This window comes from Chamaea fasciata, unplaced genomic scaffold (assembly GCF_029207755.1).
Source record: "Chamaea fasciata isolate MVZ Bird 193981 ecotype frontalis unplaced genomic scaffold, bChaFas1.0.hap1 SCAF_3, whole genome shotgun sequence".
NCBI lineage: Eukaryota > Metazoa > Chordata > Aves > Passeriformes > Sylviidae > Chamaea > Chamaea fasciata.
Genome location: NW_027094088.1, coordinates 109,457,357 through 109,518,304, shown reverse-complemented (window position 1 = coordinate 109,518,304; position 60,948 = coordinate 109,457,357). Strand labels below are relative to the sequence as shown.

Sequence of the window (60,948 nt, the reverse complement as noted above, 5' to 3'; positions counted from 1 at the left end):
GGATAAAATAATGTCAGGAACAGGGTGCTGGGAGCTGGGGGGATCCCTGGGGTGGCAGGACAGGGAGCTACTGGAGAGGCCTCAAGATGATGAGGCCTCTGGAGCATCTCTCCTGTGAGGAAAGACTGCAGGAACTGGGTCTGGTTAGTCTGGAGAAGATAGAGAGGGGATCTCAACAATCTATGTATCTCCAAGACAGGTGCCAGAAGGATGGTGCCAGGCTCTTTAGAGTGGTGCCCAGCAACAGGACAAGGAACAATGGCCATAAAACGAAATACAACAATTTCCACCTCAACATGAGGAAAAGCTTCTTTACGTTGAGGGTGGAAGAGCACTGGAGCAGGCTGCCCAGGGATTTTGTGGATTGTCTCTCTCTGGAGACATTCCAAACCCACCTGGAGACATTTCTCTGTCACCTGCTCCAGGTGACTCTGAGTTACCAGGGGGTTTAGACTGAATGGTCTCCAGAGGTCCCTTCCAGCCCCAGCTCACAGAATTACAGAATGATTTTTGTTGGGAGCCACCATCTCATTCTAACTACCCTGTCACGGGCAGGGACACCTTGTATGTATCTGAATTTATATATGTATATGAAGATCTACATTTCTACACGTGTAAATATGTATGCACAAGCTCATATATTTTCCACTTTCAGCCTGAACAGCCAAGGAGGAAGACAGGATGAAATCAATGGTGCTGTTCTGTGTTTCCATGAATTTTGTGACTCCCGCCTGCGATTGTGATTCTTTCTGTCCCCAGCAAGAGAGTGCCCTATTGTTGGCACAATTCCTGTCTTAACAGTATGATCGGTGGTGGCTGAGATCTAACTTTACAGAAAAAGAAGCAACAACCGATCAAAATTGCTTAAACCGGGAATAGGTTTCGCAGACCATTCAAATAATTCTGCCCAGGCCTGGGGGCTCCCTGGCCCAGGTGGGTGATCAAACGGAGTTTTTAAACCACTGAAGAACACGTCTAAAACTGAGTTTTAACGCGCATTCGAAACCCTCGGGGCCCACCCCGCTCACACCCAGGCCACGCCCAAGCCTCGCCCTCATATCGGGAGGCGCCAACGGCACCGCCCCCGCCCCGCTGCGCAGGCGCGCAGGGCCGGCGGCTGGAGTCCCGCGGCGGAGCGGCCCGGAGATGTCGACGGGGGCGGGGGTGCTGCAGGAGGCCGCGGGGGGAGCCCCGCAGGCGGCCACAGACAGCGGTGAGTGCCGGTGGCCTGGGCAGGGACCCAGCGCGGCTCCCGCGGCAGCGGCGGTGCCCGAGACACCGCGCAAAGTGGCGGCGGCGGGAAGGGGGTGACTCGCCGGGCGTGCGCATGCGCACCGCGTCTGCGTGTGGATTATGGTGGACGCGGTGCCGTCGGGTTTTGTTGTTTTGGGTTTTTTTTTGGGAATTGAGATATATGTGTCTGTTTCTCCTCGCAGAGCCTGAGGTGTTTGAGACTGTGCTGCCAATCACTGTCTTTGTGCTGAGCGATGAGGATTTTCTCCAGGATGATGATAAGGACCAGGAAGTGTCCATTCCCGAGGTGGCGCAGGAGTTTAAATTAAACAACAGCCTTTGCCTAAAACATGAAGTGGAGCTTTCAAACGACGGTAGCAGTGTAGGCAGTTGGGATGCAAACAGGAATGTTGCAAATGAAGATAATTGTATTAAGCACTCTGAGGATAAATGGTTAGCTGAGAGTGTGTGTAACATATCAGAATTATCTTTAAGTGGTGGGTGTGATGCAGACACGGATAAATATGGTCAAAATTGCAGGTTACCTACATCACCTTGCAAAACAGAACTTCCAGAGATAATAATGGAGGTGGATTGTGGCGATAATGATGGCTTTCAGAAGATTCCTCCTCTCCTCTCCTCTGCTGACAGTGACAGAGCTGACACTTTTGAGACAGTGGTAGTGGAACCCAAACATGAAGAGGAACCTGACAGTATTGGAAGTGTTCTTCTTGATGGCAGTCCACAGAAACAACCAGATATCTACAAGGAACTGGAGATAATTGTTAAAATGGAAGGTAATATATTAATAAGATTATTGCAAGAGTTTAAGAAATATGGTAAACCTCGAGTTTTTGAAATAAAAAACTGTATAGAAAACCAATTTCTTTTAGAGTAAGCATTTCAAATTAGATTGATAAATGCAGGAGAAGGAGAATACTACCTGGAGTATGCTCAGTTCTTTCACAGACTCCTGCGAAAGGCAGTGAAATTACAAAAAGTTGGAACTTGGTCATTCTCCTCCAATGAGAAAAAGGGTGGCCTTTCATCAGGGAAATGTGCTTAAAATAAAAACACAGAAAAAGCATGGTATTGTGAGAATGGAGCATTAGAAAAGTTTGGTGTTAGTACTTAGGGAGGAATCCTGGCACAAACATGTTCTATTAAAAACTGAATGTGGTGTTGTCCTGTGAAATTCAGAGTCTTGAGTAAAAACGGTATGAAACTAGGAGCAACACTTAAATGTTGGGGGCAGAGGGGAGCATGAAGAGAGGCATTAGGGAAAAAAAAATGGAGAGAGGGAAATAATAAGGAAGCAGAAGAAGTGAAGAGCAAGCGAGTTGCTAGGCAGTTTGGGATTATTACTGTGAATTAACCATGAATATTTGTGATTGCATGAAATGTTACTTTTTATATCTCCTCGTAGATCCTGATTCCTCCAAGAATGAAGATAATGAATCTGTTTACAGGAAAATAAGCAAATTTGAAGATGAAACTCTGAGTTCTCTTTCGGAACATGGCTTGAAAGAAGAAGTGAAATTTACTTCTAATTGTTCCGATCCATTTCTTAATGGATGTTCTCTTACTGTTAAGGAAGATCTAGAAGATGGAGGTAAACCTAACACGAATGGTTCCACTTCTGCGGAATCAATTACTGCTGGAGAGCACATTTACAAGATGTTAACACCGTTCAGTAAGAAAAGACACCAGCAACAAAAAGTTGTTTCTTCTTTTGCAAGCCCAAAAGAGTTCCAGAGCCAGCAAGAAGGTTTACCGTGGCTGAATGGCAGCATGACCATCACACCTCTTCCTAAAACATTTTGTTTGACAACAGAGAATGAAAGATCAAGTTTCAAGTGCAGGTTTTGTAGTTCTGTGTATAAATGCAGTGCACACCTGAAGAAACATATTTATTCAGCTCATAAAGATAAGAAAATACATAAATGCTGCTTTTGTAAAAGAACTTTTTTCTTTTCTTTCAATCTTAAGAATCACCTTAAATTTCATAAGAAGATTGCTAGGTTGCAAAAGGCAAGAAAAAATAGAATAAATGCGAGAAAAGGGAGGCAGAAAGGATCTGAAGAAAGAGAATCTGAGACCAAGAAAAAAGAAAGTAAATACAAGAAATTTTTCATTAAAATTGAAAGGGATTTTACACCTCTGGATGTGCCAGTTAGCTTTTCCTGCAGAATTTGTTTCTTTGCTTCCTCAAGTCCTAGGAATTTTATTCATCACATGAAGGGACACAAGGAGAGACCACCTTACCAGTGCCCACAGTGTGATTACTCCTGCAGCAGCTTGTCCTACCTGTTAAATCACATGTACTGGCATGCTGGCTATAAGCTCTACCAGTGCAGGTTCTGCACCTTTTTTTCATTGTATTTTGCAAGCATGGTGAGGCACAGCCACGTCCACACAGGGAATAAACCATATTCCTGTGAGCTGTGCCAGGCAGCATTCACCAGCACCTCAGGGTTGGAGAGACACAGGAGGATACATGCAGGGACAGAAACGTGCCAAGCACAGCAGCCCAACTGCTTGAGTGGGAGAAAGAAAACTGAAAAAGCTCCAAAGAATTATGCATGTGATGAATGTAACCTGGTGTTCTACACTAAAGGACATCTCAGCTTTCACAAGAAATTCCATGAGCAGTTAAAGGCTAATGGTTATATGAGTCAGAGCAATAAATACTGTAAAAGCAAAATATGCAAAGCTGACGGTGATTCTCAGGGCCATGCTTCTCACTCTCTTTTTGGTAGAGAAAATGGTTGTCTGGGTGGGGGAATCCTGGCTTCAGAAGCGGAGCTTGGGCAAGCATGTGATATGTGGGACAATAAGAAAATATGCCCTGGAAAGAAATTCCTTGAAAACAGCCAAGGAAGCAACAGCCTGGCTGTTACTGGAAATAGATCAGAAGTTCCTCAGACCTCTTACCAAATGGATAGTGTCACTTACAAAGAGGAGCCTTTCTTCCAATCAAAGGCCTCTCATTCACGAGTGCAAGATGATGCTTCATTTCGTAACTTCGTGGAAAACTTGAAGGATACATATCCTTCTAATTCAAATACATTCCAAACATACAGATGCCAGCACTGCAATTATGCTACTGCTCTTCTTAACAACTTCAGGCTGCACCTAAAGATACACACGGATGAAAGACCATTTGTGTGTGAAGAGTGTAATGAGGCATTTAAAACATCAAGCCATTTGCAGAAACACAGCCTTCTTCATGTGAAAAATGGACAGGAGTTTGGAAATTGCCTCTTTGTAGAGAGGTGTTTAGAGAACCCTGAATTGCATCGTGAAATCCACAGAGGCACGTATCCAGAAAGGGATTTTGATTCCTGCAAAGGCTCAAACAGCTCCTTGGTTGATTCAGAAGTCTGTGGAGTTCAGCGAGGTGTTCAGAGCGGCACAGCAAATGATGTGCAAGCACAAAGTCAGCCACTGTTGTATCAGTGTGCAGAGTGCAGCTACGCTACTGGCATTTTAGGCAACCTGGAACTCCACATCAGAACCCACACAGGTGAGAAGCCCTACAGCTGCACCGTTTGCCAGAAGACGTTCCGTACTTCCAGTCACCTGAAAAGGCACAGACTCACACATCTGAACGTGGGGCACTTCAAATGCATGACCTGCGACTACTCAGCTGACAAATGGCTGTCCTTGAAGCAGCACCTGGCTTCGCACACCGGGGAGGGAACCTCCTCTCCCGGCTGCCTCTACGAGCACGAGGAGCTGCCTGTCAAGACTTACAGGTGTGAGGAATGTGGCTATTGCACAACCCACAGCGGGAACCTGAAGCTCCACCTCAGGATCCACACGGGGGAGAAGCCGTTCCAGTGCCGGCAGTGCTCCCTGGCTTTCCGCACCTCCAGCCACCTCAAACGCCACCTGGTGACTCACCTCAAGCTGCACTGCAGGAGATGCAGGTATTCCACAATGGATAAACACGCTTTCCAAAAGCACGTTAAAAAGCACAAAAAGAAGTACAGGTGTGCAAGGTGTAATGTGGTGCTGCCCAGCAAAAAACTTCTGGAGAAGCACAAGCAGCATCACCAGCTTGAAATGTGAGGTTGAGAATTAGAAGTTGGTGCTTGGTTTTGGACAGGTTTGCCTGTCCTGCATTTCTTTATGGCTTTATGTTCATTCTGTGTTCCTTTATGTTCTGGCTGTGCCCAGAACAATGGCTGGTAATGGATGCATCCAGCATTTTGGTGGAGAGACTGAAACTTGGGGTACTGGTTTGTTGCAGGTGTTTCTGAGAACAGCAATTCTAGCACAGACCGTGCTGAATATTCTGGAGACACTTTTTCATCCCTGAGTAACTGCTTCAGTAGAGGTCAGTTATTTTGGCCAGTGTTCATCTGTGTTTAAACAGTTATTCTGTACCACTTATTTTCTGGTAAAAATTTATTAAGGAAAAAAAATAAATCTCTTTTCTAACTGAAAGAATGTCTAAAGAGAGGGAAGGAAGGGCATGTTGTATTTTATAGTAATAACTTTTCATATAAAAATTATCAGTGTATCTGGATGCTACCTCCCATCTGCTGAAAGTTGCCTCCTTTACTCCCAGGTGCTTTTGCAATACATGTAGGAGGAAAAAAAACAGTATTTCACCAAATTACAGAAACAAAATACACATCATCACTGGGTAATTGTGACATGAAAACGTTTTACATGTGTCTGCATGTGTATTTATTAAGCTTTTACCTTGTCTGCAGTTTGGATAATTTTTTGAGTAGTCTGACAGAAATGGTAGTGTCCAGAAACATGTATCTTACGATACTGAGAATCTTTAAATCTTCAATTCTATGTGAATGTGCCATGTTAATTTAGTATAAAATGCCTTACCTTTTCTCAGGTTGGTAGTTACTGTGTTGTTTGTTAAAACAGATTATATATTTTGCAAACAACTTCTGTTAATATGAACAGTTGTTGTGAACGCTATTTAGTTATAATTGTGAATGCTATTTAGTTATATTGAAGACTTTAGCAGTGTCTGAAACTGTTAAATTTATTTTAAGAACTTTAGTCTAAAACACTGTGTGTATGAGTACTATGCAGCAGTTGGTGCAGGGTATGGTGAGCCCAGGTGGATGCTGCTTCCAATTTCTGTTCAAATCTAGACAAATCTTTCTTTGTTTTGGAGTTATGCAGTGCTAGGAGCTCTTGAATGTGGTAAATGGTTTCAGTAATAGTGTGTTATCCCCTGGTGTCAGGAAAGGCAAACTGTCCCAATGCAACAGCTCAGTCCATGGAGCAGCAGAACAAACCTGTGGTTTAATTTAGAGAATGCAAATATAGAACTCAATGCTTTTTTTTTTTTTTTTTTTTTTTTTTTTTTTTTTTTTATTTCTTCTGCCCCTGGATGTATGCCTTTCTGTAGAAATATGGCTTATGTCTTGTAGAGGCTTTCTGGTAGGAGACAGGTTGGGGAGGTCTGCCCAGAGAGGTAGTGGAGTTCCCCTCTTTTAAGGTATTTAAAAGCCATCTGGATGTAATCCTGGACAACTGGCTCTGGGTGGCCCTGACTGAGCAGGGGCTTGTCTTCAGAACTCCTACAGCCATTCTGTGATTTGGAAGACATTTTTCAATACTGGGTTGAAACTCATGGACAGATGCATGTTTTTAAGGCCAAAGATCAGCAAAGATATTCAAGTGATCCAGTTCTTTGTAGCTTCAGTAAAGTCAGACAAGTAAGTATCCGTGCCTGAACCGTGGTGGTTACAGATGAGTGATTTAGACCTTGGAGCCGGCTAATCCAGTTGTGAGAAAGAAGAATGTTATCCTGTATAAAGAAGGAAAAGCATTCTTGGGAAATATTAATGGTTACATGTCGCCCTGTCATGCATGTACATAAACAAAGAAGATTGTTTCCATTCCAGTCTGTAATGGACTGCTAAATTGAACACTAGGGTCAGAGAGGTCTCATCTCTCAATCCTTTATCAAATCCCAAATCCTATTTAAACCCTAAATCATACTAAACTCTCTCTGCTCATCTCTCAACCTGAATGAGGGTAGTTCTTTCATGTCCCTAACTGCGACAGTTACTCAGGCGTGGAGGAGTTTTTACCTGTGTTACGTTACAATTCTGATCATTTTCTTAAAAGAACGGGTACAAGGAGACAGCAAAAATACTGAAGGAATTGTAAGCCTCTGTATCAGATGAGACTAGGAAGGCTAAATCTGATAGAGCACAGGTGTTTAAAAGTATGGTAGAGCCTTGTTTAGGGGGATAAATTAACTGCAGTACATTTTTGAAAGAGTTTGTAAGTTTCTTCGAGTTTTAAGTAAGAACAAAGAAGGTATTTTCAGTTGGGGATTGATGATTTTCTAAAAATGATTATTCCTAGTCACTGCCTCTAATAAAAATAAACAGTTCAATAACTCCTGATGTTGCTTTATGTTCATTATACACTACACGGGATTTTTGGGGTTTCAAAGGTATTCTGTCTGCTAAGTCAGTGAAATTTAAAGGCTGAGGCATATTCAGTTTCAAGAAAGACATGGGGTGTTGTTGGTATTTTTTTTTAGTAGCTAGAAGTGTGTAATATTTTTTTATTCCTGCAGTTTAAACAAAAATCAAAGCCTTTCCTAAATCTTACTATGAAGTTTCCTATTTAAATCAAAAAAGTTTCATCATTTTCTCCATGAGCATATGCTGAGTTTGGACAAAACAGAAAAATGCAACAAGCCATTGATCAAAAGGCTGTCATTTTACCTGCTGTGCACCTGCTAATTAAATGAATACAAGTTAAACTCGAGGTGATGTAAATGAACAAAAGTGAGCTAGACCTGTATGGTGTGGTGGTGCATCCTCCTGGTTGGGCCACACTGGTCTCAGAAAAATCTCACTAGGGCTTGGCTGTGGCAAGCTGGGCTGAGCTCCTCTTGAGCTTATCCAAAACACTGGCCGCTCCCAGGAACTTGTGCTGGGTAAGGAGCCCCCTGGGTTTCAACAGCCTTTGGGAACTTGTTGTTCCACCTGGGTGGTTATTCAGGTAAGAAAAATGTTTTTGGTTTTGAACTTTCAAAGAAAGTTACCAACCTGAATTGCAGCCAGGGTGGAAAATTGGCATGAGCAAAGCCAAGTCTGTTGTGACTCTGAACAGTTGGGCTCTCCAGGACTGCAGTGGGCTGAGACCAGCACTTCCCTCTGAGTGGGGCCTCTCTGAGCCACACAACTCCCAGGTTCGGGATTCCTGGGGGCCATAGCTGAATGGCAATGGCAGATCCTGAGCTGAGATCCTCACTCTTCTTCATCCGTTGAGAGTGACATGAGTACTTCCCTGTGAAAATTGCCCAAATTCAGGTATGTACTTTGTACACACCCCGTGAATATGCAAATGCACTATCAATGTTGCTGTGTCTTGTAGAATCATACAGTAGTTTTGCATTGGCACCTTAAAGATTATCTCATTCCACCCCCTGCCATGGGCAGGGACACCTTCCACGATCCTAGGCTGCTCCAAGCCCTGTCCAAACTGGCCTTGGAACGCTTCCAGGGATGGGACAGCCACAGCTTCTCTGGGAAACCTGTGCCAGGGCCTCACCACCCTCACGGCTAAGAATTTATTCCACACATAAGCACACGGGGTTTTCCCTGCAATCAACAAAATGCCCTCTAAACGGAACATTGGGGAGATGTGATTACCTTCCGCTGTCCCTTTCCTCCCTCATTTGCGTCCCTTGGGGAAATGTGCGGAGTTTAATGGATGCCCAGTTCCTCCTTCCGGCCCCTCCGCCGTGCGCTCCTCCGGCCGGCAGGCGGCGCTAGCGCCGAGCGCCGCCGCCGGACACGCGCGGAGCTGCGCATGCGCAGAGCGGCCGGACCCGCTTCCCTGCAGGAGCAGCGGCCTCAGTTCCCTTGGAAAAGCCGCCCGTCCCGCTTCCCTGGGAAAGCAGCCGGACCCGCTTCCCGCTTTTCCGGCAGAGCAGCCGGCCCGGCTTCCCTCCCCCTCGGCACCCGCCGCCGCTGAGGGGACCGTGCGCGGTCTTGGCCGGCCCCACTGACGCCAGCGGCGCTCCCGTCCCCTCTCCATTCTCTCGCTCCAGGGGTTCGTCCCCGCCTCCCTTCGCCGCCAAGATGCCGCGGATTATGATTAAAGGCGGCGTGTGGCGGAACACCGAGGTAGGACTCAGCGGGGTTTGAGCCCCGGTCCCCCCAAAGGGCCCGGGGAGGTGGGGGAGGCCCTCGCTGCTGCGCAGGCGCGGGGTGCCGTGGTGCGCCTGCGCGGGGGGTTCAGGGTTTGGGGTGTCCCGGGGCAGGTTCGGTGCGCTGCAGCCCCTGGGCCGGGACATCAGAGGGTTTGGGGACCGCAGGGGCGAGTGCAGGGAAGGGTCTGGAGTACAGCTCTGATGAGGAGCGGCAGAGGGAGCTGGGGGGGCTCAGCCTGGAGAAAAGGAGGCTCAGGGGGAACCTCCTGGCTCTGCACAACGCCCTGACAGGAGGGGACAGCCAGGTGGGGGTCGGGCTCTGCTCCCAGGCAGCACGCGACAGGACAAGAGGACATGGCCTCGAACTGCACCAGGGGAGGTTTAGGTTGAACCTAAATTTGGAATGATTTGGAATGATTTTTTTCACAGGAAAGGGTGATTAAGTATTGGAATGGGCTGCCCAGGGAGGCGATGGAGTAGCTGTCGCCGTCCCTGGAGGTGTTAAAGGAAAGACGGGATGTGGCACTGTGTGCCATGGTCTCATTGACATGGTGGTGATCAGTAATTAAAATCAGTGATTTGAGAGGCCTTTTCCAGGCTAACTGATTCTGTGATTCGTTGGCTTTCTGTTGGGCTGCATTCCCCAGCAACCTGTGCCTTCCTCCTTCCTGCTGCCTCAGTGGGCAAAGGTGATGTTGGTGTTGTTTTTCCCTCGGGCTCCAGGTTGGGAAGCTCAGCCACGTGTGTGTCCTCTGCCCCAAAGAAACTGTTCCCACTGCCACTGGGGTGGAAGCATGGGCTGTGCTGTGCTTGGAGATGTCCCTCTCACAGACTAGAATGTGACTTGTACTGCATAGGCAGGTTTCTTATGCTCTAGAGGAATCTCTTGCCCTTGATGATATTTCCAAATTTGGAAATTGCAAAGGCAGAGTCACAGAATTTTTAGGATTGGAAAAGACTTAAGATGACAAGTGTCCAGCCATCAATCCAGGACCACCACCATGTTCACCATTTAACATGTCCTTCAGTGCCACAATCCACATGGGTTTTTTTATCATTTCCAGGAATGGTGACTCCACTACCCCCTGGGCAGCCTGTTCCAATGCTTTTCAACCCTTTCCATGGGAAAAAAAAAATCCTGATAACTAATCTAAAGCCCTGGTGCAACTTCAGTCTGTGTCTTGTCAGTGTGTGGGCTCTTCATCTGCAGCCCCAAGAATTACTGTTCCAAAAAAGAATGATCCCCTCCAGTTTTGCTGTCATAAGCTTTCAGAACCTCAAGTGGTCATGAAGAAGAAATGAATAACGTGAGAAATCAAGGATGTCAGTTTTATGTGATGCATGTTTAAAGCAAAAGGGTGTACCTGGCACTGTAAAATACAGAACTCTGTCACTGCATACTGTGAACGCAAGGCATGTATCGGGTTCCAGGAAGCAGTGAGGAAAAAGTAATAGAAGATAAAATGTGCTGTGTGTGCTTTTATATCAGTGATGTGCCAGGAAGCAGCTACACTTGGGGTCAGCAGAGGACAGGAAAACTCGTGTTGTCTTCACCCCATTCTTAGGGTCTTCCATACTTGGTAAATTTTGGTGACTGACTAAGAGAAAGAGCAGTGCATTAAATGGAATCACAGAATATCCTGGATGGGAAGGGACCCACAAGGACCACTGAGTCCAGCTCCTGCACAGAACACTCCAGAAATCCCACCCTGTGCCAGAGGGCATTTTCTAAATGCTGCTTGAACTCTGGCAGGCTTAGTGCTGTGGCCACTGCCCTGAGGAGCCTGTTTCAGAGGCCAGATAGATCCCTAGTTCACCAGGCTTTTTGTACAAGAGATAAGTGTTGGGGTTTTTTGTTTCTTTTATTATCATTTTGATTATACATACAGCATTAAAAACAGAGAAAGTTGAACCACGTGATACCAGGTCATTCATAAAATGACCAGTTACTTGCAGAAAAAGCCTGTTGATGCCACTGGTACAGCTTCTGTGTGCCATAGAGCATCAAGTAAGTTTAAAAAAACACACAGGGGAGGATTTATTATTTATCTCAGAACAGTAATGACATGAATTGTTGCCTGTAGCAGCTCAAGCCAGATCAGGAACTGATCATAAGTTGAAGCTGTTGTTCTTTGGGAGGTGTCAGTGGGGACAGCGTCAGACTCACTGAATACTCACTGGGTACAGGAGAGGGATGTCTGTGGTTGACGGGGCTGCAAGAATAGCTTTAATGCATTTAAAATACCACTTTCTCTGAATAAACCAGAAATAATGAACCCACCTATCGAGGAAGGGAGAGACGGATTGATGGATGGATTGGCAGAAAATTGATGGCACTTCTGGCTTTTGATCAAACTCAGTGCCCACTTTGTTGTCTGTGAACAACGTGGCTCCCAGGCTGAATTTATAACATTTTTATTCCAGTTGTATTAAAATGTGAAAAATAGATAATTTTATGGTATTATTTAAAACAAGGCAGCCAGAGATATTTGCCAATTCAACTTTTTTTTCAATTTTGTTGTCATTAACAGACAAGCACTTCCTTACCTCTGCTGCTGTTGTTCAGGGAAGACACTCAGAGCCTTTAAATACTAATGCAGTTAAATAATCATTTGGGAAGTTCTGTTGGATATATGAAGTTTGGAACAATAATCATGTCTTTTTCATTTAATCTTCATAGACTTCACTGGCCTTTGGAATACAAATCATCATTTTTCTTGAGAATAAAATGGAACAGAAGTAGCAGTGTAATGCTGTTTTCTCTGGGCCAGCCCATGAAACTTGCCATGTTCTCCTTTGCTTGAGCTCAGACTTTCTATTTTGCAGTCCATAAGGGTATTTATTTATGGTTTTTTTCAAGGATGAAATTCTGAAAGCAGCTGTTATGAAATATGGCAAAAACCAGTGGTCTCGAATTGCCTCATTACTGCACAGGAAATCAGCAAAGCAGTGCAAAGCCAGATGGTAAGTGAGAGAGGTGCTGTGCCTGGGAATATGACCTTCAGAATTAGTGGAAATTTAGGAAAAAAATGTTACCACATACTAATTTATGTCCACAGGGCATCAACAGTTTTAACACTGTTGGATTTTATCATGGAAACTTTAAATTCTTACTGCTTGAAAGTAGTTTAACAAAAGTAGCCAGATGTTCTGTTTGCCAGTGACTGCAGGATCTGTTAGCAAATGCAGGATCACTTTAAATTATAAACATTAGTTTTTCCCTTTATTTAAACATGTTTTAATCAGTGGATATTGCCAAGGAAGTAAAATTGTAAGATACTAATCTCTCTTACATATAATTTTCTAATTTCATGTAATGGGAGTTTGGCTTGAGAGTAAATGTTTAGAAATTGCACTGTGAAATGTAATGTTTTATAAAAAATAGGGCCTTTACACTGATGCAAATATTGATGCAGTATTTGAGAATCAGACTTTGTTTCTCAAGTACTGAACCACACATATTTAGCAGAATACTTCTTGTAGAGTTAACAGGACTGGCACAGTTAAGGATTAGTAAGATAATTGTTGAAGGCTCCAGACCAAACAATTCTACCATTTCTGTCTTTGACAGTGGCAATTTTTACTTTTTTCTTCAGGGTTAATTCTGTGACTCTTAACTTTGCCAGAACAGAGATAGGAAAAGGAAGAAGAGGCAGCATCTGTATGAAAAGTGCTGGATAAATAATAATTTTAAAGCTCAAATGCATATGTCATTAAAACACTCCTGAAGACAAATCAATGGATAACTTGGGTCTGTCATCCTGAATTTTCTCCCTTACTCCAGGTACGAATGGCTGGACCCGAGCATCAAAAAGACAGAGTGGTCTCGGGAGGAGGAGGAGAAGCTGCTGCACCTGGCCAAGCTGATGCCAACCCAGTGGAGAACCATTGCCCCCATCATTGGGAGAACTGCTGCACAGTGCTTGGAACACTATGAATTCCTGCTGTGAGTTTCTGCTTGCCTAGAGGAAAACATAGCCAGGAATACCCAAAAAATCTGTGGAGTTGTAGCAATGTGTCATTCTCTTCTCCCATGATGGTAAATTAGGGTGGTTTCCAGTTGTTTGAGTCCTTTTGTAAGCAAATCTTTAAAGATTGTTTTCAGTCACTGGTGTCTAACTTGAAAGAAGCTCCTGGGACCTGGAGAGCAGCTTGAACAGAGATAGGTGTATCCCTTCTTGCTCCTGGTCATTCTAGCTGAGGGACTGTCAAGATTTATGCTTTTATTAGGCTGTTTGGGCATTTTTGACTGGCTGGTCAGCAGGAGTGGGTATGTGAGAAAGAAAAGAGACATAAAACACATGTTGAAATGGCTGAATGTGCAGATACCATCTCTCTGCCACAGAGAGTTTCTTTAGGCCACAAGAAGAGTAAGAATGTGCTGCTTTCCCTTGTGAGAGTTCTTAATTCTGGTGCTATTGGTTGAGTAGAGAAAACATAATAGAAAACTTGATTTTTTTAATTTTGTCACACTGCTTGAATTCTTGTTTTTCTTGTTAAAGATTACCTGAGGAAACTTCTTTCCTATTAGTTGTATCAGTGTTGTATTTTATGTACTATTTTATTGTTGTGATGTAATACTGTGTTGGTTTTTTTCTCTCGTCTTGTTTAAGATTATGGAACTGTACCACACTTGTGAATTGTATAACAGATTTAATGTATTGTACAGAGTACAAGGTTACTGCTTATGATCAGTCTTTGGAGACATTTAAGGGAGGTTATTATGAGTCTGGGGGAAAACAGAGAGCTGGTGGTGACACCTACAATGTGTTTTTAGGGACAAAGCTGCTCAGAGAGACAATGAGGAAGAAACTGCTGATGATCCTCGGAAACTGAAACCTGGAGAAATCGATCCAAATCCAGAAACCAAACCTGCCAGGCCAGATCCCATTGACATGGATGAAGGTGAGTTAGGGTTATGTTTACCTTTTTAAACAGAAATCTGATCTGTTTGATTTTTCTGTTTACACAGCCTGTGTGCCTTGGTTTTCTTCTTTTTTTCCACCACCACCTGGTCATTAATTTACTTACAAATTTTGTCTTGTTTTTTTATCTGGCCAGTGAGTTATACTTTTCCAGTTTCGCTTTTCTTGGTGTGTTTCTTGCCTCCTTATCTGTCACCTTCATCTGTTACCATAACTGGCTGTTCTTTGCTTTGACAACTCCTCTGCTTGTTGAATTCTATGTCTTCATCATTTTCCATCAGCTCACACGTCTCAGATGAATCCATGCTGAAGCACACAACTGCCTCACTTCTTTTTTTTTTTTTTCTTCCTTGCAATGATTGTTATGAACTGAAAAATGAGCATTGTTGAAATTCCATGAATGGACCAGTGGTGGTTTTGAACAGTCACAGGTTCACAAAACCAGTGCTCTCAGCTCTGGAAGTAAATGCAATTAATAAATTCTCAGGATAATACTCTCAGATAAAGATGTAAATTAAGTTTTACTTCCATTAATGTGGTCAGTTTGCCTCTTTATGTAAATGTCTTGATTTGCTGTTGTTACTTATTGATACTATTTTCAACATTAGGGGTTTTTTTCTAAAAATCGTCATTTCACCCGGCCAGTGAACTTGGACATTAGTGGTGACAGAATGCCTGTGATTGATTGATTGATTGATTCGGCTTTTAAAGATGGTTTTGTGATCTTAATGTCACCTTTTCCTGACTCTAATCTTTGAAGTGCAGATTCACTGCTGCCTTTATCTGTACCATTGTAGATGAGCTTGAAATGCTGTCTGAGGCTCGAGCGCGTCTGGCGAATACACAGGGAAAGAAAGCCAAGAGGAAAGCCAGGGAGAAGCAGCTGGAAGAAGCTCGGTAAACTTCCACTTGGTTTCATATCCTGGGGCTGCTTTTCTTTACCCTACACTTGAAATCATGTGGTGTCACTGTTTCTTTAGACGTCTTGCCGCTCTCCAGAAAAGACGAGAACTTCGCGCTGCTGGGATTGAGATCCAGAAGAAAAGGAAAAAGAAGAGAGGTGTGGATTACAATGCAGAAATTCCATTTGAAAAAAAGCCTGCCCCTGGTTTTTATGATACATCAGAAGAAAATTATCAGTCCCTGGATGCAGATTTCAGGAGACTGCGTCAGCAAGACCTGGATGGAGAATTAAGATCGTAAGTGTGTCTTTGAAAAAAAACCAACCCATATGTGTGTGTGTTAAACCCTGGAAACATAATGTGGGTGGGAAATATATTTTCCGTGGGACAGATACAAGTGCAAATGGCCTCTGCCTTTTCAGTTTTTTGTGGTTTTATCTTTCCAAAAGCTCTAATTCACCTATTGTCTATGATCACTTTTTTTCATTTCTCTAGTTCACCCTTTATCTGTCAGAAAAAAGTTTCTCATGCATGTTCTTGCTCTTTAAGTCAAAATGTTAATTTTTTGAGGGATTTTTTTTAGCAGTTCATTTGCTTGTGTATTTAGTGTCCTTTAAGTAATAATCTTATTAATATTGCTTATAGGAGTAGATTTGTAGTATTACTTTTGGTGAAGTTGTTCTTAAGTTGATGTCCTTAAATGCTTAATTTTTCCCCATCCCCCCAGAAAATCCCCAGACGTGTAGTTGAGAAGTTAAATGTCACTCTTGGGTACATACTTAGTTGTACAGTTGCACTTCCCACTATTTCTGCCAAAACTGCTTTTTACTGAGAGGGTCCACTTCCATGGTACTGTTTGGTTTATTAACTCGTATGGTGTTCCTAACTGATTTTTCTGTATGGCTCTTTGTTCAGAGGGTCAGGCAGGAGCTTCAGACTGAATCTTATGGTTTCACTGACTGCCTCCATTGCTGTTTGAAGGAAATGCCATTTTTATTAAAGACTGAAGAGAAATTGGTTCCCACTTTCCACAAAAGAAAATGTTCATCTTCCCTTCTAGCTGCTGGAGAAAAAGAGACTTGTTCACATTCCTTATTTTTACTGTCCAGAATTCTTGGCCTGACATTCTATTATTGATCCAGTGACCCTGTTGATTGTAGTTATTCAGCCTAAAAGCTGAATCTGTTGGCTGATTCCATAATATAAAAGCATTACACTGCCCTGTAGTAGGTTCTGCTGCAGGATCTGCAGATCACATCTAATCACCCACAAGTTGCTTCACTCTTCCTACGTTGTTTTATTTCAGAATATCCAGTGTTTGATAAAAGTACAGCCTTTTTGCTCTTGGCTTCTTTGCTTTGCTTTGTAGCTGCTCTGTGTGTTCTGAAAGGATTCTGTTTTTGTAATAACAGTGAGAGGGAGGGAAGAGAGCGCAAAAAGGACAAGCAACACATGAAACGGAAAAAAGAGTCAGACTTGCCCTCCGCTATTCTGCAGACCAGTGGAGTGTCAGAATTCACCAAGAAAAGGAGTAAACTGGTGCTGCCAGCTCCTCAGGTGAGGTGTTTACTGATACTAAACAACTTAAAATGCCAATACCAAACTGTGCTTTCTGTTTATCGAATGGATCTCACAGTTATTTTGTGTCTTACTGTGCCTTGGGATTTTCTCTTTCCAAGATATCTGATACAGAACTTGAAGAAGTTGTGAAAGTCGGGCAGGCCAGTGAGATTGCACGGCAGACTGCTGAGGAGTCTGGAATCACAAACTCAGCTTCCAGCACTCTTCTCTCTGAATATAATGTAACCAACAACAGCATAGCTCTAAGGACTCCCAAAACTCCAGCAGCCCAGGACAGGATCCTGCAGGTAGAGTATAAATGTACAGGATGGGTTTTAATTTTTGGAGCAGGAGTCAACTGAGTGGAAGGTGTAAGCGCCAGAGAAACACTCCTTAGAATATGTATGTGCAGTGTTGGGGTTTGAAGCAGTCCCAATCTTCAGGACACACTGAAGGGCATGGAAGCAGGTCTGCTTCTATTTGAGCAATTGTCACTGTGTTTCAAAACATTCTGTTTCTTTTTCTTTTAGTCATATATTGTGTGAAGCTTTTAACCATTCCTCTGGTGTCTTGCATAATTTTCCCTTGTCTTGTGTGTCTCTCGGTGTTGAAGATGTAAAAGTTCATCTCCTTAAAACAGTGTTTTATCTTGTCCAACTTTTATTTTAATTACAAGTAGTACTTAATTGCAACAATGTAAGAATATTTTCACAGCACTTTATTGGCTTAAAACTTAGGTTAGCCAAAACCTGCTTTTGCAACCTCTGATTGCCTGGATTTTTCAAAAGTGGTAATGTTGAGTAACATTTTGTTGAGTGTGTGGAAATGGATAAATTAAATCAGTGCAGCTAGTGTGTAAGACAAAACAAGGCCCAAAAATCCCACTCCAAAACAAAAACCCCTCAGAGTTAACAATAAGCTGTATTTCAGCAGTTCCATGATAGGAGAAAAGAGAAAGTTCCTGGCTCTGCAGATCATGACCTAAGTGTCTGCAAAGTTTGCAGGAATGGTCAGGCTCACCTTCAAGTGGAGTACTCTGACGTTATAAATGTCACAGTATTGTGTATATACAGAGTTCTTTAGGTGGGTTAGTGGTCTTCTGGGAATATATTTGCGATTTGCAGTAGTATAATTAGATCATTTTTAGAGAGACTTAATTCTTCTCTGTAAGATGGAAAAATGAAATAAAAAAGGGAGCCCCCTTTTTTTTATTCATAAAAGCCCCAATTGAGCCATGGACCAAAAATCTGAATAGTGACCATCTCTTTCGGAAAATTCTCTCTGAAGTGCAGTTTGGATGAAGTTGATTGAATTCAGGTTTCAGAGTTCAAGTGTGCTCTTCCATGTTAAAATCAGGATTCTTAGGATAACTTGAATGTTCAGTCACTAACAAATCTTGGAGATTTATGGAGTCTGGCAAGCTAAAGGAAGCTAAAACAATAAGTAACCCACTCATTTTTGCAGCTCCAGTTTATAACGTATTTTGCTGCCTCTCAGTGGAACAATAGAGTTTATAAATATCAGTGTATGGGTGTTAAGGCTAAGAAATTTTAAACATTTTCCACTAACTGATACTCAAATTAACTCTTCAGCTGTTCTTGCTGCTACTGAATCTGTTAAACGTGACTCTGAATGTCTTGGTGAAGCCCTGCTTGTGTTGTCTGTTACACAGGAGGCCCAGAATCTGATGGCTCTCACAAATGTGGATACTCCCCTGAAAGGAGGTCTTAATACTCCCTTGCATGAAAGTGACTTTTCAGGGGTAACACCACAGAAACAGGTTGTTCAGACTCCAAATACTGTGCTTTCCACACCTTTCAGGTAAACAGACTCCTTTTGTGATGGGTGCCTGGGTGGGCATATGTCTCTTTGGAGGTGGGTGAACAGAGCAGATTTTGATGTGTAAAATTACTATCATGATTAGAGCTTCAAAAGAAAATTTAACTCACTTTTATTTCAAGCTCTTGGTGTACAAATTACTCCTTCTCTGTGTCTTTAGAAAGTTCAGCCATGTCCTCTTTAGCTGTGTTCATACAGTGTGTGGCTCACTGGAGTTTTGATCCGAAATGTGGCCTTTTGTGGTCTGGAGCAGTATAAATTATTCTGGAGTAATGCAGGAGTATAAATAGTAAGCTGGAGTGTCATTCTCAATGTGGATCCTTGCCTTTCCAAAGTACTACCTTGGAGTCAAAGATGTGGGAGGTCCCTTAGCCAAACCCACACTGAATTTTTGAAAAGCTGAAGTAAATATTTTATAAGCCATATATATCCAAACTGAAATATTTCTTAGATTGCCAATCTAAATAGTACAGAATTTCTGTTTTAACTCTTACAGTGAACAAATATATATCCCACAAATGCTAAATACCATACAGCTAAAACATGTTACAACTGGTACATTTTGTGTGTCAAGTTTTTCCACTTAGGTTCTAAGTTTACTTGTATCATGTTAGTAGGAAAAGTGCAGCAGGAAATAAAAAGGACCTTTATGGCAGGTTTTCCAAAGCAGCTCTGTTTTGTTTAGAAGTTTTGTACAAAAGCCCTGATCTTTTAATTAAAAAGAGCAGCTCTAGCAGTGAGTGCTTTTTTTGAAGATCTGTTGGTGTCAGCATGGTGCAAAATCAGTGTAGAATTTGTCCTGGAGTGATCTGGCTGTTGATTTGGGTTATTTTATATTTTAAAAAGTAGAGCTAGTCTAATTTTGTTGTTTGAGATTTTTTGTGGGTTTTTTTAGCTTCTGAAGTTCAGATTTGCACATGTAAATATGCCACCTGTGGGTCAGCTTGGCTTGCTTGCAGAAATGCTGTGTCAGTGGGAAAATCCAAATCCTTGAGCAGAGGGAAAAATTAATGAATCTGTGAAGTAGCCCCTCATTCATGTAGTAGGTCATTGGGATAGAGAACAATATTCCTTCCCAGTCTAGAGGAGAAGCAACGGGGGCCAACAAAATCTAAGACTTAATCCGTGTTGCCTAACCATAGATGCTTAGAAGTAATTATTATAATGTAATTGCTTCTTCAATAGTCAGTGAAAGCAAAGAGGCTTTTTCAGGATGATCCATTCAGTTGCAATGTGGGACAGCTGTTGAGCCAGATGATTTGAGTGAATGACTTGCCCAGGTGGTGGGGAAATCAGAGCTTGCAATTCAGTCCTGATTACTGTATCCCAGAATAATGCCTGGTGACTGGATAAGCTCTTCTTTCAAAAGCAGTAGTGGGAAATTGTGTTGGTGGAGTTCCTGAAGCTTCTCTTAAAATGATGATGTGCCTACATTTCAGCTTGAAAGAACCTTGGTTACACACTGACAGGCTTAAACAATTTATTTTTAGTATTTTTGTAATTGCACTTTACAGTTTCACTGCCTTCCGAGGCAAAAACTCCAGACTGAATATATAGACTGTGTTTATGTACCTTTTCCCAACATTCAGACTTCTGTAAGTATAGCCCTTTAGTAAAAAAACTAATGACTGACTGCACTTCACTAGAACACCCTCTCAGGGCTCAGAGGGCCTCACTCCTCGAGGAGGACTGACTCCCAAACCTGCGCTTGGCACAACCCCTGGGAGAACTCCCCTACGGGATAAACTGAACATCAACCCAGAGGAGGGAATGGCAGATTACAGTGACCCATCCTATGCAAAACAAATGGTAAGTAGCACTTAAGAAGTGGAAATCAGTGCTCTGTTAATTTTCAGGTTTTCAGTTCTCATCTGCTGAAAAGAATTTTATTTTATAATAAATAAGTGGGTTTTTTTCCACCTGTCTACAGGTGTGTCCTCAGCACATAATAAAATACAATCTTTATTTAAAAAGCCAGAAATCTTGCCACTTAAAATGGCTTTCAGTGTGCTCAGTAAACACACTCTAAAACTGTTTGTTGGAGAAGACATAGTTAAATTTCCATCCTATTTCTATCTTTGAAGCTGTGCAGGAAATGCATCTTGAGCAAAGATTCATTTTTCTTGCAATCCTACACAATCCTCAAATTCCTCGTCATCTTGGCTTCCTGATTTACCTACAGGACCTTTTCATCAGTCTGTTGTGTTGACAACACTGAGCTAAAGGAGTTTAATTTTTGCCATTAGGAGCACTGGGGTTTGAGATGTTCAGAAATCTGAGTCCCATCCAGACTCTTTCATCACCTTTGGCAACAGGTGTTTCCATTCTTGGAGATTCAGCCAGATGGACCCTGCCAATTAGACATGGCATAAAGGGGCATGTACCTAATAGGTAACACCTTTGGAACTCCTTTTATGTGGCTGATTCTGCAGCCTCGACTGTGGCTTTGAATATCTCCCACCTGAGCTATCAACAGTTTTCTTTTTTGGTCTAGCTAAGATATCCACTCCAAGTGTTTGGCATGCTCTCACAACAATAACTCTTCAAATTCAAAATTCCAGAGTTCCTCTTAGCTTAAGGGAGAAGGTTTATTTGATGTACTTCGGTTCTGTCTTAACCTTTTCATAGTAAAGAGACTTTTTACTGCTAGAAGGGAAACTGAGGCTTCAAATTGCTGGTGGACTCCACTGGCTTCCAGATCTGGTGCTTCCTGGCTTTGCAGCAGACTGAGGTGGCCAGGGAATAACTAGTGTGTTCTTCCTTTCTGTTAATGCAGATCCATGGAGTCTGATTGTGTTGCATTCAGGGTGTGAATCCAGAAGCATCACATCTCTCTGCTCTTCCCACAGGAGAGGGAGTCCCGGGAGCACCTGCGCATGGGGCTCATGGCCCTCCCTGCTCCAAAGAACGACTTCGAGATTGTTCTGCCTGAAAATGCAGAAAAGGAGCTTGAAGAACATGAAGCAGATGAAACCTTTGTAGAAGATGCTGCTGATATAGAAGCCCGCAAGCAGGTCAGCTTGTGAGATGGGGATAGTGCCTTTGTTTAAAATAAAATGTGTTCCTTCTGTTGTTCCCATCGTTTCACACCTGTTCCATGGAGGAGGTACAGCTTCTTCTACAGGATAGCAAAGTAAAATGCACCTGTTTTCTTTGCTGCTGTCAGAGTGTTCATACACAGAGGCCAAATCAGTTTTCTCTCTAAATCATTTTCCTGATTTCTTAATGTTACGTATCACATCATTTTCTATCATGAAGTCCCTAAGGGCTGCCTCCAGAAGATAAAAAGTTAATTAAAAGCTTTTTTCTACAGTAGCACATGCTTGATTTTAAGCACATAAGAGCTGTGCTTTTTTTTTCAGTTTGAGGTTATTCTCTCAAGGTTAAAAGTTGCTGTTGGTGAAAGGTTAGACAGGTATATACAAACTCAGGCAGGCTGGTAGCACACAGACAACAATCTGCCATGCAGGGAATTGGTACCCTTGGCCAGTACCAGAGAATTACCCAGACAGCCAAGGTGTGAATGGGTCCCTGTTGTTTTGGTTTGGTTTGGTTTGGTTTAGAGTCAAGGAAGGCTGGATAAAGTCCAAGCCTAAATTCTGGCAGTTAAATGGTTGTACTGGCCAGTAACCAGGAACACTTTCAATCTTTCTGAAAACAGTAATTTTTCTATTTATTTCTTAGTCTAAGTTTTGTGTTTCAAATCTCTTTCTGTTGTATATCTTATATAAATGTAAAAGTTTTTTATAAAAATGAATGGGATTTTTGAGTCTAGATCTAGAGAAGTTTTTGACAATAGCTGTGCTTTGACGAATGAACAAAATATTTTAAAAAATCCTATGCTTTGGTGTCTTTGTATGGGATAAGCATGTCCCAGAATTTGATTCCTAGTGTGTGCTATTTAGGGAGGAACATATTTGTCAGATATATATTTATGTCTTATGGATACATACCCTAATAAAAAGTCTGAGTAAATACAAGTAATGTATATGTTTAGGATAAAGAATCCAAATTGTACCGTCATACAAGAGAAGAGCATCCTGCCTTCAAGTGAAGATGTGACATGCTGGGATTAGAACATGGAAGATGTTGGTCCCTGTTCCTGAAGTTCCTGACAACACTGGCTTTTCATGTTATTTATTGCTTGAAAGTGTATTGTAAAGAGAACTCTCATGTTTTTCTACTTTCACAAGTACTGTTTTAGTGAAGTACATACTTTGAAGTCATTGAAGATGACAAACAGAGTCATGGCTGCAAATTTAAGAGTCTTTTCCTGGCGGATTTAGTGTCGGAAGAATTAGAGCAGTTGTCACACATGGAGAAATGTGTAAAGAACGAAATCGTGCTGGAGTTGAGACTGAAGGAGAATTTGATGCCTGGAAATGACTTTTGAAGATCTCTTTTCTCTTGGAGTTAGTCTGCTGTGCTCTTCCCATTGACTTTAGAGGCAGTAAATTACGTTCTCACCACATTATTTAGCTCTGGCTTAGTAACATGAAGTCTGTGTACTGGAAGGAATCTTTACTGCAATAATCAATTAGTTTTTATATGACACACCTTCCTAGGCAGCATCTGATCGTGCTACAGTGGCTGGAGTAACACTTGGCTTGTTTGTTTAGGCTCTCCGAGAGGCGGAGCGTGCCAAGGAACTGAAGAGAATGCACAAAGCTGTGCAGAAGAATCTACCACGGCCCTCAGAAGTAAGTGGAAACAAAATTCATTGTTAGCAAAAATTAAAAATAAAGGCTTTAACCATTATAGGAGGAAATACAGTCTAAGGAGATAATGAGAGAGTGAAATCTTTATTTGGCTATGATGATTTACAGGAAACTTCCCCAGCAGAGTTGTCATCAGGTATTTCGTCTGCACAGATGTTGAGATTGCTGCATGTGTCCCACCACAAGGGATTTTGGCACCTCCTGTGTGGGGTTTAGCTAATACATAAACTTCATACTTGATTGGAGATACATTAATTTAATGTTATCTTTGGTGTAGATGATACTTAAAAAGTTTTTTTTTATTCCTGGGCAGGTTAATGAAACAATACTGAGACCCTTAAATGTGGAACCACCTCTAACAGACTTGCAGAAAAGTGAAGAACTCATAAAGAAAGAGATGATTACCATGCTTCATTTTGATCTTTTACACCATCCATTTGGAGAACAGTTTACTGGTAAGAAAGGGAAAGGCCCAGGATTTGGAAGCAATAATGCAGAGCACATGGCCTACTTGGAACAAAATCCTTATGAGAAGTTCTCCAAAGAGGATCTCAAGAAGGTGAGAATTGTGTTGCCTAAGGACACCTGAAGTCTCTTTAGGGCATAGTTCTGTAATGTTAGGGAAAAAAGCATGCACAGAATTCAGCTGGGAGATCTCCAGGGAGTTTTATGAAGGGCTGTAATCATGGAGTTGTTGAGGTTGGAAAAGACCTCTAAGATAATCAGGTTTGCAAGTTAACCCAGCACTGCCAAGCATTAAGTAAGGATAAGTAAACAGGTGAGGATGATTTAAGGGCACGTTCTCCTTTCTGTGAGCTGATGTTAATCTGGGCTTTCAGCAGAATGATGAAGATGCTGTATTTGCCCATAGACAGTCATTGAGATACAAATTTGAATGTGTTGTGGTTGCTTATCATTTTAAATAAGGGTAAGAGCAATAATACTTCAACAGTTACCAAATTCTACTTTGCTGTTTCTGTAAATTGCTGTTTAATCATTGAGGCATTAACCAGGTGTGATACCCACCTTCTGCTGCCTCTGAGTTTCATCAATCCAGAATTACAAAGCATTTTCTTCAGAGCAGTGCAGACTGAATGACACAATGGTAGTCAGCTTGTACCTTGGAGCAGCAAATCAAGTTGTTGAATTATGCTTGTCAGGCTTGATCCAGGCAAGCTGTGCTGGTGCAGAGCCTGCTGGGCTGTGGCAGCTGATCTTACAGCCATACCTGGTCCACAAGTGCTGAGCAGGCAGATTGGGCCGTGGCTGGCTGCAGTGAGTGGGCGGCCTGGGCACTGTGTCCTGTTTTGCATTGTAATCCCAAGTTAAACAGCAGCTCTGGACCAGGGCTCCAGTTCAGGGTGTTCATTTATTTAAGCAGCTACAGATGTTGCCTTTTGCTGCCAAGTGACAGATAGGCAATTCTGTGGTTTAGCTCTTTCAAAGAGCTTCACCTGTGAAGCTGTGCCAGTAACCTTTGACCAAATGCCTACAGGAATAGAAATGAGTGAAAAGAGCAAAATCATGTGCCACCAAGTTGTCTGTCTCTCTGGACTTGTCTTCTGACAATACCTGTTGCATCTCTACACCTAAATCCCCTATTCCTTTAGGGTGACTAAAGATACACAAGCAGATTTTAAATCCATGTCCTTGACCATATCTGACCAATAAATATAGAGCCTAAGAGGAGAAACAGTGAACAGTATGTACTTCCAAATTCCTTTTAAATGAAAAATTATACTTCAAGATCTCTTACCAGGAGACGTTAAAGATGGAAAATACAGTTAGATCATGAATTTCATTGCCCTGCCAGTGTCAGATTGTTCCCTTAGGAATGTTCACCAAGTGCTTTCTCTGGTTGTTTTGAAGTGCAGTGAGAATCAGGTTTGCTATCACTTCCCTTTGAGACTATTACACGGTCCAGTGGTTTTTGTCTGGAAACTTTTCTTCAAAGTCCCTGGAAGTTTTGTCTCCTAACTGATGAGCAGAAGGTTTTTTTGCTTCTCTGCTCCTGCTTGCTCTCTAACATTCAGCACAGTATTCCCTCTTTGTCTAAAATCCAGTTCAAACCAGAAAATTTTCCTATCTCTGTCATCTTATCTGGGGCTTGCTTATTTTGCTTATTTCATTTGTTTTTAGAACATCTTTGTGCTAAAACCCTTTCATAAAATACTCCTTTCTTTTCCTGATGTGCAGTTCTCTTTTGGGAAGGATTAGCAGTGGTGCTGGGCATGGTGTGCTGAGCTCCTGGAGCTGGGAAACACTTCTGGTGCCACAAGTAAATACCCTCAAGTAGTTCCTCACAGTGTACTAATCTTGGCTAATTGAAATTTATAACATTTGGCTGTGTCAGGTGTGGTTGTGTTACTCCTTTTTTGTCTGTCTTGACCATCAAGAGCAAGTAATTAATTTTCCTTTCCCCGGTATCTGTGGAATTATGTAATCTGGTGACACCTGAATTTCTACCTGGTCAGTCTGCAGTTAAAAAACATAACATCTTGCAGTAAGATACCTCCTGCTGGTAGGGAAATTTATGCTGCACCTGTAAAAGCTGTTGAAAGAGAGGACATGGACCTCCTCTTATAACCAATGAAGTCTGGACTGGCAAAGATATTTTAGTTATTAATAAAATAAGAAGGACCAGGGTGCCTGTGTAGTTTTGTGGACCAGGCTCTTTGTCAGAAATATTAAGAGTTGTGAGACCAACAAAAATCTTTTCAGTTCATCATAAACTTTGTAAACTAAACTGGAAGCAGCAGAGTACTCACATCTCACCAGTTCTTCAGCCACAGAACGTGTTAGTTACAGCCAGAGTTGTGTTTCCTGCAGTGGAACTTACACAGCTCACCCGGGAGTGTTTAGACTTGACTTTACAGGTTGTGTGGAGAAGGGCAAGCAAAAGGAAATGAAAAGTGATTTTTGTTTCATAGGACAGCTGCTTCTGTCTGTGCAGTTCTCCCTCCCCTCAAGGTCCCTGCTTTTATCTCTGTTCTTGTGTAGCAAGATGAAGTGTCTTGCTGTGCCACAGCTTTCATTAGCCATGCCAGAGTGATGTCAGGTTTGGCCAAATTGTATAAAATGAGGGATAGTTGTGCTGTGAGGAGCCTTCTACCCTGGGTTTCATTTGTAATCCACAGCATCTGTGTTCGATTTCATAGTCAGCTTAACCTGATGGTGAGCTTTGAGTATGAAAAGCAAAGCTGCTCCCATGAATTGCACACTGAAGGTTTGAAAAGAAGAGGAATTTTCTTGTATCCTGTGTATTGTAACTGCAATTTCTCTCATCCTTTCCTACAGGCACAGGATCTACTGGCACAAGAGATGGAGGTGGTAAAGCAAGGAATGGGGCATGGAGAGCTGTCAAGTGAAGCCTATAACCAGGTGTGGGAAGAATGTTACAGCCAAGTGCTGTACCTGCCTGGACAGAGCCGCTACACGAGGGCTAACTTGGCCAGCAAAAAAGACAGGATAGAGTCACTTGAAAAGAGACTCGAGGTCAGTGTCACTTTTTTCTGCCTCCTTGTGGGTTTTTGTTGGGGTTTTTTCTTTGTTTGTTTTGGTTTGTTTTTGCTTTTTGTTTTTGTGGGTTTTGTTGTTGTTTTTGTTTGGTTTTGGTTTCATTTGGTTTTTGTTTTGTTTTGTTTTTTCCTAGGGATTTCATAGACGTTCTTGAGGTGCTTAAATCACCTTCTTTCATCTTCCCCCTTAAAATATCCCCACACAAAGTTTCTCTCTGCACTATTAGCTGTAACACAGCTCATCCACTCCATTCTCTGCTGGAGAGAAGATCGGGTTCTGCTGTCTCGTAATAACGTGGATTTTTTGATGTTTTCCTAATCTTTGCTGTGAGTGGATCAGATCTTTCTCAGTTTGCACTTGATTGTGGCCAGTATGAGGAGAAACCTCAGAGAAAGATGCTTAAAAAAGCCATCTCTGTCCCAAAGTTCCTCTCAAGTTCTCTTTCCAACTTTTGGTTTCTCACTGACTGTTACATACATGAAGGTTAGATAGTCCTGAATTCTTGCCAGGCTGGCATCTTCTTTCAGTTCCAGAGATTCCCTCCAAAAAAGAGGACAATGGATGTTTGTGATCCCATTTCACTTTCTTTATCAGACCCTTTGACACTGATTTCCCTTGCCTAGTCTTCTCTCTAGATTTTCCCCCAAATGCTCCATACAAAAACCCAAAAATGGACAACGTTCGTGATAACAAGTAAGCTGGTCTGAAACAGTTTCTTCCCATAGAGCATGTTTGTTCTGACTTGCAGTAAGTCATTAAATGTTTTCTAAAGTACCATTCTAACCTAAAAGTCTCTTTCAATTATGCAGGTATCAGATTATTTTTTTTCCTGTGGTAAAAGGAAAATTTTTCTGTATTTAACATCAGCATAGTGACTGCTGCTAGAAGTAAACCTCCCCGAACAGCTGCTCCCCCAGAAATAACAAGAGAGGCCAGAAAGGCCAAATTTTCACTTGTTTCATACACACGAAATACAACGTGAGCGTGTTTTTTTGTAAAGTCTGTCAGTCAACAGCGTTGCCCAGGTAGAGATCCCGCAGCTGTTAGCCCCACTCCGGGCCAGGAGCAGTTCACCTGCCGTAGCCTGGTAGTAGGGGTTTAGTATGAACTCCAGAGGCCCTGTCGTGCTGCTGCTCACCCAGCAGAGAGCACCATTGCCCTGCCCAGCGCTGCCTGGCAGACTCTCACTGGCTCTGCTGTCCCAATCCCGTGTGCGAGCTCAGCCGCAGCCGGGCCGTGCACGGCAGCGGGGCCGGGCGGGCGGCGCGCCAGCAGTCGGAGGGCTGCACCTAATTTGTGTACAAATGCTTTTGAAATTTAAATATCTGAGCTCCAAAACGACATTAGAAGGGCGTTATTAAAGTTGCAAAGTCAAACAGTCCAAGTTAGGGAATGCACGAACAGCCTTAATTTGCCTATGCATATGCTTTTGAGACAGTCTTTAATTTCATGATTGCAGCCTAGTTTTTCCACGGACTCATTTACTGCACAGGGTGGATGGTACTTGCTTAATGAGTAGCTCTTGAATATTTTGTTTTCTCTTAATTGTTTAGTGTGTGGCCCTGTGCCTTTATCCTGTGCGCTGTTCCTGCAGTCTAAATTAGTTACTTCTGTGTGGGCTTTTTTGTGCTGTTGATTTCTGTCCTTCTCTTCCCAATATTTGAATGAGTAGTTGGTGGTGGTATGCTTATTAAGGATACTGAAGGAAAGTAAGGTCAAGTTTATAATTTATCAAACTTGTGTATGTTTATTCTAAATGGTCTTTGCTGTCACAAAACAGTCACCCAGGAAGCAAAATACAAATCAGAGGTCTTGCCAAAAAAAAAAAAAGAATAAAAAAGGGTTTTATTTACTGCCAGCGTTGCATGGGACTCTATGAAAGACACTTAACAAAATCCTGTTAGCTGAGTCCCATCAGGCTGAGGAAGATGATCCTGCCTCTCTGCCCAGCCCTGCTGAGGCACATCTGGAGTGTTGTGTCCAGTTCTTGTCCTTGGGTCAAGAGGGACATGGAGCTCCTGGAGTGCATCCAGTGCTGGGTGACACAGATGATGGAGGGATGGGAGCATCTCCCTGCCCAGGAACGGCGGAGGGAGCTGGGGCTGTTCAGAGGGGCCCTCAGCCCTGGGTGTCCCTGTGTGCAGGGAGGGCTCAGAGCAGGGCCAGGCTCTGCTCCAGGGGGCTCAGCAATGGCGCCAGAGGAATGGGCGGGGACTGATCCCAGCAAGATCCACCTGGACAGGAGGCAGAACTTCTTTCCTGTGCAGGGACTGAGCATTGAACAGATTGTCCAGTGAGGAGGTGGAGTCTCCCTCACTGGAGATAGTCCAGAAATGTCTCAACACAATCCTGTGCCATGTGCTCTGGGATGACCCTGCCTGAGCAGGGAGGTTGGAGCAGATGAGCTGCAGTGGTCCCTTCCAACTTGACCCATCCTGTGTCTGTTATCAGTCACTGCAGTCATGAGACTCTGGCAAAAGTAGCTACATTCCCTGGGAGCTCAGAGTGCTGCTGGATGACACTGATGGCTTGGTGCAATTCCACAAACAATCCTGCCCTCCCATGTTCCTGTGTTCCAAAATACCACCCCCCAGTCCAGGCAGAGCCCTGTGCCCGCAGGTGCAGTGAGCACTGTGCTGCCTCTCACAGCTCACTGTTGTTGAGTGCAGGTGCACTCTGTGCAAAGTTAAATTTGACCTGAAAATCTCTCCCAAGTGTGTGCAAAATGCAGTTTAGTGCAGCTCTGTGGCCTGACCCTAAAAGGCCCTTCCTGAAAGGAAGATATACAGGTTTTTTAAGCATAGGTCACCTGCTGAATCGTTTTTTAAACAATAAATAAAAAGCATAGCAGTTTAATGCACAAACGAATATGCAATAAAAAAGCACAGATTTTTTTTCCTACCCCATTCTCAGCAATAACAAAACCCACCTTCATTTTAATGTTTTTCCAAGGAAAATTGTCTGAAAGTAATATCAGTTGAAATAGATATTTTAATGGGAACTATCAGACAAACTTAATGAAAAGCAGGGATATTAGCTCAGCTTTCAGTACCCCAAGACACTTGCTTGTACTCTTAGCTTTCTTTGAGGGAAGAATAGAAACTGTAAAACAGAGTTTGCCAGCAACAGCAACTGGTGTTGGTCAGTTTTGGAGGCTGCTCTTTCCCCTTTGTAGTGAACTAAGACTGTTGGGGGAAAAAAACATGAGTGTACTGATATTTGCCACAGCTGCACCTGGGGAAGTCCCTAACACTCCATGTGGGACTGCTGACACCCTGCAGATCCTGTGCAAAAAAAATCAAACTATTTCTGGGTCTGTCTTTGTCTCTCAGAGATTCCTGGCTGGATTGATGGTGTGGACATACACTCATCTTCCTCTGATTGTCCATTCTCACTGCCTGAGTGGTTTAGTTGTGGCAGCCTATGTTGACATGGCGTTTGTCTTTCTCAAATGGATGCTGATACCACACACAGATTTGTGCTGTTATTGATGAACTTGAGGAGGCAAAGTGGAGCCATTGTGGTGAGCTTCTCTTTGGCTGGGTATCCTGTTCAGGCATCATCAGTAATGCACAGCTCATCAGTGGTTCTGATGCTGGAGTGTACTGCTGTGTATTAGTAATATCTTTCATTGTTTTGTTTTGAGGGTTTTGGACTCCTTGAACGTGTTACTTAATGTGGGTTAAGAGTGTCAGAGAATTAGTATTTGAACTTTCTTGCATTACAGATGGGGAGTTTCAGGTCTATGCAAGTGAATCACTGTGACCTCAGTATGTATCTCTGGTACACCTTAGATTTGTGGAATTTTTTGGTCTTTCCAGTAGCTTCTAGAAATCCAGAATATTCTTCCAAGGCTAGGCTATACGGGAGAGCAAGTGATTTCAGAAATTGAAGTTTTCTGATGCTTGCCGTTGTGTTAAGTAACTGCTTCAGTTCTCTGAAATACCTTTTGATCCCTTCTCTTCCAAACAATACATTTATAAAGAAAAGCATACCTTCTAACATATGTTAAATTGGAAACATTATAAGATGAAATGAGATAGTAAAGGTATCTAATTAACAACCTAGTTGCTTCTCTTTGTAGTTCACAACATAGAGACTTCCTGCCATCTTTACTTTCCCTTTGAAGACACTTAAAAAAGTTGGCTTGCAGCATACAAATACTTGCATTGAAATAGTGGTAGTTAACTTTATCATTTCAGTTGGTTGCTAAATTATAAATGCTATTGGAAGCCTACAAGGTACACTGTATATGCAAAATATAGTATATTATCTATTCTTTGCAGTATCCAAGATACATCAAGATGATGATTTACGGAAATGTTGATGTTTGCTTTTAGTTGCAGCCCAAGTCCTCTGAATTAATTCAGATTAAAAACAACTTGCTTAACTGGAGTTTTATAGGCTACATGGTACACTTTGCTGCAGGGTGTATCACTTAGTTTACTGGAGATTGTCTTTTAATTTCTCTTTAGTTTATGTGCTAAAGTTTGCAGTTTCTTTTGCATTTTCAGGTGTGCTGGTACTCAGAAAGCACCTGGAGAAAATAAGAGATTTTATAGGACTGGGAACAGAGAAATTAGTCACAAACCTTAAATATAGTGAAAATCCTGAGTAGCATTGCTTTTATGGTCACATGTTTTATTTTGTGCTAATGTCTTGCATTTGTGGAATACACTGCTTTTAATAAGGTCTGTTGGGAATGTAGTTGGCATTAGAGGATCACAGCAGAGAGGTATCAGAGGTCTTCCTTCACTGTCAGGTTGTTCAGAATCTGGTAACTTGGCGTGCTTAGAAATAAAGTTCAGTATTGACAAAGCTCTCATTGCAAAGGCCTTTGCACACCCTCACTGTTCAGAACTAACCTCTGCAGGATCACCATGGGGCTTCTCCTGTATTGAGAGGGAGCCAGGCTCTTTGCCAGCTCCTTTATTGCCTGAGCTTTCATAATCTTGTCAGCCTCTGGAAGAGGCCAGTGCAGACACTCTGGGTGTGCAGGGGTAGAGTTTGGAGGTAATTGCACTGTGCTGGCTGCCCTGTGACCTCATCAAACACTGCAGTAACCCCTGTTTGCTTGTGGGTAATCGAAGATCTTGGCCTCTGGTGGGTGTTGCTGTCTGTGATCTTAATGCAAGGGTTTTTTTCCCAGTGAGTGGTAGAGAGTTTCCAAACAAGTTTAATAAAAATAAATTACTCATTTTTCATCATAGACTTCTATGTTCTAGCTATGTTCCTGCTGTGATTGAGATAGGATCCTTGAATCACCAAGATTCACCAAGTCCTGCGATCAACCTTGTGCCACCATCTTGTTCACCTCTAAACCATGTCCTCAAGTGCCATATCCATACATTTTTTGAACAGTTACAGGGATGGTGACTTCACCACTCCCCTGTGCAGCCTGTTCCAAAGCTTGGCAACCCTTTCCATAACAAAATCTTTTCCTAATATCCAGTTTAAACCACGCCTGATGCAGTTTGAAGCCATTTCCTCTCATCCTGTCATTTGTTACCTGCGCGAAGAGACTGACACCCACCTCAGTGCAACCTTCTTTCTTTGTAGGGAGCATATATGGGTATCACTCATAAAACTGCTGGTCTTAGAAGCAGTTCCCAAATAAAAATCTTCTAAGTGGACTTAAATGTCATGGCTGTAGATCAGCAATGACTGCTGACTTACACAGTAACTTTGCAAGATTATTCGAGTTCTAGGTGGTTGGATGCTGTGCACCCCTGTAGGAGCACTTGCTTTTCATATACCCTGTATTGTCTTTACTCAACAGTCACACTGACTCATGGTGTTTAAAGACAAGTCGTTATAATTTCTGGAACATGCTTCAGGGGAGATCATGCCCTTGGGTCATTAGATTTGGCTGTGAGTAGGGAGAATGGTGTTCTGCAGATACCAGTAAGTCATAATGGTACAGGATCTATGTGACAAAGTACAATATAGGAGTTTATCTGAGGCTCCCCTATTAAACTGGGAAAAGGCAGCTTTATATTGCTATACAAGCTCTGAACATCTGGTCTAGTTTAAGTTTGGAAGTTGTAGTTGCTTACCAGCAATACCTTAAGTTGAGGATTTTTTAAGTGAATCTTTCCATAAAAAAACTTTGTGTGATCCCAGTCAATTAGAATTAATTTCTGCTTTTTCATGTCTTAAGAGCTACAAGCTCAGTCCCTGTTTGACTGCTCTGATCCTGATCAGCAGCTTTACTTCATGCTCCTCATCCTCCCTTGTACATTAAATAAAGCACCTTACTGGAGGTGAGCTGTTCAAGGCCAGGTTGGACTTGGACTTGGAGCAGTCTGGTCTAGTGGAAGGTGTTGGTGCCCGTGGCTGGACGGTTGGAATGATTTGATCTTTCAGGTCCCTTCCAACCCAACCCAACCCATTCTCTGATTCTGTTATATCTAGTGTCACAGCAGAAATATGAAATTGTGGCAAGCCCATGGAGTGGTTTGGGTCAATGAACTGAGCTAATGTTGTTTAATAGATTGAGGCCATGTTGTTCTGCAGTGGACATGCAATTTTGGTTTGAAACCAACTCCAAGCCTCAGTTTCCAGCTGAGTTGATTTACCTTTTACTAACTTGGGGGTAACTCAGGCAGGGCTCTGCAGAGAGTTTTGCCTGGTCAAACTCTAGACAGGTATAACAGTGTTTCAAGCCAAAAAAATGAGTATTGTCTGAGAGCTTGGAACTGAAAAAGCATTTTCAAGTAGAGAAATTAATGACTTAAAAAAAAAAAAAACAAAACATGCTCTTGTTGAGTGCACCATAAGCTTGTAAAGGCAGATGACCCCAGCATGGCCAGAGGATTCTGTAGTGTGGGGGTTCCTGTCCCTGGAGTGGTTGGAAATGCCTGGCCTGGAGCATGAGCTGCTGTCCAGCTGCGTGCTCTCACCCCAGACACTGCAGCTGAGCCAGCACAAGCCAAGCTCACAAACCTGCCATTCCAATTAAGTCAATCCATCTCCTGCCAGCAGAACTGAATTTGGGAGGGCCACATGTGGGTCTGAGGTGAGGAAGGAAGTTTCAGTAACGTTTAGAGTAGTCCTATGTATGTTCTAAGAGTAGCCTGCTCAGCCGGCGTGGCTGAAGCTGGCAGAGGATTTCTCTGCACAAGCGAGGCAGCTTTGTGATGATGTTGATTCTCCAAGGTCACGGAGCAGGTTGGTTTACTTTGACTGTGGCTCTGCTCAGAACATGCAGCAGTTTTTCTTCCATGTTTGCTTAATCCATCCAGCATGATTAGGGAGATTAATTAAAAGACAAGAGAGCTTAATTCTGTTCAGGGATTACCAAAAGCTCTATGTTAAAGGGAAGGAAAACAAACCAGTCAGTACAGCGAAAAAGCCCTTGGAATTGAGGAGGGGTGTCCTCAGTAGACCTGGTGAGATGAGAATTCTGAAAATGCAGTTTTTAAGGCACTTGAGCTTTTCCTTCCTCTGGGTCAGTTTTTCTTAAATCTTTCCCAGTGGATGTTTGTTCTCATAAGGAGTCCTTCCCTGTCCTTCATTGTCCTTAGTTAAACCTTACAACTAACATCTAAAATTTCCTTTCCAGATTTAAGTCCCTTTTCCTTTCTCTGTAGCCATAAGAACAGATGAATTTTTTACAAAGAGCTTTGTGATATTTAAAGCAGGTGTTGTCTTACTTCTATTTCTCTATTTTTGCTAGGCAGAGGAAAAACAAACCAAACAAACCCTGGTTTTCCAGTCAGTCTCCCTTTTCTAGATCATGTTTTATAAACCTCTGGTTATGTCTGTTTCTTTTTTGGCTCTTTTGTCTGCTGCTTGTTTTGGTTTCTCTTCCTTGGTTCTCAAGTGCAGTACTGAAAACTGAATACCACTTTACAAGTCATGAGGGACAGCTTTTACATCAGAGATTTGGGATAGGATGAGGCTCTCACACTTGCCTTAACATCATATATCATCTTACCCCATGTCTGTACATGCTGTTCTCATTTTGCTGTAGCTGGTATAAAAGTCAGCAGAACCAAAGCTGGCTAAGGAACAGTACAAAACAAATAAGTGGAGAAATCTTTCAAATGTCTTTTTACTCTTTCTGTTAGGTTCAGGGGGAAATGGTTGTCAGATTTTACTCAAATCTATTTCTTTGCTTTAAGCAAATAATGTAGACTACTGTTTAAACTCACCTCTTTATAACTGCTTGGAATTTTTAGCTTGGTATCTGAGCCTTAAAATTTTATGAAGCTTGAACTGAAATTATATGCAGTTGTTGGCACTAATGCAGCAGTCAGCAATTTTTAATAAATAGTATTTGTTACAAAAGCTGAGACCTCCTTTTGACCTTTTCGTAGTAGGTCCTAAAATTTTGTAGTTGGGAGGGAGGGGAAAAGGTGGTGAGTGTTCACATTTCTCCATAAGCAGAGAAGGAAGAAATGGCTGTTATTTTTGGTTTTAGATACTTGAGAGGCTTTTTTCTTTTCTTTTCTTTTCTTTTCCTTGTTTTTTTTTCTTCTTACAGCAGTGAGGCCTATGATAATCCAAGATGGACAAGGAGCTGAGTAGAAAAGTGATATAGCAGCATACAACCTAAAGAGCTCTAGCAGTTAAGAGTCCAGTATCCAGGAAAATTCAAAAATATTAAGTCCAATTCTCATTGTCTGAAAATTTCAAGAGTGCTTAAATAGTCAGGGTTTGACACTGTAGTAAGTATTAGACTGGCTTTGTTAAAAGCTTCAAATTTAAAAATGCTTTATTATGTCTAAGACTTTAAGGCAGTACACACTTAGGGTGGGATTGATCTACGCGATCTTGGATAATGACAGTGTCTAAACAAGGAGTTTGTGCTCCCATCAGTCAGTGAAGAGCCCTTCATTGGGGTATTTAATCTTGTCCTGAGGCCCTGGATCAGATGAGCCATGCCCTGGTGTTGCCATTTTCTCTCCTGATGACAGAAAGACCTTCTGTGACAAACTCAGGTGTTGGTGTCTAAAGCCAAGCAAAGGGAATCTCAGCTGAATAATGTATAAGTGGGAGACCAAGCCAGTACTGCCTCTGCTGCTGGTGATATTTGGTTGTACCATGTTCCATGCTTGGAACATGGGGATAATTCAGGACTTGTAACCACACTGATCCAGTCCCTTTTGTGTATGGTGGGGTTAATGCTGGTAACTGTGTTTATGTCCTCAGGTACTCAGTGTTTAATATTTTATTAGAAAATTGGGTTGTTGAGAGATCACAGAATGGTTTGGCTTGAAGGGACCTTAAAGCTCAGCTTGTTCCAACCTCTTGCCATGGGCAGGGACATCTTCGACCAGACCAGGTTGCCCAGAGCTCCATCCAGCCTGGCCTTGGACACTTCCAGGGATGAGACAGCCAGATCTCTGGGCAACCTGTGCCAAGGCCTCACAACCCTCACAGTAAAGAATAAGATCTTCACTCAGGATAACAGAACAGTGGAACTTCTCTAAATGGTCTTTTTTAGCCTGTTCTGAAGAGTGACATTGTTATGGGAGTTTCATTTCACACCAGCCATACTCTGTGTTGTCTGTAATGCTGGGAGCAACATGGACAGTTGATCTTTGTTATATCAGGCCTCTGTTGCAAAGAAAATTCTGTTTGCCTGTGCGTCCATCTGTTCCATGATCTCTAAATGTCGGTGGTGCTCAGCACACATTTTTCATCCAAGAAACAGTAATTGGAAAATAGTTCATTGACCGCACAGCTGTATTTGTTGTTGCAGTAATAGCATATTATTTACCAATGAAGACATTTAAAGCTTTCATACTTTTCCATCAGAGAGTATCCTCACAAATCCCTAATCTATTTATTTAATTTTCTCTAGATTTATATAAATATTGAAAAAGAGGCGCCTTTCTGTATGCTTAAAGCACCTTGGGCATAGCTGAAGTCTGCATTGCAAACAGAGTTTGAAAAGCATAGCAGTCTGCATCGCTCTCCCCAGGAGCAAACTAGACATCTCAGAAAGTCAAATTTCTCTTTCGCTCACTCATTAACAGTTTGCTCCCTTGACCATTCACTTTGTTTATCTCTGCACCACCAACTAAAACTGTTCTAAATGAGTGAGTAAATTGTTAAGGAGTAGGAAGGCACGTTACAGAAACCTACAGCTGTGTAACAGAGGGTACTTCAGTACAGTTGGAGGGCTGGAAGGCTGATGAAATGCACTTTGCAGTAGGTTGATGTGTAAGACTCTGATGGCTGACTGTAGTTGTCCCTGTGAAAGGCATATCCCTCCTCAGTATTTACTTCCCAAAGGAGTTAATAAATGACATATTGGGTAATTGTAGCAATGAAAAGGTACTGCATTTTGACTGATTTTTGATAATTTCTTTGTATGTGAGAATGTTCACCAGCAAAGCTTTGATTTTTAAAGAAACAAGGTAAGGATTGGTGATGCAAACACTGTGGTTCTGAGTTAGGCTTTTATATTTTAACACTTCAGAAGCTTTCATATTATATTTCATGTCCTGCGTTAATATATCGTTAAGTATGGCAAAAATCAAAATCTGAGAAGTTTGATTCCTTTTCTCTTGAGCTTGGCATTCTTCACACGGTCCTTTCTAAAAAAAAAAGGATTTTGTTTTGTTTTGGTTTTTTTTTTTTTTTTTTAAAGGAAGTAGCATTAAAAAAGCCTCAACAAGGAACTTTATGTCCCTTTTCAGAGATGTGAGCTGTTGCACCTCTCCACAGTTGGGCTCAGTGGTGGAGGCCTGTGTTCTTTCTTGGTTTCATAGGATCATAGGATGGCCTGGGCTGGAATGGACTGTAAAGATCATCTCATTCCAACCCCTGCTGTGGGCCAGGGACACCTTCCACTATCCCAGGTTGCACCAAGCCCTGCCCAACCTAAATTGAACACTTTGAGGGATGGGACAACCAGAGCTTCTCTGGGCAACCTGTGCCAGGGTCTCACCACCCTCACAGGGAACAATTTCTTCCAAATATTTAATGTAATCCAATCATCTACTTTAGGCCATTTGTGATTGGGATTCAGTGTTAAAGATGTCTTTGATTCGTTCTTCCAGGCCTTAAAAATTATGATGACTATTTCATTCTTTTAGTGCTCATTTAATTTTACCCCAGGTGGAAAAATGCACAAAGACTTCTATTACCTTTGCTATTTATAAATGTATTATACATCGTTTATAACATGTTAACACAAATATGTTCAATTATTGGTGATGTGTCTCAGTTGTCAGAATTTTGTAATTTGTGTCACTTGTCTGTTTGTGGATTTTGTCTGGATTACGATTTTAGAAATGTATTATGTCTGTTATAAAGATTTTAATCGTGAAGTCTAGGTTGTTGAAGTCTAGGTTGTGGTAAAATGTGCAGTATGATTATTTTAATAGAAATCAAAGAACTTGATCAACTCAACACAATTCCACAGATATATTTTTTACTTTTTTTTTTCCCCCTCTTGACTTTCGAGTTCTGGTTAACTAAAACAACTCTTGGGTTCCTTCTGGCAGATCAACAGAGGCCACATGACCACTGAAGCCAAGAGGGCTGCCAAGATGGAGAAGAAACTGAAGATCCTCCTTGGTGGTTACCAGTCCCGGGCGATGGGGCTGATCAAGCAGCTGAACGACCTGTGGGACCAGATCGAGCAGGCACACCTGGAGCTGCGCACCTTCGAGGAGCTGAAGAAACACGAGGACGCTGCCATCCCTCGGAGACTGGAGGTGAGAATCCAAAATCCAGGAGCTGAGGTCACACACAGGCACCTCAGGGAAAAGATGTTTATACAAGGCACAAGCTCTGAGCCTTACAGCCTGAATGTGTATCGAGTTTTTAATGTTCTCTTAAAATCATACTTTTGGCTGTTACCAGATTCATCTGTCTTTTACTTCAGTGTATCAAAGGTTCTGTGATACACTTATTAGAGACTGGGACTAATCTGGAAGTGTGTTTTCTAACTTTGGGGTTTTTTATTTCCTTGTGTGGTTCATTTTATAAGTCTTCTGTAGTGTGTGTCAGCACACGTTCCATCTCTCCCTTGATTCGGTTTGTTTCGAGTTTAATTACTATTAGAACTTCGGGTAAATGTAAAACTTGTCTAAAATGTCCTTCTTCCTTAAAAGTCAGTGGACTAAATGCTGGTATATACCTGAAATCACTGCCTTGGAGCCACATTTCTTAGTTTGAAGATTTCCAGGATATTCACCTTTTATTCAGCTAATGAGACAACCCTTAATCAAGACTCAGTCCTAGGTTTGAACCAGTGCCAGCCTTTCTTTCCAAGGAATAAATGTTCACTTAAGCATAATTTTATTGTGTTTTTCCTCCAGAGCAGAGGCTTCCATTGAGGCTTAGATATTCTCAAACACTTGCTCTAAAAAAGATAAAATGCATCAATTCTTGAAACTGATTTTGTGAAGATGATTTAGAAATGCTAATAGATGTGTCTGCAAACTCAAAAGTGATTCATTGATTTAGTGAAAGATAACAGTTAAAACATATTGAATCACTTGATAGCTGCTAATAGCACCTGTTTTTAGAAAATGGCAAAGTTCCAATTTGAAATCTCTCGTTTTGAAGCATTTGATCTTAGCTGCTGTCAAAAACAGGGTGAGCTACCTGCCATTTGAAGTAAGATAACTGTGATTCTTGATACTTCAAAACCACTGCTCTGTTTTACATCTGTATTTAAAGTAAGTAATTTCAGCAATGTTCTGTCTTAATTTTGAGCTCTCCCTCTGGAGGAGCTAAAATACAACCTTTGGTAATGGTCTTCATGGGTGTGACTGGTGGACAACTGCCTGGTTGTTTAATGATGTTTTCCTTACAGTGTCTGAAGGAAGATGTGCAGCGACAGCAGGAGAGAGAAAAGGAGCTCCAGCAGAGATTTGCTGACTTCATGTTGGATAAAGAGACTTTTCAAGCAAAGTATTAAAGCACAAAATTCCATCTTGTCACTGATGCAACATTTCTGAAGTGTGCAGATACTTCTCCAGCAGCTTTTGCCAGCAGTTGCAGAAATCAAGTGTAGTCTGCTCTTTCCATCTTGTCAAGTTTTGTTCCTTCAGTGGACTACTCCAAATGCTCTAGGTATGAATAGCTCTGGCCAGTGTTAAAAATGGGATTGAAATGTCCAAAATTTTATTGAAAGAAAATAAAAACCACTCTGGTATGATTTTAGCCATGTTTTCATTTGCTAGGGTTATCACGTTATTCCTAGTGTTTTACCAGTCTTAAGACCTGTAAGATACATGCAGAATAATGTCTTTTGAATAAACCTGGAATGTTAAAAAACAGTGGAGTAATAATCTCTGTCTTTTGACTAAAACTGAATCTTCACACATCCCAGCCCTCCTTTGTGTTTCTGGTCTTTCCTTCCCCCTGCTGCTGCCTTTATTTTCCATGATTAATTTGTGATAGGAATTACCTGTGCAAGATAGTTGTTGTCCAGGTAATAAATACCATGTTCCCAACTCTTCTCTGTGCCTGTGAATAAACACTCACAGCTTTATCAAGGTGCTCTAATGGTCATACTGGCATTATCTCCCCATCCTGGAACCATGGTAGGGATAAGTTTTATAAAGACACCCAGCATAACCTAATGGAGCCATAGATTTCAGGAGAAGATGTACTGTTAAATTTTCTGAGTATTAATTTTCATAAATCATCTGCTTTGTTGTCCATGGTGTGGGATGGGAAAGAAGCTCTGTGTTTGCTCCTCTTCTTATTTCACCACATCTCAGCAGGATTTAATTGTTTCATTGCTTTGTCCTGAAGGGTAAGGATGGAATTAGAGAAAGGCAGGAATATGCCTACACTTTGGGTCTTTTGGCTTGTGGAAAGGCACAGGGAAAAAGGCAAAACTGTTGTTAACAGCACAAAATTCAGAAATTAAATGCATCCAGTAACACACATCGTGCGAATTTGCTTGGATACATTTGAAATTTAAATGGGGATTTTGCTGTCTGGAATTTTACCAGATTACAGTGTCACTTTGCTTGGGCCTTGGAAATGTTACTGGAGAACACTGTCTCAGGGTTGTGCCTGTGCAGCTCTGTCAATGCCATCCATGGTGATCAATGGTTATCAGATTTTTTTAAATGTAAACTGGGTGAGTCCTGCTGATCACTGACAGGAGTCAGGACACAGCCAGCCTTGGAATATCTTTCCCTTTACTCACCAGGACATCATTCTTCTGAAGTATTAATGCAATTATAGACTACATTCTTCTAGAAATGTGTTAAATATTTAACTAAGCCAGAACACATCTGGAGCGAGGTATTAAGCATCAGTCTTGTAGCATATGGGGTATTTTAGCTTGGATGGTTATACCCAAAAGGAAAAATCATGGCATATCATGTCAGTTCTTGTGGTTGTGTGGTAGCTGGAGATATTAACAGAGAAACCCTTGTAGGTTTACCAATACCACAACTACAATTGTTTCCTTTCTTTTTAGGGCTGCAGCAGAGCCTCTTTGATGTGCACTGTATTTTTGACAGCTTTGGAGCTAGACAGGTATTCAAACACTGCCTTAAATTGCTTAAATAACAAATTCAGAAGGAGTGATCAGTCACAAAAAACTTTTTTTTCTTGAAATGTGTGCAGTTAACCAGTCATTAATTGCAGCAGGCACAGGGTGGTTCTATTTGAGAAGTATCTGCAGGAGATTTGCTCAGTGTTTCTGCAGTAGTTTGTCCACACTTAGGCAAGTTCACAGATTTCGCTGTCTTTAGTCAGAGTTTTTGTCCTGCAGTTTCTATCTCAGTTATGAAAGAAAACCAATAAAGTCTCTTTCCTTACTTAGAGCTTGGCTGTGCCCTGCTTTAGCTTTTTACCTGCTCTAGGGCAGCCAGTCATAGATGTGCTGAAATTACCCCAAGAACTTCACACAGGGTACTCTGTGCATTTGCTGGTTTCAGAATGGTATGACTGGAGCAACAGAGCCTAGCTAAAACATCCTGAGATCATTCAGGTGTGGGATCTTAAACTGGAGTGTCTTGGAAGTTTATCCAAGCAAATTTGGATGCTGGTAGATGTCAGTGCTTCCAGCTGCCGGTGATGATGGAGCTCAGGCTTGCCAGATCTATTTCTTGAGTGTAGTGTATGTCCTGAACAGCACTCCTTGAATCGTTCCAAATGGCTTTGTAGCTAAATGCAACTGTTTCATAGACACAAGAGTGACCAGCACATCTTGACAAATTTCAATTTTAAAATTTTGAAGCTGGCCACTGATTTGACCTTTCTTTCCAAGACAATAATAAGTGTAACCAAAAACAACGCAAACTCATGAACACTTCACTACAGTGGGGAAACTCTAACCTGGCTGACAGAGGTGGGATGGGGGATGTGCTGTGTGTGTTAACAATTATTTTGAGAATTATTTAATGTTCTCCCCGAGAAATTCCTCCATTTCCATTCAGCATGCCAAGATATATCTGCAAGCCTTTAAATAATTTCAGCTGATGATTTGCCTCCCTTCCTGAAATCAGACTTGGCATTTAGGTATTGGATCAATCCTGTAGCTGGAGCCTGCTTCAAAGTCTGTGGGGTTGATAAGGCTGTCATTTACTTCAATTGAGTTGGATTCAGGTACCTGGGGAAGCCAAGGGTCTAAATTATAACAGCTGGGTGTCTCATCCATACCCAGCAGATAACAGAGATCATGAGCTCGAGGTAAGGGGGAGAATCCTCGGAGGCACAGGAGGTTCCCTGTGAGAAATCCAACAGAGCTGAAGCCAAACATGGCAAATCTCCAGAGAAATAAGCGCTGTGTAACACTCTAATTAGTCACGGCAGCCAGCAGTGGCCAAGACACACCAGAGTTCTCTGGCTGCCTTACAGACACTTCCAGCGCCAACAGGAGCATCTTGTCTTTGCCTGTTGCTGCTTGTTTGCCTTTTGCACCCTTGTTTGCTGAGACAAGCATTGGGGCAGCACATTTGGGTTAAAATGTTAATCCAGCTTGATTGTCCAATCCCCTGTACAAGGCAGATGTGAGTTGGGCTACATTTCCAGGTAGGAAGTGCAAATGAAGGTGGAAGTGGGGCAAAATAGTGTCCAAAGAAGAGCAATGGAGCTGGGGAAGGGTCTAGAGTGCTACGAAGCAGCTGAGGGGGCTCAGCCTGGAGAAAAGGAGGCTCTGGGGGACCTTCAGGCTCTCCACAACTCCCTGGCGGGAGGAGGCAGCCAGGTGGGGGTCAGGCTTTTCTCCCTGGTAACCAGTGAGAAAGCAAGAGGAAGTAACCTCAAATTACACCAAGGAGGGCTAAACTGGATATTGGAAAAAATTTCTTCATTGAAAGGGTGGTCAAGCATTGGAGCAGACTGCACAGGGAAGTGGTGCAGCCACGCCCCCTGGAAGTGTTCAAAAGCCATGTAGATGTGGTGCTTAGACACGTGTGTTAGTGTTGGGCTTGGCAGTGCTGGGTTAATGTTTGGACTTGATGATCTTAGAGGTCTTTTCCGACCTTAACAGTTCTGTGATTGCTTCTGTCAGAGGATGTCCCACTTCATTGTCTGCCTGAAGTGAGTGTGAAACATGGGCTGTGGTGCTCCAAGGCCAGGAGCTGACATGAGGTAACTACCCACAATTAGGTCCTCTGACAGACTCAGCTGGATCCCTGCCCCTGATGAAAACGCTGGAAATTCATTGTTTTTTGTCATCATGGCCTGAACATAGATTTCTAAATAAAATGCATCAAAACCCATGTTTGAACTTTTGTTTTGGCTGCAGACTTGCTAACAGTATCATAAACCAGTGTGTGAACTTTGGCTTGCCTTCACTATCCTCGGTCAGTGATGTTGCTGGCGAAGAGAGATTATTGTGGTCTGGACTTAATCTGCCTCACATTCATCTCTGGAATCCAGCTTGCAGTTATCTTCCATAATGTGGGTTCAAAGCAACACCTGTCTCCCAAGCAGGATTTAAAAGGGCAGTATCAAATAGCATTGCCCCCATTTTCCTAGCTGAGTAAAAAGCACATTGGAAAATTGCCAGATACTCATCTCAAGGCAGTGTCCCTGTAACTGATTCCAGACAGTGTGCTCTGCCTTTCCAGGGCTCCAGTTTCTACCTTTCCTTACCAACAAAAAATACCTAGTTCTGCTGATCTTGAAGACTTGCACTGATATTAGGAGTGAGATCAGACCCTGTAAAAGACTTTAAAAGACACATTTGACACATATCTAAACCAATGCAGCCCTGTATCTCCACTGAGTACATGCAATTGTCTCACCCTTTGGAAGTTCCACACTAAGCACTTTTGAGACTAATAATTTTGAAGTAAAGGGGAGTAACTGTGGATGGAAAAAGAGGAACTTCACTTCTTTGGTCGCATGCAGGCCTTTAGGTGAGTCATCTCCCCTACAGCAAGCCTCATTAGCTTTTTATGTATTTAAATGAGGTGGCTTTAACCAATTCCTGCTGCCTCAGGCATGACAGTGATGCACACACACAGTAGGTGAAAAGGTAAAGAAGTGGGTATGAGCAGTGTTTTACATCATCACTTCTGCTGCTGGTGTCATTACTCATAGTGGGTTTGATTGTTTGCCAGTTGTTGGAGGGTGTTGCCTGGGTTTACTGTAATTTATTGAGAGATGCCTTAGTGTCAGGGTTGGAAAAGTCTTGCAAAGGTTTTTCACAGATCAGATTAGACAGGGTCTGCCTCATTCGATGACTTTCAGGTTTCCAAGTTACAACCGTGGTGCTGATGTGTTTGGATTCCTTAAGGATTCCTCAAAGGAAATGCAAGAACGTCTTTTAGGATCATTTATGTGCATCGAAAGCATTCACTAATTGCGACACAAGGAAACACAGACTATTTTATTATTTATTCACTTCATACATCACATCTTTTGCCAAGTACATGCTACTGGTGAGTGCCTCACAGGATCAGACAGATGGGTGTGTTAGGTTCCTCTCTTCTCCCGCTGCCTCCCTCCTCTCAGGCCAGAAATGTGGGCTCTGTGTTGTATAATTAACAGGCCAGTCACATTTTTAAGTGTGTTATGCAGCTTAGGTGAGACTGTGGCCCCAGTGAATTCAATGGGAGATTTGGCTTCAGCTTCAATGGAGCTGAGATTTCCTTTCCTCTCTCCTGTCTGTATTTGATGAGCCTTTTTGTCAAGAGAAGAAAGAGATCCTCTTTGAAAAATAGTCATGAATGCTTAATAAAGCTGAATGAGCCAGCTAGGATTACGTTTTTAGCTCTATAGCCAGTAAAATCCATTCCAGAACTAATTCTGACTAAAAGAATCCACTGGTTGAACCTCAGACACAAAGGCACCCCTGTAGTAATTCAACTGAATGATATATTTGGGTTTTTTTAAACCTAATTATTGCATTGATCTTTGTAATATCTGGCTCTTGTGTAAAACATTGATTTCAAAGCTGTCTCTCTCTTATCTATAATTGTTCATGAATTATCTTAGGGCTTGGGCTGGAGCATCACTGTAACTGGGTCTTAAAAAAAGAGTGAGTTTACTGACCACATTAATTAAGCTCCATGGCAGACCATAAAATAACTACAAATAAAAGTTAAATTGTTCCTTAGATTGTGCTCCCCCACTTTTTTGCCTAATTCTGACTCAACCAAATCAATCCCTAGCACAGAACGGGCTTATCCCTCCTTGTTCTTTGCTCCTGCCAAGTGCTTCCAAGGGTCCGAGAAGAGGTAAGGTCTTTCATTAGAAAGGTGGAGAACACAGATATTTACAAGACCCTGAACTCTGAAACTCACCTCCCTGTTCCAGCTGGTTTATTCAAAGGTATTCACCCTTCAAACTGCTGCTTCTATATCCTCAGCTTATCCTGACTCCAGCAGTGATTTTGAGGTTTTTTGTTCCCCATTTTGCTGGTGCTTTAGTTGAAAAGAGACAGTGTTGGTCATCTTGCTTCAAGTTTGGAGGAAAACAAGACAAAATCAGGAACAGCATTTTGGTGGGAACACCCATGAGGTGTTTTCACCCCACATAATAAATGGTTGCTCATTGCTTCAGAGGGCCCTGAGCAGTTTCTGTCGCTGTTGTAGCAGATATTTAGTCACACAACTGTGTCATTTCGCTATGATAAAGTGCCTTTCCAGGGGAGATGCCAAACTTCTTCCCTGTTCTGGATTGGAAGTTCTGGACCTTTGGTCACACTTTTGACAGTCTCAGAGATCAACCCGCCGGCATCACTGTGTTACCTGGAAAGTACCCACATTCTGGTGAAGGCAGAATTTTTTGACTCTGGCTTTCCTGCCTGGTCCCTAGAGAGGAAGATGGGAGTATCTGGCCACTTTCTGCCTCATGGAAGGATTAGACAGCAGGAAAAAAATGTATTCTATGTATTTCATGTTTGCTATAGCACATCCTGTGGATTTTGTAGAATCATAGAATCATTAAGGTTGGAAAAAGCCTCTAAGATCATCAAGTCCAACTGTCAACCCCACACCACAATCGTGTTCACCACTAAACCATGTCCCACAGTGCCACATCCACACAATATTTGAGCACTTCCAGGGATGGTGACTCCACCACTTCCCTAGGCAGCCTGTTCCAGTGTTTAACCACCCTTTCTATGAAGAAATTTTTCCAAATGTCTAAGCCTCCCCTGTTGCAAGTTGAGGTTATTTTATTCTGTCATTCTTAATAGTGGCAATGTTGCCTAAGTCCAGGGGAAAAAAAAGGTGTCCTTGAACCTACAATCAATATAAAATATCCCACCTAATCCTAAATCACATTAAGCTGGGGGTGGACTTAATTATGTGGGTGAGGATAGAACACTGAATTAGATTTCCCAGCAGGTCCTGTAATGTGTTGTTAGCAGCAAAACAACCCCTCCAGCTCTGCATTTAACTTCCTTTCATTGCAGATGCATTTTGGTTAACAGCAAAGATCTGATTTAATTTTACAGCTACCCAGTGACCACAGGACGGGGATTGTGCATCACCAGAGAATGCACGAACGTCTGCCTGCCTCCCCTTCTTCCAGCAGGAATGAGGCATGGCAGGAGCACAGCCAAGCCCATGTGGCTGTGACTGTAATTGAAAAAACTGCTGAATCAGCCAGAAGGACAAGGGTTCACAGAGGAGCTTGGGCCAGGCAGACACATGTCCTTGGAAGCACCAAGCAAAAGGTGACCACAAACAGCAGTGTGGCCAGGAGAGGTTGAGAGACGTCAGCTGGGTGGGAGGCACCCTCCTACCTACGAGGACAGTGGTTTATATCTTCCTCAGGAGAGAAGGAGGAGGGGCAGGCACTGATCTCCTCACTGGTGACCAGTGACAGGACCTGAGGGAATGGCCTGAAGTTGTGTCAGGGGAGGTTTGGGTTGGATATTAGGAGAAGGTTCCTCACTCAGAGGGTGGCTGGGCACTGAACAGGCTCCCCAGGGAAATGGTCACAGCACCAAACCTGACAGAACTCAAGGGGCTTTTGGATAATGCTCTCAGGCACAGGGTGGGCTCCAAATCCAGACTCAGGCAACTGCTTAAGAAGGCAGTCAGCAGCACGGATCAGCTTTTCCCCACCCATCCCCTTGGTTTGAGGAGCAGCAGCCCGGGAACAGCTGCACAGCGGCTGAGAGCCTGCCACAGCACACAGCTGGAAGCAGTTTTCCTGCAGAGGCTAAGCACAGCTTCCAAGCCCCAGGGTGGAAGGAGGATACTGCAGGGAAGTGGGGCAAGGCACAGGAAGGGAGGGAGACACGAAGCTCTAATGAAGTGCACACACGTGCATGTGTGAAGGAATGACCTGACACGCAAGACGTGTGCCAGCAAAATTTAAAAAAAAAAAATAAAAAGTGAGTCCTGATACTTTTCTGGTCATGTAACACATGCAGGACTGACCTCAGATGCCTTCTGTCTGGCATCACCGCACTCCCAGAGATGATGGGACTCAGGTGACGTGTTTGGTCTTAGGCCATCTCTGGCTCAACTCCTCAACAGAGAACTTGGCCAATACAAAACACGGGAAGGGACAGGCACAGCTGGAAGAGAATCATCATCAGCATCATAACTCTCTGCTGCTGAGCAGCCCCTGGACCAGGAGCTGCCCAATTTTGCACTGTAGCAACAAGGCACTCAACTCCTCTTCACCCCTTTCCAGGCCAGACAGACAAGAGCACTTCAAGGAAGAGGTTGGGAGACTTTCAATCAGATTTGTCTTTGTTTATTATATTCAGTCACTATTAAATGAAAAATATCTGATCAGTCCTCAGACCTGGGTGTGGAGTCCAGAGCTGCTCCCTGCTTGCTGGCTGTCCCTCTGAGGTCACAGGGAACTCTGTGCAGGGCATGGCCACGTCTGGAGCAGCTGAGGTCACTTGGTCTGTTCAGTCCTGGGAAGTGGAGACTGAGGGGAGACCTCATTGCAGTTACAACTTCTTCATGAGGGGAAGAGGAGGGTCAGGCACTGATCTCTTCTCTGTGGTGGTCATTGATGGGACCCCAAGTGAATGGCCTGAAGCCGAGTTAGGGGAGGTTTAGGTTGGACATTAGGAAAAATTTCTTCACCCAGAGGGTGGCTGGGCACTGAACAGGTTCCCCAGGGTAGTGGTCACAGCACCAAACCTGACAGAGCTCAAAGAGCCTTTGGACAATGGTCTCAGGCACAGGATGGGACTAGCTGGGTTTGTCCTGTGCAGGGACAAAAGCTGGAGTCAATGGTCCTTGTGGGCCCCTTCGAACTCAGGACATTCTATAGTTCTGTGATTCTATGATTCTGTGATCTGTGCCAGGAAACTAAATCACACCTATCCTGTCTCTTGCATGGATTATGTCCATGACCTTATTAAACTTGTTCTCCCACGATGATAACTATGTCAGAAATTTCCCTGGCCCCTGCTAACGTCTGAGGAAAGCCTAGCAATCCATGCTGTGAAGGGAGCACACAACACAGACCCCAGGTCCAGCACACTGGTGACACATGTATGTCATGTTTATGTATTTCATCCTTATTATAGCACATCCTGTGGATTTTTATAGAATCATAGAATCATTAAGATTGGAAAAGACTTCTAAGATCATCAAGTCCAACCATCAACCCCGCACCACAATCATGTTCACCACTAAACCATGTTCCTAAGTGCCAGTTCCACACAATTTCTGAACACTTCCAGGGCTACACCACTGCCCTGGGCAGCCTATTTCAGTGCCTGACCACCCTTTCTATGAAGAAATTTTTCCAGAGGTCTAATCTAAACCTCCTGTGGGGCAACTTGAGGCCATTTCCTCTTGTTCTGTCCCTTGTTCCCTGTGAGCCGAGTCCAACTCCCACCTGGCTGTCCCCTCCTGTCAGGGAGTTGTGCAGAGCCAAAAGGTTCCCCCTGAGCCTCCTTTCCCCAGGCTGAGCCCCCCCAACTCCCTCAGATGCTCCTCCTCAGACTTGTGCTCCAGACCCTTCCCCAGCTCCATTCCCTTCTCTGGACACTCTCCAGCCCCTCATTGTCTCCCTTGTCATGAGAGGCCCAAAACTGGGCCCAGGATTTGAGGTGTGGCCTCACTCCACCACCTGCAGCAGGACAGCCTCCCCTGAACCACATCTGTGTGTCCCTAAAGGCAGTGCCAGGCATTGGCTTCCCCAGATGTGCAAACACCTCAGACAGACTAAAGATAGAATCAGGTCATTTCTCAAAATCACATCCCTTCTTCTACGCTGAGGCTAGAAAATGGCAAATAGGATGCAGGATTTGGCTTCACAGTGTTCACTGTTGTCATGAGTCATGAGTTATTTTTATCTTTTCTCTAACAGAAAAAATGGCTGCAGTAATTAATCTCTGTCTGTTCTGACAATGGCCTGGCCAAAACACATGATGTTTTTGCAGACAGTGTAAGAAGAGAAGCACAAAAACATCATGCGTGTGAGTCAATATTTTATATGTTTTCCTTAGGTTTGCTTTTTTGCATGCTTTAAAATATGCTTATGTACTGCATTTCAATGTATTAAATAAAGTTAAAAGGAGCAACAAGTGCTGTTGCACAGGTTAGCTGCACAGATATAAATCTATGTTTTGAAGCTCAACCACATGTGAAACAAGATCTAATCAAATCATGGCAACGGCAAAATTAATTTTAGTCTTTTCAAGGGGATCCAATCCCAGTGGAGGATTTTACTCTGCCAAGCTCCTTCCAACTTTATTGGATGATAATTATTTCTGTAGAAAGAAATGTTGCAATCAAATGCTCCCCCAACAGTACTTTTGTTTTCTGCAGAGCTGGTTGGGCAATTAAAAGATTTATTAGTGGAGAATGTATTAACGATGAATTTGTGGAGAAACAACCAAAAAACCAGTGAGTGGAATTTCCACAAAATGTCTCCAGGGTGTGAGTTTGCCAAGCACGCAGTTTGCAGATGCCCTGTGGAGTAACAATCATACCCCAAACTCTGTAAACAAGTATTTTTGCCACCCAGAATGCCTAAGGGGGAATACCAGTTTAGAGTAGGATCACAGAATCACAGAATGGTTTCAGCTGGAAGGGACCTTAAAAATATTTCATTCCAACCCCTGCCATGTGCAGGGACACCTTCCACTATCCCAGGTTGCTCCAAGAAAAATATTTCATTCCAACCCCTGCCACGTGCAGGGACACCTTCCACTATCCCAGGTTGCTCCAAGCCCTATCCAGCCTGGCCTTGAATAATCCAGACTTACAGACCCCAATTCGTCTCTGAGCCCAGAGGAGCAAGTACTTCATTTTCTGAGTTCAGTCTGCTTCTAATTGTTGGCTGAACTAAAAAACTGCTCATTCCATAAGCGTAGATTATGGTTTCTTGTCCCTTCCTATGAAGCTCCATGTTCTCATGGTCAAGAGGATACAAGCCAGACAAGCCTTACACAGGTTTACACAAACACATACTAAAATAAGTAATATCCATTTTCCATACCCATTACTATAGTACATTCAGGTACTATCTGAACAGTCCTTCCATCCTTCTATTTAATAGAGTTTTCCTTGCCATGATCCATGAGATAAGACAATAACTAGGCTTGTCCTTAATCTCTAGAAGCCTGTTGCCCAATAGGACATTTGTATAATACCATCATTTTTGAGATCTTGGCGAAAAAATCCTCCAAATCTCTTGTAGCTGCAAATGTGCTGCATTTTCATCCTTCAGACCTTGTAAAAGTGAGAAGAAGGCTTGTTTATGAAATTAATTAGGCCTTTCATTTTTGTCTATCAAATCAAATAATATTTTCTGAACCTGTCTTTTTTCCCCACCTCTGGGAAAAAAATGCAGGCTACATATCTAAGTTCCTCCAGTGCTGGGGTGTCTGTATTTGTGTTGAAGATCAACAGTGACAAATTTCTCTTCTTTCCAAATTACAGAGAGTTTGGACTGCTGTATTTTCTGGAGTTGCATGGAACTGATGTGTTTGATAGAATTCAGGGGATATTTTTGAGCAGTTAAAGGAAAATACACAAGTATTTCCTGAATTTGTTTCTTCTTATCCCATAGTTTACATGAACTGTTCAGCAAAGGGAAGCAAAAGCTGAGCTTCAACCAAACCCAGACCAAAGCAGAGCTTCTGGTAGAAACCATGTTGAGATTAAATGATTTCCTTTGGTTTCCATCCAAAACCAAGCTGAATGTGGATTTCTGGTTTGAGTTTCACTTTGAATTTTTGGTTTTATTCGGTTATGAAGAATTAAGTGAAACTTGGGAGGTTCAAACCCTCATTGAATGATCCTGAAAAACGATCTGCAAAACCCCTTGCTATGGAGTCTGATTTCATACCTTTGATCTCTGTGGATGCTGGGAGCAGCACCAGTGTCTCTTCCAACCTATAAAAAGCAGACAAGTGAAGCCACTACTTTTTTTTTTTATGTAGAGACTTAGCTATTCAAGACACAATATCCAATCGCAGTCATCACCCTGGGCCAGCTGGAAAGCAGGAAATCCCAGAATTTTCCCTTCTCCCAGACAAGGTCCATCAAAGCCAGTAGGTACCACCCTGACCAAGCCAAGAGCCTCCTGAGAAATACAGAGAGGAATACAACTAAGGGTCTTACTGACTTTTTCCCTGGATAGAGGAAAGAATTTACCTTCCTCAGCTCCCAGCTTGTGCTGGAATCACAGGCAGTGCTCTTTGGGCTCCCCATCATGGTCAGGATGATCCATGAGATCCCATTTAAGTGTTGCAGCTGTCACTGAGCGGCACATCACATCCAACAGGAGCAAGAGGGCAACCACTGAGCTGGTGGCCATCCAAGTAATGAGCATTTTACTTCTCTTTATTTATCCATTTACACTCAAGGGAGTAACCCCATGAGTGCCAGCTTTGGCAGGAGAGATGGTGCAAGAACTTCCTGCCCCAGCATTTTGACTCTTCAAAGCTTGTTTTTTAGTGGGAGTAATTTCCATGATCTGACTTCAATCCTAACTCACACAAGGCGGTATGATGAAAATGGGGATGGGGGCAATTGCATCTCAGGCTGGGAATATTTTGGGGAAAAAGAAGCCTTTGAAGCTACTGTGTCTCCCAAAAATACCCTCAGGTACTCCCGTTGGACCCTCCTTATGGATGTGTGACACGTCTCCTTGTTAAGTCATCTTTATGGAGCACGTATTTTCTGCTCCCCCTTCAAATACTTCCTGCCTCTGGCTGTCTGTGACTAACTCCCTGAAGCCTTAATAGTCTTGGAATCTCTCCACTACTATAACTTGATTTTACTATTTAGGAGAAAGTTTGATTCATCCCCCCCAAACCAGAGAGAGAATAAAGGGGGGGAAAAAAATACTGTTCACCCAACAGCAAAGGAGCAAGATACAAAAAGACAAGATTATTCTCATTCAGCTATTCCTGGCTTTGGAGTGCATTTCATTTCACTGTCTCCACAGGCCTTTGTAGCCACCATCTGATTGAACATTACTTATACTGCATATTATAGGCACTAATGAGAAAATGATTCTAAATTGCCCCTAGGGATGGTTATGATTAAACTATTTGCTTTTGCTTCCTCTAGTAAATTAAAGCAACGAAAAGAAAGGGAGGAAAAAAAAAAAAAAGGCTTAATCTGGAAAGCAGTCAGAATAACAGCTTGGTAAAGTTTCTGAATTCCTAGGAACATTTTTACCCCTAACCTGGCCAGGGGCCGTGTATTTCATGCTGCAATTTGAAGCTAAAGCTGTGACAAATATGTGACACAGGGAGGCATTTTGGAGGGCTGAACTGGGCATGATTTTCTGTGTTGTCAACCAGCTCGCAGCCCTGATCAGCTTTAATTGCAGCCAACTGAAGCCGCTAAACCCCTCTCTGCCACCGAGGAGCTCCTCCAAGGCGTCAGGCGTCTGTCTCTTAAAAAGAGCATTTCAGAGCCTCACATACCCAGAGCCTCATTCAGACGTTTTATTTAAACTCTTAAATCTTTTGAGCTTCATATGAATAAACAAGTCCCTGAAATGCAATCCATTCTTGCCGGTCAGGGTTTTGCAAGTGTTTTTCACAGAGAAGAAACAAAATGTCATTTGTGTTTCCTTTGGCCATTTTGAGCCCAGCAGGGTTTGGGGAGCTGGGAGCCACTTTCCATTAGATGTGCCTGGGCCTGTGTGTGCTCACGCACTGGGACTTCAGTGGGACTTTTATCCGTGATCGTCCACGGCTGTTGAATTACCTGATGAATTAATTAAACGTGTGAAAACTCTGTGGGGCAAATTGCCAGGTCACACAGCTTCTGCTTAAGCACTGGTTAAAATATTGGCACTGGCGGGCCCCAAACAGGAGCCCATGCCTCTCTGGTGGTCCCCAAGTCTCTGCAAGGTGGTCCCCATCATCTTCACACTCTCTAACCCTGACGATCTCACTTCCATCACCCAACCCAACACATTGGGGCCAATTGCTCCTCGTGGTTTGTGGATTTGTGGGTTTGGTACCAGTGACCGAGAAAAACCTTGAACTGACCTGTCTGCCAACACCCCAAAGCACTTCAGATTCTGTGCCACAAGCTGAGACGTGCACAGCCCCTGCAGGTGCCTTGGGGGTTCCTCAAAAGATAACAAGGTGTAGAGCTTAGAGACCCAGCAGAACAACCAAATGCTGCATTGTTGGGTTTTACTGCAGTGCTACTAATGATTCTACACCCCAGCTTTCAAGAGTGTGTCCTGGGTTTATTCCCTACATACCACATGGACATGAAAGAAAATTATTGTGAGATTATCTGGATAACACCTGAAGTCACATGGAGCTTCAATAGCTTGAGATGAGAGGAACCTGTTCTTTCTGTTCACTCAGAAATTCAGGTGCATTTGTCTGCACCAGCAACCTCTGAAGATGGAGGAATTTTGTGGATAAGCTCCATTTTGCTGGGATAATGGAGACAACCCCAGGCTCAAATGGTCTCTGAGGTACCAAGCAAGATGTTGGCCCAGTGCTTGTGTCAACACAAGCACAATATGGTCACTGGTATTTGTTCATACAGCTTAATTTGGGGTCCGCATGACTGTGCCCCAATATCTGCCAAGGCTATAGGTGTCTAATTAATTGGTTCCCTTGAAGCAAGACCTTCCTGTCCACATACAATCAGTGGTGAGAGTAGAAAAACCAAACACAGCTTTGAAGATTTTTTGGGGAACACAAGTACCCAACCTACCTGCTCACAGTAGGCAGGCTTTTCCCTTTAGAGGCTCTCGAAGGGGCTCCCCATTAACTACCCAAAGAAATGTGGATCATAGTGGCAGAAACATCTCAATTTTTGTCATTAGTTAGATGCCCAAATAAGACAGGACTTGGGCTGCCTGTCTTGCTCCAGTGCTTCACTAGCGCTCAGAGGATGGTGAGACACTGGCACAGGTTGCTCAGAGAAGCTGTGGCTGCCACATCCCTGGAAATGTTCAAGGCCAGGTTGGACAGAGCTTGGAGCAACCTGGGATAGTGGAAGGTGTCTCTGGCCATGGAAGAGGGCTGGAATGAGTTGTGAAGTCCCTTCAACCTGAACCATTTATGAATTTATGGCTCTTAGTTAACATGGATAAGGTCTAATTTTATGTATTTGGCTGATACAGGTATCTGCACCACCAGGTCACCTCTGTGGAGTCTGGACATGTGTGTTTCTGTGCACAAGTGCAGTGGGGTGGAATGAGAGAGGAGACAAGACTCTTCTGGACATTGTCATAGCAACCCAGAGCTGACACTTCAATGTCCTGTTCCCTTGTACAGAAGGATTGTGACTTTGGCGGCAGAAATGCATTTCCAGCTGACCCCAGGCTCAAACCTGAAGGCAGAGTGCTCTTTGTTTTCTCCCCACACTGCTCCCTCCCTATAACTGGAAGGTTATGTGTTTCTTAGCTACTGGTCAGACTGGTGGTGCCTGCCAAGAAGCTTTCAGGGAATTTCCTCACTATGTAACAAATTTATGAGTCATATGAAAATCTGGGAAATGATTCAACCAGCTGTCTTTCGTTGACTCAGAGATTTTTACAACACCTCGGTGCCTCATCTTTGATTTGAGCCAGCAGAATGGTTTATTGTAACATCAAATGGTCTTATGTTCACTGGAAGGATGCTTCTTACTACCCAAAAAAAAAAAAAAAAAAAAAAAAAAGCTGTAAAACTTTTGAAGGCAGCCTGTCATTAGGTGAGGGATGCACAGAGTAACTGTGGTCATCCACTATGAACTGATGAATGTGGCTGGATTGCTGCTTCCCTGCAGGATGGCTGCAGAGGTGGCTGTCACTGAGCAATGTTGCTCAGCTGCAGGTACAGCCTTTCTGCATGGCAGAAATCAGACTTGCAGAAACTTCATTTGGGTTTCAATGGCTATTTCAACAAAATTTAACAAATCCTGACTGAGCAGCAACACAGCTAAAGGAAATGCTATTCTTGTTACATAGCCTTTCCAGGTGGGAGAGGCAGGAAGTGGACCAGGACATTTCATCATCATGTAGGATGCTCACTGTAGGAGGCAGGCACAAAGAACATTCTTTCCCTTTTTTTTTTTTTTTTTTTTTTTTTTTTTTTTTTTTTTTTTGACAAAACAACTCAGAGCTGTTCTTTGCTTTGCTGGAATCACTGACAGCCCTGAGCAGAAATGCAATGGGCAGCCCCATCTTACAGGTGATCTTGTGCTTTTTAAAAATCATATTGGGGAATAAATCCATGGCCCTAGAGCTAATCAGTGAGTGGGAAGCAGAAGTAGAACAGAAGTGATTCTTCCAGTAAGAGTTAAATTGCAACAAACAGAAGAAAAACTGGAATTTATTATTACAAAGCTAAACTGACACTCTACATAAAATATCCAAATGAATTTAATTATTAGAACCATGTTTCCAGAATGAGTTTCCATGTCCATGAAAGCAATCCACCACACAAAGAACTGCTCCCAGTAGCCTCAAATCCTTTGTTTCAGACACTCAATTTCCCTGCCAAAATCATAGAATGATTTGGGTTGGAAGAGACTTTAAAGATCATCCATTTCCAATCCCCTTCCAGGGGTAGGAGCACCTTTCGCTAGACCAGGTTGCTCCAAGCCTCATCCAACCTGGCTTTGAACACTTCCAAAGATGGGGCAGCCACAGCTTCCCTGGGCAACCTGTGCCAGGGCCTCTCCACCCTCACAGTAAAGAATTTCATCCTAATGTCTAAATCTAAATCTACGTAACTACAGCTCAGCAGCTCTGAGCAGAGCTGGAACAAACGCACCTCTCACAGCTGTCACCAGTCACTTTGCAGGTGTAATGTGGCTTACAAATCTCAAAGTGCCTTGTGTCAGCACCTGGAGAATCCACTGTACCAACTGGGGAAGGCAAATAAAATATGCTTGAAACAGACAGAACAAGAAAGGGTTCAGAGGAGAGCAGTATACTTTGATTTATTGAGGGTCACAGCCTGTATTCAGTGAACCGAACCACCATTCTCAGTCCAGGGACTTAATGCAGCTCTCCTCTTTGGTATTCAGGTAAGAAGTATAATCCTTAAAGTCAAAGTTTTTATCCAGATTACAGACATAGACTTGCTTGCATGAAACTCCTATTTCTATCCATTTCCAAAGGATACAAACCTGGGAATGGTGGAGGATGAGGGAAATAAAGATTCAGGGCAAAGAAAAAGGAATCCTAAATGGTGATATTTTCTCATTACTATTTTCTGGTTGAGAAGTTCCCTTTCATCTTTCCATCCCCATCCCATTGAGCAGCTTTGTAGCTTCCATTTGTAACAGGCAGAGAGTGCAAAAATATCTGACTTCAGGGGATTTGGCAAAGGTTCTGGCCTTGAACCCAGCAGCAGATACAGAACACTTGTAACATTCAAAACAGGCTCTCTCTTTCTTGACCTCTGTGATTTTTATTGCTTATCTGGGTATACATAATCATTTTAAGATGTCTCCCCTTACCATAAAATAACCATGAATTATTTTTAAAAAGGTAGATAATAAACTTCAGAATAACTCTTAAATGTACTCAAGCAGACAAGGGGAATGTGAGGTTGCTGTCATGAGGGATAGCTTCTGGCAACTGATCTGAGGGAGCCACTAATGATTTTAATTAGCTTTTGGAAGCACAATCCACCCATTCTGAAGCCAGTGCCCTGCTGGCAGCGACGACGCTTTGGAAGATCGACAGCATAAAACATTTTCTGTAATGAGACTTCGTACAACTCCATGTGTCAAGCAAAGAGCGATCTGTCTGCAGCAGAACTGCAATAGGAAAGCTGTAGCTGGAACATTTTCCAGCTGTGGACTTCCAGCAGGTAACACACGTGCTCCCCTGGGGAACAGGGGATTAATGACCAGGCACCAAGACCTGGCGCCATCAGGTGCAAATCCAAAAATCAGCTTTTCCTCCTGGCAAATCACTTCACCTCCTAATTTATTTCATCTAGTTAGGTTACAGGCTTCTCAGAGGAATGGTAATCTCTGACTACATGTTTGTACAGAGTTTAGGATGTAGTAAGGGATTAATCAGTGTTGGGGCTATCATCCTACGGGAACAGGAACGGTGAAGTAGCAATAAATTGGGGAAAACAGCAGAAGATGCTGTTGCCTTGGAGGTGGTTGGAATAAGAACCAAAGCTGGATCACAGTTCAGCCAGGAACAGGGAATCTATTTTAGTGAGGAAATTGCAATAGGAAAAGATATTTAAGCTATTGAAAAATAAATTTAAACCTACATGAAAGACCTTTACCTACATGGCTTTAAGATGTCGGAGGACAGATTTAGATTAGACGTTAGGAAGAAATTTTTTACTCAGAGGCTGGTGAGGCCCTAGCACAGGTTATCCAGAGAATCTGTGGCTACCCCATCTTTGGAATTGTTCAAAGCCAGATTGGACAGGGCTTGGAGCAACCTGGCACAGTGGAAGGTGCCTCTGCCTGTGGCAGGGGGCTGGAAGAGATGAACCTTCCAGCCTGTCCCAACACAAATCATTCATGATTCTATATTCTTGTGCTCAACAGGCAGCAGCTGCTGCCCTCCCAGCCTCTGGAGTATTTGAAGTATTTCAGAAGAGAGAAGGAAGAATAAGTAAGTGCTGAGGTGGAGTCATCAAGTATTTTGAGCTCAACGTGAATTTATGCTGAGTGATGAAATAATAGATAGGTAGATATTGGACATATTATTTAAAACAAATCAGATCAAAGAAAAGAGAGATTGACCAGAAGTTTCACTAGAAATGCAAATGAAATCTGGGCTTAGTTTTTTCTACAACTTAAAAAAAGTCTGGGTTCCTTTTATACTTTCTATCATAAATCATCAGTCCCAGAGCACATGTTTAACTACTTTGTTGAATCAGGGTCATTATGAATAAGAGCCTGGCAATGCTCCTCTGTTAATGAGTTTCCAGGAAATGTACAATTGTTTTTAGAAGAAGTCTAATGAAGATGGATTTGTAGATCTCATTTGATGCAGCCAGAAAACCCAAACTCATCAACCAAACAAAAGCATGGGAGTAAATTTTTGTGTGTGTGTGTGTTTGTGTGTCTGATTATCCTTCCAGGAGTGCTGGTGTGTAACACTTTCAAACTTTCATTGAACTTTACTCTCTCGCTCCAGGCAATTATTTTTCCTTGATGTCTGATGTTGAATGATATACGTGCACCTGTGTGATAATGGCTGCTTGGATATATCTGTACTGAGCTGGGAAAACCCGGGACCTCACCTCCACACTTAACCATTTGATTTCTTTTATGGCTCTGGTACAGATCCCTGTACTAAAAGCTACCGGTGGAGCTTACATTTGTCAGGGGAAATGTGGGTGTTTTATCATACCAGCTGTTTAAAATCTCCTACAACTTGGCAAACTGCTTTAAGAGCCCTTGCTTTTATCACTGCTCAAACTTCCAAGCAGTCACCAGAACAAAGGAAGGAACAGCTGGGAAGTTTTAAAGGCAGCAATGTTTGCCGTTGCACTCAGGTTTAAGTACAATAATTAATAAAACTTCCCCTTGTCTTCCACCTCATCTCAGTGCACAATCATTTTGGAACAGGACTTCTCACTGGTCCCTTCTGCTGAGTTTCAGCTGATATATTTCCCTTTTCCAAACCAGCGATGTTTATGTTTATTATTATTATTATTATCATGGCACATCCATATTGCTCTAGTCTCCTGCATCAACCTGCTAAGAGGCAGCATGCTTGGGGCAATTTTGTATTAACCAAAAGCATATCTTCTGGAATTTCATTTGTCTGAAGGAGAACTGCTGCAGAGGTTCAGGAATACAGCACCCATGGCCAGGAGAGGTGAGGACCACCTCTCTCCACTGTAGCCATCAAGAAATTTGGAATCTCACTGGGGTGAACTGTATGGGCTCCACCTACAGAGCTGGGCCTCCAAAGGGTGATTTATCCTGGCTGCCTCAGACACCTCCCCTAGCATGGGATGAATCATCCCCTGACCCTCTCCCACTCTCTCCCCCAACTAGAAAATGATATCTGGCATCAGCCAAGCTTGCAGGCAGCCGCAGTGAGGTCAGGTGAATCCTGCCTAGGCAGTGCAGTGGCCTGTCCAGCCTGGTTTTCTGTCAGCCCCTCCATCACTGGATGGTGATGGATGCTCCTCAAGGATGCAAAATAAAGAGCAGCACTGAGATCTGTAAGCATGGAGCTGCACAGTAATAAAGTGTGAAGAAAATTGCTTCCTTCCCCTCTCTGGTGATTAGTGTCGGCTCTGGCCTACAAGCACTGGATTGATGGCTGCTGTAATTTTATCCAAACTGAAGCTGCTGGAGTAGATTTGAGGGGTGGAAATAGTGCTGCTGATCCCTGCAAGATGGAGCTGAGCCCTCTGAAAGGACCCAGAGGCTTGAAACAGTGATTGCAGAGAAACCAAACTGTGGGATTTTAGCAGAAACAGCAGGCATCATGTTTTCAGACAGTCCATGCTTGGAGAAGCAGCAGCAGAAAGTACAATTCTGAGTATTTCTCAAGGTCATTTAGAAGTCTTACTTCCCACTTAATACAAATATAGAGATTGAAATGACTGATCTTTTCATTTCTCTGACAGTTGATGCCAGGATTTGTGGCTTTGGCTCTTAGTTCAGGGCATCCCATGGCAACTCTTCACCATCCCAGAGGACTCTCTGTGGCATGAACTGAGTCCTCCCTCTGACAGGTGAGATGTGTCCTTTATTCACACCATAGCACATCCAGCTGCAGTTGCAGCAGGGATCTGCCAGGGTTTGTCGTTGCTCAGAAATGATCTGGTGAGCTTCCCAAGGGGTTCATCTCCCCAGATCCCAGGGCAATGCCATTTGCACCCCATGGTGACATCCCAAATGCCACCAAAGAGATGGATGTGCAGATGGAGCACAGGACCATGACCATTCAGCTGAGCATCATTTCACTGTGGCCACCCAGGGTCGAGGCGCTGACAGTTATTGGAAAGAAAACACTCAAAGCACCTCAGAAAACACAAGGTACCTGTGTTCCCCAGCAGAGACTTTTCCAAGATAGTGGCAGCAGCACTTCCGACAGACAGAATTTACAAATCATTATGAACCAAACAAAGCTCTTTAAAGAAAGTCACCCCAGGGCACTCTGGCCTCTGTTAAAACAGACTTTTCAAATACATTTATGGACTTAAATAAAACTCATTTCAGAACGCCAGCAAAATTGCCTCCAGGTTGCACTCTGGCTTTGCTACCAGTCTAGTCCTAAAATTATTCACCAGGAGAGGGAAAGATTTTTTTTTTTCCCCTAGCTAAAGGGTTCCCGTGTGTACTGCTCAG

At 42.8% G+C, this 60,948-nt stretch overlaps 2 protein-coding genes across 4 annotated transcripts; both read left to right on the top strand.

Moving 5' to 3' along the window:
* Positions 1-1,121: 1,121 nt before the first annotated feature.
* Positions 1,122-7,625, top strand: LOC136287378 (zinc finger protein 493-like). Of its 3 annotated transcripts, none has more exons than XM_066180076.1 (4): positions 1,122-1,213; positions 1,437-1,686; positions 1,774-2,030; positions 2,660-7,625. In XM_066180076.1, the coding sequence occupies exons 1-4, from the start codon at positions 1,147-1,149 to the stop codon at positions 5,305-5,307; spliced, it is 3,222 nt and encodes a 1,073-aa protein (XP_066036173.1). In that variant the 5' UTR covers positions 1,122-1,146; the 3' UTR covers positions 5,308-7,625. The 3 variants fall into 3 exon arrangements, with proteins under 3 accessions (XP_066036173.1, XP_066036172.1, XP_066036174.1); XM_066180077.1 differs by having other exon boundaries at positions 1,125-1,213; positions 1,437-1,540; positions 1,885-2,030; XM_066180075.1 differs by having other exon boundaries at positions 1,437-2,030.
* A 1,466-nt stretch (positions 7,626-9,091) lies between these two features.
* CDC5L (cell division cycle 5 like) lies at positions 9,092-40,104 on the top strand. Its single transcript, XM_066180074.1, has 16 exons — positions 9,092-9,368; positions 12,255-12,358; positions 13,179-13,340; positions 14,172-14,299; positions 15,117-15,216; positions 15,300-15,518; positions 16,634-16,778; positions 16,901-17,089; positions 18,454-18,602; positions 20,267-20,429; positions 21,470-21,634; positions 23,240-23,320; positions 23,652-23,897; positions 26,636-26,833; positions 38,320-38,532; positions 39,639-40,104. Exons 1-16 carry the CDS (start codon positions 9,324-9,326, stop codon positions 39,741-39,743), a joined length of 2,412 nt encoding a protein of 803 aa, XP_066036171.1. The 5' UTR covers positions 9,092-9,323; the 3' UTR covers positions 39,744-40,104.
* Positions 40,105-60,948: the final 20,844 nt, after the last annotated feature.

Bases quoted from the DNA above. Each gene is read 5' to 3' on its own strand.
- LOC136287378 (XM_066180075.1), top strand. From the start codon at position 1,147: ATGTCGACGGGGGCGGGGGTGCTGCAGGAGGCCGCGGGGGGAGCCCCG. The intron at 1,214-1,436 runs GTGAGTGCCGGT...TTCTCCTCGCAG, and splicing joins GCAGGCGGCCACAGACAGCG to AGCCTGAGGTGTTTGAGACT. The intron at 2,031-2,659 runs GTAATATATTAA...ATCTCCTCGTAG, and splicing joins GATAATTGTTAAAATGGAAG to ATCCTGATTCCTCCAAGAAT.
- CDC5L (XM_066180074.1), top strand. From the start codon at position 9,324: ATGCCGCGGATTATGATTAAAGGCGGCGTGTGGCGGAACACCGAG. The intron at 9,369-12,254 runs GTAGGACTCAGC...GTTTTTTTCAAG, and splicing joins GCGTGTGGCGGAACACCGAG to GATGAAATTCTGAAAGCAGC. The intron at 38,533-39,638 runs GTGAGAATCCAA...TTTTCCTTACAG, and splicing joins CCATCCCTCGGAGACTGGAG to TGTCTGAAGGAAGATGTGCA.